Here is a 72,089-nt window from a genome sequence, read left to right as displayed (position 1 = left end):
TAATTTAGTGTAAATTCAAACATTTTTTTTTTAAAAAAATAAGGCCAAGATTGGTAGGCCTATATTTAAAACAATAGCCCAAGCATTTAAATAAAATTAGTCCACACAACTAAAATAAAAACCCATCAATTAAGAACAAAAAGAGCCCAACAGAATTAAAATAAAATCGGCCCACATAGAAATAAAAATCGGCCCACTCTCTTTCTTTTTTATAAAAATTTTCGGCCCACACAAATTAAATAATAAATCCTAAAATTTAAACCCTAATTCTATAACACACATATAAATATACAAAACACACACACCACACACAAAACACAAACAAGCAACTCACGCCTCTCTCACTCTCTCTATCCTCTCGGCTCCCTCTCGCCTCCTGCCTGCCGCCGTTCAACGGCGCCGCCACCGCCGCCGGTGAGTGGCTCGGCTTCTCTCTCTCCCTCAGCATCTCTCTTCCCCCTGACTCTATATTTCTCTCCCCCTCAGTTTTCCTTTATCTCTCGCATTTTGTCGACCGAGGCGCAACAGACGCCACCACTGTGGTGCGCCGCCGCCGTCTGCGCTCCACCTCCGGCCGAATGGTCGCATCCTCATCTCCCTCATCTAGCCTCGCTCTCTCTGTTACACACTCACACGTGCACGGACACGGCATAAGCCGCACCGCCGCCGGAAACAGGACAGCAAACACCCCACCGCGGGGCGCCGCCGCCTGCTCCTTCTTTTCCGACGATCTGGAATAGCACAACGGCGTAGCTGCCGTCGTCGCGCCATCGCCGTACGTTTGCCCTGGTAAAAACCCTAACTTTCTTTAGTTTTTCTCTTTCTCTCCTTCCCTTTTTTTATAATCTAATCTCTCCCTCTTTGGCAGATCGGAAGCCACTCGCCGCCGGTTGCCGGAAAAAGATAAGTCTTCCCTTCCCTCTCTTCTTCTCTTACCCCTTTTTCCCGTCTCTCTCTCTCTCTTTTTTATTTTTAAACCCAGATCTGAAATTTCCCCCCTCTTTTCCTCTTTTCCGGCCGGTCAGGAACAGCCCGTTGCTCCCGCCGCCGTGTCGCCGCTGCCGATGCCGCCTTCGGCCGTGAGCAGCCGCCGGCTGCTCTCACTCCTCCCTCCGTCCCCAGTCACACACACACAGAGACACCAAAGCCCACTTTTCAGTTACACAAAGAGCACGTAGGGTTTTCAAAATCTGTTCTTTCTCATTCATTTCTTTTTATTAAAACTAATTGTACATGTAATAGATTAGAGAATAGTAAAATGTGTGCGTGTGTATTATTCTGTTCTTCTTTTCTTAACAAAATCAATTCTTTGGAACCTTGTAACCGTAATAGTTAGGAAAATATAGTGATTATGCGTATGTGTGTATTTGTTGCTGCTTTGATGCTTGATTTAGAAATAACTAGAAAAAAATATAAAGAGAAATTTGGAGTAACCTCGATGTAGCTGGTATTTGGTGTCTAGCTGGAATCTGTGAATTATAATTCAAGCATAAGAACGTATAGCTTGGATCAGAATGTTAGAAACTGAAAATTAATGGAGTATTAAAGCAAGTTTTACCTCTTGAGGTTTACTGTAAGAGTTTTGAATGAAGTCAATCTCTTCTTTGGCTATTGAAGAACTAAGGAGGAATGGGAGGAATGTTGGCTGCTGATTTTGGTTAAATAAAAGTAAGTTGCATGTTGAGATGTTAAAGGTGTAGAAGATGGCTGGCAAAAGGAATGGGCTGATCTGGAGAAAGTGTAAAGAATCTCTTTATTTAGTGGAATGGTTGGCATATGATGAGTGTTTCCAACACCATCAATTTATTTAAGAGTAAGATGGATGTGGAAATGAAAAGTATGTGTAGGTGCTAGATGAATGTGATGAATAAAATCCTTATTCTGTATTTGTAATACTAATTTCGGGTTCCCATATAACGAAGCTTCGTTATAACTCTCTATAAATTACATATTTTATAACTCGTTTTATAAGTCGAAAATTAATTACGACTTCAAGTAAATAATAGAAATACTATTTCTATCGTATATAAATTAAATAACATGACTTTGCTAAGTCAGTTATAATCCGAAATAATAATTATTGACTGCTCAATAATCCTTTAAATCTCAAACGGATTCAAATAATAATAAGAATTTAGCACATCAAAACACATATATAACAATTAAATAACATCAGATAAATCAAATCAGTTTTATTATTAATGGATGCCGAACCCTAATTATTAAGTCTTTAATCAGTGATTAAAAACTGGGATATGACATACTATCCCCCTTAAAAGAAATTTCGTCCCGAAATTTGTACCTCAGGAAATAATTCTGGGTATTTCTCCTTCATGCTAGACTCGAGTTCCCATGTCGCCTTTTCTTGATCATGGTGCTTCCAAAGGACTTTTACTAAGGGTATCGACTTATTCCTTAGTACTTGAACCTTCCGATCTAGAATAGATTCGGGTCTCTCTTCATAGCTCATATCTGGGCTTAGGATAATGTCGTCCCTTTGGATCACGTGTTTTGGATCATAAACATATTTTCTCAACTGCGACACATGAAACACAGTATGCACATTCCCAAGGCTTGGCGGCAACGCCAGCCTGTAAGCTACCGGGCCCACCCTTTCTAGGATCTCATAGGGTCCTATAAAACGGGGTCTAAGCTTACCCTTTACGCCAAATCTTGTAATCCCTTTAGAGGGAGAAACCTTCAGAAAGACTTTATCCTCACACTCAAACTGCAAGTTGGTTCGTCGTTTGTCGGCATAAGACTTCTGTCTATCTTGGGCTTCTTTAATACGCTGTCGAATCTGACGGACGATCTCGATCATCTCGCCTACTGTATCTGGCCCCAAGATTCTTCTTTCGCCGACTTCATCCCAGTAAAGCGGCGATCTACATTTCTTCCCGTATAACGCCTCATAAGGTGCCATGGCGATAGTTGCTTGATAGCTGTTGTTGTAAGCAAATTCGATTAGTGGTAACACACGCTCCCAATCTTCTCCTCTATCTAGCACAACAGTCCTTAACATATCTTCTAGCGTTTGAATTGTCCTTTCGGACTAACCGTCGGTCTGCGGGTGGAAAGCTGTGCTGAAATTCAACCTTGTTCCCAATTCCTTCTGCAAGCTTATCCAGAATCTGGAGGTAAACTTAGAGTCTCTGTCGGACGTGATTGTCTTCGGCACCCCATGTAAACGCACGATCTCCTTGATGTAGAGTTGGGCTAACTTATCTGATCTATACGTGATAGGGATAGGCAGAAAGTGTGCGCTCTTCGTGAGTCTGTCAATAATGACCCATATTGCCGTGTTACCTCGTCTTGTTTTTGGCAATCCTGTAACAAAGTCCATTGCAATATCGTCCCACTTCCATTCTGGAATTTCCAAAGGTTGTAGCTCGCCGTAAGGTCGTTGGTGTAAAGCCTTTACTTGCTGGCAAACTAGACACTTTTCGACGAATAAAGCCACGTCTCGTTTCATTCCTTCCCACCAGAAATTCTCTTTTAGATCTTGATACATCTTAGTGCTTCCCGGGTGGGCGACATAAGGAGTGTCATGGGCTTCGCTCATGATCTTGTTCTTGAGTTCCTCGTCATGAGGGATGCATATTCTCTTCTCAAAGAAAATAGCATTATCGGCTTCTTCGTGGTAGTTCTTAAGATTTCCTTCTCTTATCTTAGCTCGTAATTTCTCCAATTTATCATCCTTCCTTTGAGCTTCTACCACCAATTTCCTCAAATTCGGTATAATCGCGACCACCCCCGCTATTGTAGCAGGTGGGTTTATCACCTCTAATTTCATCCTATCAAAATCTCGTATGAGCTCTTCTTCCTTTGTAAGGATGTATCTCAGTTTCAATGGGACCTTGCGGCTCAATGTGTCGGCTACTACATTGGCCTTCCCCGGGTGATAATTTATACCACAGTCATAATCTTTTACTAATTCGAGCCACCTTCGCTGTCTCATGTTGAGATCTTTTTGCTCGAAGAAGTACTTCAGACTTTTGTGATCGGTGTAAATCTCACACCTGACACCATATAGATGATGTCTCCAAATTTTTAGTGCGTGCACTACCGCCGCTAGTTCAAGATCATGGGTCGGATAATTCAATTCGTGTGGCCTAAGTTGCCGCGATGCATATGCAATCACTTTGCCTTCCTGCATCAAAACGCATCCTAGTCCGTTCTTTGATGCATCCGTGTAGACCACATACTCCTTGTCTGGTTCCGGAATTGTTAGCACTGGCGCTGTAGTTAGCTTTTCCTTGAGCAGCTGAAAACTTTCTTCACACTCGTTAGTCCATGTGTATTTAATTCCCTTTCGGAGCAATTGCGTCATCGGCTTTGCTATCTTGGAAAATCCCTCAATGAATCTTCGATAGTAGCCAGCCAATCCCAAGAAACTTCTGATCTCGTTTGGGGTAGTTGGCGACTTCCATCCTTGTACTGCTTCCACTTTGGCGGGGTCCACCTTAATACCTTCTGAAGATACAATATGTCCCAGAAATGTAACTTCTTTGAGCCAAAACTCACATTTGTTGAATTTGGCATAAAGGCGTTCATCCCTAAGAGTTTGCAAAACAGTTCTCAGATGTTCCCTGTGTTCTTCTTCATTCTTGGAGTAAATGAGGATATCATCAATAAACACCAAGACGAATTTATCCAAATAAGGATGAAATACTCTGTTCATGAGGTCCATGAACACAGCTAGTGCATTTGTTAGTCCGAACGGTACAACTACGAACTCGTAGTGACCATATCTTGTTCGGAAAGCCGTTTTGGGTATATCTTCATGTCTAACCTTTAACTGATGATACCCAGACTTCAAATCGATTTTGGAGAAAACACTCGCGCCCTTGAGTTGGTCGAATAAATCATCAATTCTGGGCAATGGATACTTGTTCTTAAGCGTTAGCTTGTTCAGCTCTCGATAATCGATGCACAATCTCAAGGTTCCATCTTTCTTCTTGACAAACAGCACCGGCGCTCCCCATGGGGACACACTAGGCCTGATGAAGCCTAGGTCCAGCAACTCTTGTAACTGGATTTTCAACTCTTCCAATTCCTTCGGGCCCATTCTGTACGGTGCTTTTGATACCGGCGCCGCTCCTGGCTCTAGATCGATGGTGAATTCTACTTGTCTGTCAGGTGGTAATCCTGGCAAATTTTCTGGGAAAACATCTTGAAAATCCCGCACGATCTCTACATCTTCCATTGTCTTTTCGGTCTCAATTCCCCCGTTCAGGTATACGAGGAAGGCTTGGCAGTCTTTCTTGTTCATCATCTTCCTTGCCTGTAAAGCTGAAATAGTCGGCACTCTGTTCCTCCTGCATATTCCGTGGAAACTCAAAGCGTCCCTTCCTGGAAAGTTGAAAGCGATTCTCCGCTCTTGGCATAATATCGTGGCATAGTTCTCCGCTAGCCAGTCCATCCCCAGGATTATATCAACGTCCTCCATCGATATGACGTGCAAGTTGTTCGCTATGACCTTAAACGATCCTATGGTCAGTTCTAGGTTCAAGCAAGCATGTGTTACTACTGTCGTCCCTCCTATTGGTGAAGAAATTCTCAAGTCCTGATTAGTCTTTTCAGGTTGGAGCTTTAAAGTTTTTATGCATGCACTTGCAATAAAATAATGCGAGGCACCCGTGTCAAACAGAAGTATAACAGGTGTGTCGAGTAATGTGCCCATACCTGCCAAATTCCCTTGGTTGTTTCCTTGCTTATTCTTGTGCAAGGCATAGGCTCTTGCCTGTGGAATTTGCGGTGGACGTATCGCAGGTCGATGTTGTTGCTGTGGTGGTGGGTAGAGTAGTTGTTGGCCTTGAATAGCCCTGAGTGGTTGTACTTGGCTCGGCTGATTTGGCCCTCTCATTCCTCCTTGAGGTTTTCCTTGGCAGTCTCTGGCAAAATGGCCCTTCTGGCCACACTTAAAACAGGTATTGCTGCCAGCCAAGCATATGCCGTGATGTGACTTGGAGCATTTGGGACACAAAGGTGCCCTAAGCTGGCCCAGATTGTTTCCAACTGATCCTGGATTGACTGGTCGTCCTTGCCATTGCCCTTGTGGCATCATGTTTCCTTGCCATGGCCTCTTGTTATCTTGGTTGTTGTAGTAACCCCTATTATTATTGTTGTTGCCATCCCATTTTCTCTTCCCACGATCGTTGTTTCCCGAAGCTTGAGTCTGGGTTGGGCGGTCTTCAGGCATGGCTGCTTCAACATCCAGGGCTCTGCTAAGTGCCTCAGAGTGGGTGAGATTACCATGACCAGCAAGCGCCATCTTGATCTCATGCCTAAGGCCTGAACGAAACTTCTCGGCCATCTTTTCATCAGTGTCGATCAGATGAGGGGCATAGCGAGACATGTCGCAGAAAGCGCGATCGTATTCCGTCACGGACATCTTGTTTTGTTTCAGATTGAAAAACTCCGTCTCTTTCTTCTTTCTGTAGCTCTTGGGAATGTATTTATCGTAGATCTCCGTCTTGAAGTCTTCCCAAGTCAGGTTTTCCAATTGTTCGAGGGTCATTGCCCTCTTCTTGGTTTCCCACCAAAAATCTGCCGACCCAGTTAGTTGGAATGCAACACAAGAGAGTCTCTCTTGGTCAGAACAGTAAAGAAAGTCGAAAATCCTTTCCATTGCTCTAATCCAGATTTCGGCATCAGTCGGGTTGCCGGTCCCGTTGAATGTTGGCGGGCTCTGTTTAAGAAAAAGTTCCTCAACCCTTCGTGGGGGTTCGTTTGCGGTTCCCACATTGTTTCTTGGGGCTCTTCTGGAAGGCATTCTGTGCTTCAAAGATAAAAGATCCTCAGTATATTCCTTACCTCAATTCATAACATATTCCTCTTGATTTAATCATGAAAGCATCATAACAAAACATCTAAATCCTTATTGATCACAAGAGGGTACTAGGACAACTCAACAATTGTAAGGCTCAATTCTTGAACGATATCAAAACAAAGTGGTGCAGAAAAATTTGTTGAGGAATTCTAACGAATAACCAGATGGTAGAAAGGAGTAACTACTAGGTCGAACAAAATGATCTAGAGTAAAAACTCATCTGGCTTTTCAACCGAAAGTTGAAACACATGGGTTTTCAACCCAAAATACGTCTACTGATATTTGGATCATGTGGACTGGCTAGGTCCAACATCATCACCTTCCAGTCACACGGGAGACATCATCCCGAACTTAGAAAGCCGTGGACAACTATTCATAATAATAAAACTCAAGTTCGTACTGGCAAACCAAAAGCTTAATTTAAAGTTCTATGTCCTATTGAACCCAAACCCCCACGTATAACATGTACACAAATATATACATATATATAGGCAAAGCATACTGTTCTTAAAATCTATCGTGTACTAAAAGTCGATTCGGTGTTCCATCGCGTGTGAACATTTGAACGTAGAGACTATGCTCAAACCCTTGATGCAGCGTTTGCCTTGAATTCGTCTTGTATCATCATCCCGTGTTTTTCCTTCAACGCGTACATGTCTTTTCATTCCTCTTTGTAGTTCAAAAGAACCATTGTTTTCTTGTGGGAGCTGAAATGCTCTAAGTTCTCTTTCATTCTTCTACATCATCACTTTAAGAATCTAGATTGTAGAGATATTCTACTAATCCAGCAGTCTATGTTCTTTTAGAATAGTGATCATGCAACTTATAGCAATCTATGTTTTCTGGGGAAAGCATGTGTCAATTCTCTATCATTCTTCTCTTATCATAACATCATAACTGCAATGATATGCCATGAAAGGCAAAACATTCAACATTTCAATGAAAGGCAAAACATTCAACATTTCATCATAGCATACTCTTTACATAAACATTTTCATGAAACAGTTTAGAATAATAACATCTTTAAAACATTGTAACTGCAGTTACCTTTTTCCTTGATTGAGCACGATGCAATGGAGTGTTGAGCGGTGTCGTATGATCCCACATATGTCAAGTGAATCAATCTAGACATGACTTTTTAGAAAATGGTTTCTAGGGCCAGAGCAAACGAACTGCTCTGATACCACTCTGTCACAGCCCACTATCCCAATGACGGGTTAACCGGGGTTATGACTTGGGTGAACAATAAGAAATGGAAATTAAAAAGGGATTTACTAAATAACCAACATTAATAACAACAAACTAGTGGTATATATATATATATATATCCACTTGGGTAATTAACAAATGAGCCAGCCATAACGACTAAACCCCAAATGAAAGTTAAACAAAATGAAGGAGTAATAAGTTCCACAATACGATAACAAATTCAGAGTGTTTGCAGCGGAAAAACGTGTGAGTTATGCATATGGAGATGCATACTCAAGGTTTCATTACATAAACATCAAAAGGGAAATCCGCTCAACACCGATCCATTCCATCGCCTGCTCAACCTGCACATTTAGAAATACATGCAGGGCTGAGTATAAAAATACTCAGTGACATAAGCCGAAAATACAACATGCATACATATATAAATTGAACTGCCATAACAGTAACACACAGGGGTTTTCATAAATGACCTGCGCTTACTAAAACATTTCATTCATTTTCATAAAGGTGGATGCATCCCATTTTCAGTCTATATGATCCATATCTGCCATTTCTATCACGCGCCGGGAAGGAGGCCTCCTTACCACGGACGCCAAGACCGGTCGCAAGCGACTCGCGGTCTCCATGAGTGTACACGTTAACCCTAGCTAGCGACCTTTGTCTAGCATAGGATCCCAATTGGATTTCCTTTAAAGTTGGCGAACCAACACAGATAGGATACATATAAAAACATAAACATTTTGGCAGTCAATCATTTCATAAACATTTCATTTTCATAACATTTTTATTTTCATAAAGGGCATTGAACATATAAGCATTTTATAAGAACTGAATAAATAGTCAAAACATATCATGCATATATATTCGCATATGAGGCCTACGTCACGCAGGGGATCTCTATATACGTAATAATAAAATAATGCCCACCTTAAACGTTCTTAAAGCCGACGTGGAGTCGTTTCTTCTTCGGCTTCACTTTCTGTCGCTCGGACCTTCATTGATGAAGAGTCGATAAGTTCGTGAAGAAATTGTCATAAGACAAAGTCTAATTCTACGTGCCTAGGTATCTTTTAATGTTTTAGGGTTCTAGCAGCATCCATATTAATCTCGTTTCATTCAATCAATAAAATGTAATCACTTATCATGTAACTATCATATAGGTTCGAACCCAATTGTTCGAACATCAACATGTACATAATCCATAACTTCCTTCTACACCCGTCATTTAGTCAAGTACTCCATCAATTAAGAACAAGCTATATATTATTACCCTGAAAATTTAATCATTATAAATCATGCTTTCTCATACTTCGCACATTTTCATCACTTAAATAAATAAATCATTTATAAATATATGCTTAGCAATTTAATATCTCAATTAAATCCCAAGCTCATTTGATAAAGTAAATCATATACTTAATCATTCTATAACACAATTCCACATAAATAGTCTCAATATATTTTTTTAAAACATGAAGCCATTCTAATAGGACATTTTAATTCCATTATAATGGAATTACTCATAAAATAATTTAATCCTTTTTCTTTTAAAAGAACCCATATTTATAATATTCTATACATTTCATTTTTTTTATGTAAATAAATAAGAAATTCCATTATTCATTTATAAATAATAAAACATTTTAAAATCCATTGAGATGAAATAAAACATTTTAACCATTTAAAAAAAATCCATACTCGTAAGCTTTGAAAATAATTTTATCATATAATAAATGGGGCTTAATCCCAAAATATTTGCTTTAAAGTCCATTAATAATTTAAATAATAGAATGGACTTCATTTAGAATAAATAATCCCAACTTTAAATATTAAAATTTAAATCAAGAGATTTAAATTCACTAAATAATTTAGTGTAAATTCAAACATTTTTTTTTAAAAAATAAGGCCAAGATTCGTAGGCCTATATTTAAAACAATAGCCCAAGCATTTAAATAAAATTAGTCCACACAACTAAAATAAAAACCCATCAATTAAGAACAAAAAGAGCCCAGCAGAATTAAAATAAAATCGGCCCACATAGAAATAAAAATCGGCCCACTCTCTTTCTTTTTTATAAAAATTTTCGGCCCACACAAATTAAATAATAAATCCTAAAATTTAAACCCTAATTCTATAACACACATATAAATATACAAAACACACACACCACACACAAAACACAGACAAGCAACTCACGCCTCTCTCACTCTCTCTATCCTCTCGGCTCCCTCTCGCCTCCTGCCTGCCGCCGTTCAACGGCGCCGCCACCGCCGCCGGTGAGTGGCGCGGCTTCTCTCTCTCCCTCAGCATCTCTCTTCCCCCTGACTCTATATTTCTCTCCCCCTCAGTTTTCCTTTATCTCTCGCATTTTGTCGACCGAGGCGCAACAGACGCCACCACTGTGGTGCGCCGCCGCCGTCTGCGCTCCACCTCCGGCCGAATGGTCGCATCCTCATCTCCCTCATCTAGCCTCGCTCTCTCTGTTACACACTCACACGTGCACGGACACGGCATAAGCCGCACCGCCGCCGGAAACAGGACAGCAAACACCCCACCGCGGGGCGCCGCCGTCTGCTCCTTCTTTTCCGACGATCTGGAACAGCACAACGGCGTAGCTGCCGTCGTCGCGCCATCGCCGTACGTTTGCCCTGGTAAAAACCCTAACTTTCTTTAGTTTTTCTCTTTCTCTCCTTCCCTTTTTTTTATAATCTAATCTCTCCCTCTTTGGCAGATCGGAAGCCACTCGCCGCCGGTTGCCGGAAAAAGATAAGTCTTCCCTTCCCTCTCTTCTTCTCTTACCCCTTTTTCCCGTCTCTCTCTCTCTTTTTTTTATTTTTAAACCCAGATCTGAAATTTCCCCCCTCTTTTCCTCTTTTCCGGCCGGTCAGGAACAGCCCGTTGCTCCCGCCGCCGTGTCGCCGCTGCCGATGCCGCCTTCGGCCGTGAGCAGCCGCCGGCTGCTCTCACTCCTCCCTCCGTCCCCAGTCACACACACACAGAGACACCAAAGCCCACTTTTCAGTTACACAAAGAGCACGTAGGGTTTTCAAAATCTGTTCTTTCTCATTCATTTCTTTTTATTAAAACTAATTGTACATGTAATAGATTAGAGAATAGTAAAATGTGTGCGTGTGTATTATTCTGTTCTTCTTTTCTTAACAAAATCAATTCTTTGGAACCTTGTAACCGTAATAGTTAGGAAAATATAGTGATTATGCGTATGTGTGTATTTGTTGCTGCTTTGATGCTTGATTTAGAAATAACTAGAAAAAAATATAAAGAGAAATTTGGAGTAACCTCGATGTAGCTGGTATTTGGTGTCTAGCTGGAATCTGTGAATTATAATTCAAGCATAAGAACGTATAGCTTGGATCAGAATGTTAGAAACTGAAAATTAATGGAGTATTAAAGCAAGTTTTACCTCTTGAGGTTTACTGTAAGAGCTTTGAATGAAGTCAATCTCTTCTTTGGCTATTGAAGAACTAAGGAGGAATGGGAGGAATGTTGGCTGCTGATTTTGGTTAAATAAAAGTAAGTTGCATGTTGAGATGTTAAAGGTGTAGAAGATGGCTGGCAAAAGGAATGGGCTGATCTGGAGAAAGTGTAAAGAATCTCTTTATTTAGTGGAATGGTTGGCATATGATGAGTGTTTCCAACACCATCAATTTATTTAAGAGTAAGATGGATGTGGAAATGAAAAGTATGTGTAGGTGCTAGATAAATGTGATGATGTAATACCCGTGCTTTTGATGACGTGTTTAATTGCTTAAGTTTGAGTAATTAGGATATAGATCCCTTGTTTGATTACTTTGTAAAGAGATGAGGAGTTATATGAAGTTTTCTTGTTATTTTTTTTAAGATGTTGAGATGTTCTTTCGATGATGTGAGAATGATGTGGGATTTTATATCCGTATTTGAGTTTGAGTATTTGAATAATTCGAGATAATTATTTGAATGAGAACGATGAACTCGGACGTGAGATCTGAGTCCGTTAAGACGTTTTTCAAAATTTTGACTTTTTGACGATGAATAGTAAAATACTGCTATTTCGTCTTTTTGTCGACTTTCAAAATCTTACGTGCACGTCGTCGAGAAATATTCTTAGTTTTTCGATACGAGTCCAATAATGAAAGTTTTATTTTTGGACGATGAGTGAATAGTAAATCGGGATTTCTCGATAAACGAAATGAGCTCGTTTATCAGAATTTCGAGAACGAGCTTGTGTTTTCTATATTTATATAGAATTACGAGTGCAATGAAAGTGAGTAGAGGTTGAGAGGGCGAGTAACAAAGAGTATGGGTTGTTAGTTGTTAAAAGGAGACGAGACGAGATATTTAACGACTAACGGGTTAATATCTTAAATATCTAACCTACCCTACCCCTAACCACCCCCAAACCTCCCAAAGCCCCTTTCCCTATTAAAGTGTTGGCTGCTACAACCAAACACTCTAAACTCACGCACAACACACAAACTCACACACACAACACCCAAAACACACACTATATTCAACGTTAATACCATTTAAGCTTTTGACCTCCGATTTGAGCACCGAGACGAGCGCCGATCATCTTTTCGATCACGTATCTACGTAGGTAAGATCTCTACCTACGTTTTGATGGTTTTCTTTTCGATTTTCGTCGACGTCGAAAAACGTCGATTCTCGACTTTATTTTGAAACGACGTCGGATCGTCGTGAAATTTTAGTATGTTGTTATTGGGTAGATGTTGAGCATGTTTAATGAAGGGAGTAAGAACGGAACGAACCGTAGCTATGAAACGCATGAGGGCAGCCCCGTTTTTCACATATTAGCTTGTCTTTCGATTTTTGTTTGATCGTTTTGACTTGATATTTGTGCTTAAGGGTATGCTAGAATCGATATATATTAAATTCGTATTTTTCCAAGCACGAAAATTGTATAAGTTTTTAGAGTATGATTATTTAAATTCGTGAAGTTTGGGACGTTGCATAATGAATATTATTGCGTATATGTGTTCTACGATATCACATGAGCATGCTAATTGATTTACAATTTATGGATGATAATTGTTGAACGAAATTAAAACTGGAATTCTGTCAAAATTTTACAGCAGTTTCAAGCTTATGTTTCGATGAGTTTTCATTGCTTGATGGCTCTGAAATTTTAGTATGTTTATCTATGATATGTGTATTTCGTCGCTGCAAAATTTCATGTCTTTTGGATGATGTTTGGTATTTTAAAGATATTTTGAAAAAAATCCTTGACAGAATCTGTCAACTGTTGGTAGACTTCACAAAAACGTTTATATCTATTAATCCATGAAGGATTTTGCATCACCGTTTTTTTTTAAATGAAACTAGACTTCAATACTTTTCTAAAAACATAAGATTTCGATTTTTATGACCTCTGAAACAGAGCAGTTTATTATTTCAAAAATGCCATGTTCTGCTGTCATATTTTTCCAACAGTAAAAGTGTATGAGTTTCATTGTTTATTTGGCAGATCATATGAACGTTTTCTCTTGTGAAATTTTAAACAAATCTTCAAGGATACCTTTAGTTTTGGCTGATTAAATTTGATGGAATTTTATTAAGGTTTGCCTTGGTTTCTAATGGCCTAAACAAAATTGGCAGAAACTGTCAATCTTTGACAGCCTGCACTAAAAGAGCAATATCTCCAAAAACCTTTTACCTTTTTGGTTAACTACCATTTTTAGAGTGAACTACACTTCATGGAGTTTTTGAGATCAATTGGTATGAGAGTTTATGATGATTGAGTTGGTTGTTATGAATTTTTAAAGATGACACAAAAACAGCAAAACTTTCTAGAAAACAACTTGATTATATTTGTTTTGATGGATGATACGATATGACTAAATGGTGTGAGTTGTGAGAGTTATGATTAACGCACATAAATGTTGGTATCTGACACTCGAACAATTGGTGTCGAGTATAAATGATAGTTTACTGATAAAGAGTTTTGATGATTTTGAATTGTTTGGTTTGCGTTGAAAAGATGTCAAGATGTTAAGTTTTGAGTCGAGAGACGAGTTCACGTAGTGAGATTCACGCGTTGAAATCTCGTGGCTGACATTATATATGAATAGGTCATGCCGAAATTTTTAGTGAAATTAGAATTTGAGCATAGTCAATTCTTGTTGACCCGTGACTCAAATACATGCCTAATGGAAAGTTTAACTTTCTAATCGGTTAATTAGACGAGATGAGAGCGAATAGATCTGCTAAGAAAGTGGACTTTTCGATGTGTTAAATATTTCTTTTAATTGAAGCGCTGCTAATTATAACATAAGGATGTTATAATTAATGAGTAATGACGAGAGATAATAATTGTTATATTGATTAACAATCAAGAGAGATGAACATTAGAGATACTAATGTTTCATAAAAGAGATTAGATTATTAATCGAGGTTTCTTTTATAACTTCTCACCAATTCTTCATAACGATGAAGGTCCTTTTGGGAAGTAACGACTTGAGGGAGAGAGTGACGTTACTCATTGATACAGAGACACAACGAGGTGGGCATTACTTTTACTATACGTATATAGAGATCCCCTGCGTGTCGTAGGCCTCTTATACGAATGAATGCATGAGATGATTTAACTGTTAATTTCAGTTTTATATATCTATCAAATGAGTTTAATGTTACATTTGAGCAAGTTATTTCGTTACAAAATATTTGAGTTAAAGTTATTTCAAGTATTGTCTTGCCATAAAATGTTTAAATTTTAGTATGATATCTATCTGCTTTGGCTTTGCCAATGATGCAATCGAATTCGGGTCCTGAGCAGTTGATAGCTATCCTGCCAGGGCTAGTGTACACCAGTGACCGTGAGTCATCTAGCGGGTTGGCCGGTCAAGTGACCGTGAGAGGTGGCCACCTCTCCGGCACACAGTTTCAGATATGATAGATTATAAAAGAACTTAGTCTGATCAGACGAACTTTAAGAATCACAAATGAACTTAGTAAGCTTGGGCCTTTTTAGCGAAAAACTCCCTTGCTGTACTGTTTATGATGGCATGACAATTTATAGTTTTGAAGCATGTATTTTTATACTTAGGCATACGTGCCCACTGAGTGCTTTTGTACTCAGCCCTGCATATGTTTTCTAAATGTGCAGGTTGAGCTGATGTGATGATGGTGCTGCAATGAGCGGAGTCTCCAGGGTTGTTAATAAATAGTTAACCTGTCTAGAATATGTCTTCATACATATGTCTAGCTACTTTCCGCTGCAAGATGTTGTTGATGTTATAGTATGTTATGTCATACTTTGAGTCTTAAGAGAATGGTTTCATACGATGTATAACTTGATTAATGATATTAATTAAGTTTTATGCTGTCTTTCATAGACTGTTTTCAATTGAGTATTAATGAATAAAAATGACGAGTTTTATTAAGATGAGTAAGTTTTACGGCTATAAATGACGCCCCTTTTCTTCCCCTTCTTCTTTAACCCCATCCCTAGTCGTGGATCACTCGGCCTAACTATCCATAGTTAGGGCGGGCTGTGACAGAGTGGTATCAGAGCGAAGGTTAAGCTCTGAATTAGAAGTCTTGAGTTTAGTCTAGAATGAGTCACTAGACTAATAGTTATTAACAACCGTGAGCTCAGCGCACCATCACACCAGGCTCAACGAGGTATGTAAAATTTCAAAGTTTATTTGACGTTAAATTTTGAAGAGCACGATGTTGAGGTTATATGATGAGTTATGATGTTATGCTTTGAAGATGCATAGTTTGAGTTTGAGGATGACAACATGATTAATAATGAGTTATTATGTTGTAAGAGCATATGTTGACGTTACATGATGAATCATGAGAGCGTTTATATCATATGATGTTATATGATTGAAGATGCATAATTATGAGTTATGATGTGATGTATTTGAGATGTTTTGTGATGAGAATTGTTTGAGCAGTTGTGATAAGTCACGATGATTTAGATGAAGGAATCTAATGTCATTGTTAAGAGAGATTTTCTACTAAGTAGAAGGATGAAATGAGAACTTAGAGCTAAAGCTTGAGAGAATTAGCAATTGCTTTAAGTACTTGTTGGTTTGAGTTATGAGTTTGAGTTATGAGCTTGAGTATAATAGCATGATTAATGATGAGTTATTAGCATGCTGCAATGAGATATTGTACGATATGTTGAGTTGTTTGGTGACGCGAGTTTTGCTCACGCAACCTTAATGGTACTTGAGGAGGTATCATGAGCCATAGTCTTTGGAGATGGCTTTGAGAGAGAATTGTTGAGTTGTCTTACTGAGTCACGATGATTTAGATTAAGGGATCTAATATCATTGTTTAGAGAGATTCCCTACTAAGTAAAGATGGGACGAGATGAGAATTTAGATATTTTGAGCTTGAGTTTTAAGATAACAGTACTACTTAGTAGGAGTTTTACTAAGTTATGTTTTGTTTATTTCTGTTGCTGGAGCCAAGTAGAGTTAGTTCCTAGAGTCACCTTTAAGTTCTCCTTATAGGTTGGCCAGGACTGTTGTGAGATCGAACTCAGGGAAGATCAGATACGAGGACGAGGCGTACAGTATGTGGTACAGAGATACCCTAGCAGATTTTCAAACACATGTTCATAAACTATGAAAGGATGAGAAAGAGCCAAGGAAGGCTAGGGTTGAAAGGATGAGAAGTAGCCGAGGAGGGCTAGAGTTGATGAGGATGAGAAGAGAATCCGATGTAGGCTAGAGCTAAGGATGATCTTGAGAGTATGAGCAGTACACCTTTGTTTTTGATTAGTTTCAATTACATTGCGATGTATATAACTTACTTAGGAGATACTGATACTTGAGCTTTTGACATGCTGATAGATAAGCATGCGAATATAGTACCCTACTGATGTTAAATAGATGGATGTTCCTAGTGTGCTAAAGTAGCAACTAGATGAGTTAACTGGTAGCAATTACTGTAAGAGGTCCAGACCGAGACATAGTACTATTAATGGTGTCGGTTTAGAAGAGACATTACGATAGATACTATGGTTTTTGTAGGGTTTATATAACCCCTTTATGTAAGTCCTCTAAAAAGAGGCATTCTACTGATGGATATATTAGGTTGACCAGAGTGGTCTTTTTGTTAGCATTTCGTGAGTGCTTATTGCCTTACAGATGAATGTTAAAGTGACCGTGAGGGTTTCCTTAAAGTTGAGTTAGTAAATTGAACTTGAGTTTCGAGGATGCTTAGAGCGTTGGTCGAGTTGAGTTTTCCTTTTGTGATTTCAAAAATGCCTCAAAGATGTCATCAAGAGTGTGATGTGAAGGATAGGCGGGATAATACTCCGCCACCACCACCGCAACATGAGAGGAGAGTCGAAAAATATTGAACTTTCGAAACAAGAGTCTAGAACATAGGACCCTGAGTTTAAGCTTTTAGCTTGCTGGTGTGAACTTAAGTTTTGTTATGTATAGTATGTTGAGGGTTTAGAAGACACAGAATTTCCAAGTTCGGGATAGTATATCCCGTGTGACTGGGGAGTGATTATGTTGGACCTGGCCAGTCCGCATGATCCAAATCTCAGTAGACGTGTTTTGGGTTTATAAACTTATGTGTTTCAACTTTCGGTTGAAAAGCCAGATGGGTTCTTACTCTAGGTAATTTTGTTCGACCTGGTAGTTACTTCATTATACTCTCTGATCATTCATTTGAGTCTATTGAATAATTTGTTTTGATGTCATTCTAGGGTTGAACCCTTACAACTTTTGAGTTATCCTAGTAGATTCTTTTGATGTATAAGACCAGTGAGAGGCACGTCAGAGGACTTTAACACCCGAGCAACTGGTAAACTACACCTGAGAACAATTGAAGACTACTCTTGAGAAGTATGTACCGAGGAGTACAGTAAGCAGCGAGAGGCTGATTATCGAAGTTTGATGCAAGGAAAGAAATCGATTGTAGAGTATAATTGAGAATTCTGTGAGCTATCACGTTCGCTCATCAGAAGATGGATAATGATGAAGAGATGTCTGAGTTTTAAGTGCTGGTTTAAGGCAGGACTTTAAGGTAGTATGGGCAAGTTATTGGATGTACCAGTTAGAATCCTGTTTAATACAGGAGCTTCGCATTCTTTAATTGGTTGAAGCATGTTACCTTCAAACTCGAACCAAAACAAGCTAGTCCCAAGTTGAGAGTAATCACTCCTGTAGGAAGAGCTACTACAGTTTCTCACATGATTTCTAAATTAGAGTTTGAGTTAGGATCACTAAAGATGAAAACAAGAACCTTGCACTTAATGCCTATGTGGAACGTAGACATTATTCTAAGGATGGACTGGTTAGAAGAGAACTTTGCCCCGATTGATTGTAAGAAGAGACAGATAACTTTCCAACCACCTGGGAAGGAACAGACATGTTTTCACGGCATTGATAGAAAGAAGAGAGTTCCAATCGTTTCGGCACTTCAGGCGTCGAAATTGGTAAAGAAGAAAGGAGCACAAGCTTACCTAGTTTACTTGAATGATGAAGGAGAATCAAGTAAAAAAAAAAAAAAAACTTTGAGGATGTAGCAGTGGTAAGGGAACATAGAGATGTATTTCCCGAGGTCTTACCAGGATTGCCACCAACAAGATAGTTGGAGTTCACTATCGACCTAGAACCTGGATCAGCACCAGTGTCGAAGGCACCCTATAGAATGGCGCCTAAGGAGCTACAAGAGCTGAAGATTCAGCTACAAGAATTGCTCGAGTTAGGTTTTATTAGACGTAGTGTATCCCCGTGGGGAGCACCAGTCTTTTTTTGTCAAAAAGAAGGATGACACGTTGAGAATGTGCATAGATTATCGAGAGCTGAATAAATTGACACTCAAGAACAAATATCCTTTGCCGAGGATAGATGACTTGTTTGATCAATTACGAGGAGCGAGTTTTTTTTGAAAGTTGACTTGAGATCATAATACCACTAGTTCAAATTTTGACAGGAGGATACACCTAAGACAGCTTTTCAAATGAGGTATGAGCACTATGAGTTCATAGTTATGCCATTCGGTTTGACGAAGGCACCAGTAGTTTTCATGGATCACATGAATCGAGTGTTCCATCAATAACTGGATAAATTTATCCTAGTTTTCATAGATGATATTCTCATCTATTCGAAGAATGAGCAGGAGCGCCAAAACATTTGAGAACGATGTTGGAAATGCTAAGAGTTGAGAAGCTTTTTGCCAAATTCACCAAGTGCGAGTTTTGGTTGAACGAAGTAACTTTTCTAGGACATATTGTATCATCCGAAAGAATTAAAGTTGACCCCGTCAAGGTACAAGTTGTACATGAGTGGAGATCACCAACTACGCCTAACGAGATTCGCAACTTTTAGCAGGATACTATCAGAGGTTTATTAAAGGATTTTCCATGATAGCAAGACCGAGAAAAGAAGTTAAGTACAATTGGAAAGAGGAGTGTAAAGAGAGTTTTTAAGAGCTTAAAGGAAATTGACTACAGCACCAGTGCTGCTAGTCCCGGAAATGGATAAAGAGTATACCATCTACACAGATGCGTCAAAGAATGGGCTAGGATGTGTTTTGATGCAAGAAGGAAGAGTTATAGTCTATGCATCACGACAACTTAAACCCCACGAGATAAATTATCCAACGCATGATTTAGAGCTTGTAGCCGTTGTGCATGCCCTGAAAATTTGGAGACATCATCTCTACGGAGTTAGATGTGAGATTTTCACGGACCACAAAACTTTGAAATACTTTTTCGAGCATAAGGATATTAACATGAGGCAAAGGAGATGGCTCGAATTAGTAAAGGATGTTAACTGCGACATTAACTATCACCCTAGCAAGGCCAATGTAGTAGCCGATGCATTGAGCCCAAAGGTCTAGTCAAAGTTAGGATGTCTTCTCACGAGAGAGGATGAGCTTATAAAGGACTTTGACAAAATGAGGATAGAGATGATAAAACCACCAGGGACGATAGCGAGTATTGTTGCGACGATGCCTAGTTTGAGGAAAATGGTGATTGAAGCACAAGGAAAGATGAGACAATGAACAAGTTACGAGAAAGGATAAGAGCAGGAGATCTCAAGAGTTACAAAAAAAAAAAAAAAAACATCAGACAATGCTATCTTATTTGAGGGGAGAAGATGCATTCCCCGCGATGATGAACTTAAGAATACGATCATGAGTGAGACTCATGACACGCTTTACACCGCCCACCCAGGAGGCACAAAGATGTATCAGGTTGTGAAAAATAGATTTTTGTGGGACGGAATGAAATGAGACATAGCTTCGTTTGTAGAGCGATGCTTAGCTTGTCAGCAAGTGAAAGCATTACACCAACGACCCTATGGGAAGTTAAAACCGTTGGAGATTCCCAAGTGGAAATGGGATCACATAGAGATGGATTTTGTGACAGCTTTACCCAAAATTCAAAGAGGAAATACAACAATTTGGGTGATTGTAGATCGACTAACAAAATCTGCCCATTTCATACCGATCCTAATCGCGTATGGACCAGATAAGTTAGCACAATTGTACGTTCGTGAGATTATAAGATTGCATTGAGTACCGGTGTAGATCACCTGAGAGAAAAATAATTTTTTTTATTACAACACGTTTTTGGATGAGTTACAGAAAGAGTTGGGTACAAGGATGAATTTTAGCATAGCAGACGATAGAAGATATGATAACAACTACTATCCTTGATAGAGGAGTACATCGGGAGAATGTGTTGCCACTACTTGAGTTTGCCTATAAGATGTGAGACAAAGTTTCGAGATAGGAGACAAAGTTTTCTTAAAGGTTTTACCCTCAAAGGGGATGAATAGATTTGGAGTTAAAGGACAGGTTAGACCCAGAGTTATAAGTCCTTACGAGATATTGCAAAAGATAGGTTCAATAGCGTATAGGTTGGCTTTGCCACTTAGCTTTGGAAATGTGCATAACGTGTTTCACGTGTCACAATTGAGAGGATACATATTTTCGACCCAAACCATGTGGTTTACTAAGAAGAAATGATCTTAGAACCAGACTTGAGTTATGAAGAGAGACCTCAGATGATGCTAAATCATAAAATTCGGCAATCGAGTAATAAGTCGATTGCATTGGATAAGGTCCAATGGAGATATGATACTTAGAAAGAAGTGGAAAGAGAGCTTGAGGATAAGATGTGAGAGAAGTACCCGAAACATTTACAAGAGGTACAAATTTCGGGACGAAATTTATTTTAAGGGGGAAGGTATGTAATACCCGTGCTTTTGATGACGTGTTTAATTGCTTAAGTTTGAGTAATTAGGGTATAGATCCCTTGTTTGATTACTTTGTAAAGAGATGAGGAGTTATATGAAGTTTTCTTGTTATTTTTTTTTAAGATGTTGAGATGTTCTTTCGATGATGTGAGAATGATGTGGGATTTTATATCCGTATTTGAGTTTGAGTATTTGAATAATTCGAGATAATTATTTGAATGAGAACGATGAACTCGGAAGTGAGATCTGAGTCCGTTAAGACGTTTTTCAAAATTTTGACTTTTTGACGATGAATAGTAAAATACTGCTATTTCGTCTTTTTGTCGACTTTCAAAATCTTACGTGCACGTCGTCGAGAAATATTCTTAGTTTTTCGATACGAGTCCAATAATGAAAGTTTTATTTTTGGACGATGAGTGAATAGTAAATCGGGATTTCTCGATAAACGAAATGAGCTCGTTTATCAGAATTTCGAGAACGAGCTTGTGTTTTCTATATTTATATAGAATTACGAGTGCAATGAAAGTGAGTAGAGGTTGAGAGGGTGAGTAACAAAGAGTATGGGTTGTTAGTTGTTAAAAGGAGACGAGACGAGATATTTAACGACTAACGGGTTAATATCTTAAATATCTAACCTACCCTACCCCTAACCACCCCCAAACCTCCCAAAGCCCCTTTCCCTATTAAAGTGTTGGCTGCTACAACCAAACACTCTAAACTCACGCACAACACACAAACTCACACACACAACACCCAAAACACACACTATATTCAACGTTAATACCATTTAAGCTTTTGACCTCCGATTTGAGCACCGAGACGAGCGCCGATCATCTTTTCGATCACGTATCTAAGTAGGTAAGATCTCTACCTACGTTTTGATGGTTTTCTTTTCGATTTTCGTCGACGTCGAAAAACGTCGATTCTCGACTTTATTTTGAAACGACGTCGGATCGTCGTGAAATTTTAGTATGTTGTTCTTGGGTAGATGTTGAGCATGTTTAATGAAGGGAGTAAGAACGGAACGAACCGTAGCTATGAAACGCATGAGGGCAGCCCCGTTTTTCACATATTAGCTTGTCTTTCGATTTTTGTTTGATCGTTTTGACTTGATATTTGTGCTTAAGGGTATGCTAGAATCGATATATATTAAATTCGTATTTTTCCAAGCACGAAAATTGTATAAGTTTTTAGAGTATTATTATTTAAATTCGTGAAGTTTGGGACGTTGCATAATGAATATTATTGCGTATATGTGTTCTACGATATCACATGAGCATGCTAATTGATTTACAATTTATGGATGATAATTGTTGAACGAAATTAAAACTGGAATTCTGTCAAAATTTTACAGCAGTTTCAAGCTTATGTTTCGATGAGTTTTCATTGCTTGATGGCTCTGAAATTTTAGTATGTTTATCTATGATATGTGTATTTCGTCGCTGCAAAATTTCATGTCTTTTGGATGATGTTTGGTATTTTAAAGATATTTTGAAAAAACTCCTTGACAGAATCTGTCAACTGTTGGTAGACTTCACAAAAACGTTTATATCTATTAATCCATGAAGGATTTTGCATCACCGTTTTTTTTTAAACGAAACTAGACTTCAATACTTTTCTAAAAACATAAGATTTCGATTTTTATGACCTCTGAAACAGAGCAGTTTATTATTTCAAAAATGCCCTGTTCTGCTGTCATATTTTTCCAACAGTAAAAGTGTATGTGTTTCATTGTTTATTTGGCAGATCATATGAACGTTTTCTCTTGTGAAATGTTAACCAAATCTTCAAGGATACCTTTAGTTTTGGCTGATTAAATTTGATGGAATTTTATTAAGGTTTGCCTTGGTTTCTAATGGCCTAAACAAAATTGGCAGAAACTGTCAATCTTTGACAGCCTGCACTAAAAGAGCAATATCTCCAAAAACCTTTTACCTTTTTGGTTAACTACCATTTTTAGAGTGAACTACACTTCATGGAGTTTTTGAGATCAATTGGTATGAGAGTTTATGATGATTGAGTTGGTTGTTATGAATTTTTAAAGATGACACAAAAACAGCAAAACTTTCTAGAAAACAACTTGATTATATTTGTTTTGATGGATGATACGATATGACTAAATGGTGTGAGTTGTGAGAGTTATGATTAACGCACATAAATGTTGGTATCTGACACTCGAACAATTGGTGTCGAGTATAAATGATAGTTTACTGATAAAGAGTTTTGATGATTTTGAATTGTTTGGTTTGCGTTGAAAAGATGTCAAGATGTTAAGTTTTGAGTCGAGAGACGAGTTCACGTAGTGAGATTCACGCGTTGAAATCTCGTGGCTGACATTATATATGAATAGGTCATGCCGAAATTTTTAGTGAAATTAGAATTTGAGCATAGTCAATTCTTGTTGACCCGTGACTCAAATACATGCCTAATGGAAAGTTTAACTTTCTAATCGGTTAATTAGACGAGATGAGAGCGAATAGATCTGCTAAGAAAGTGGACTTTTCGATGTGTTAAATATTTCTTTTAATTGAAGCGCTGCTAATTATAACATAAGGATGTTATAATTAATGAGTAATGACGAGAGATAATAATTGTTATATTGATTAACAATCAAGAGAGATGAACATTAGAGATACTAATGTTTCATAAAAGAGATTAGATTATTAATCGAGGTTTCTTTTATAACTTCTCACCAATTCTTCATAACGATGAAGGTCCTTTTGGGAAGTAACGACTTGAGGGAGAGAGTGACGTTACTCATTGATACAGAGACACAACGAGGTGGGCATTACTTTTACTATACGTATATAGAGATCCCCTGCGTGTCGTAGGCCTCTTATACGAATGAATGCATGAGATGATTTAACTGTTAATTTCAGTTTTATATATCTATCAAATGAGTTTAATGTTACATTTGAGCAAGTTATTTCGTTACAAAATATTTGAGTTAAAGTTATTTCAAGTATTGTCTTGCCATAAAATGTTTAAATTTTAGTATGATATCTATCTGCTTTGGCTTTGCCAATGATGCAATCGAATTCGGGTCCTGAGCAGTTGATAGCTATCCTGTCAGGGCTAGTGTACACCAGTGACCGTGAGTCATCTAGCGGGTTGGCCGGTCAAGTGACCGTGAGAGGTGGCCACCTCTCCGGCACACAGTTTCAGATATGATAGATTATAAAAGAACTTAGTCTGATCAGACGAACTTTAAGAATCACAAATGAACTTAGTAAGCTTGGGCCTTTTTAGCGAAAAACTCCCTTGCTGTACTGTTTATGATGGCATGACAATTTATAGTTTTGAAGCATGTATTTTTATACTTAGGCATACGTGCCCACTGAGTGCTTTTGTACTCAGCCCTGCATATGTTTTCTAAATGTGCAGGTTGAGCTGATGTGATGATGGTGCTGCAATGAGCGGAGTCTCCAGGGTTGTTAATAAATAGTTAACCTGTCTAGAATATGTCTTCATACATATGTCTAGCTACTTTCCGCTGCAAGATGTTGTTGATGTTATAGTATGTTATGTCATACTTTGAGTCTTAAGAGAATGGTTTCATACGATGTATAACTTGATTAATGATATTAATTAAGTTTTATGCTGTCTTTCATAGACTGTTTTCAATTGAGTATTAATGAATAAAAATGACGAGTTTTATTAAGATGAGTAAGTTTTACGGCTATAAATGACGCCCCTTTTCTTCCCCTTCTTCTTTAACCCCATCCCTAGTCGTGGATCACTCGGCCTAACTATCCATAGTTAGGGCGGGCTGTGACAGATGAATAAAATCCTTATTCTGTATTTGTAATACTAATTTCGGGTTCCCATATAACGAAGCTTCGTTATAACTCTCTATAAATTACATATTTTATAACTCGTTTTATAAGTCGAAAATTAATTACGACTTCAAGTAAATAATAGAAATACTATTTCTATCGTATATAAATTAAATAACATGACTTTGCTAAGTCATTTATAATCCGAAATAATAATTATTGACTGCTCAATAATCCTTTAAATCTCAAACGGATTCAAATAATAATAAGAATTTAGCACATCAAAACACATATATAACAATTAAATCACATCAGATAAATCAAATCAGTTTTATTATTAATGGATGCCGAACCCTAATTATTAAGTCTTTAATCAGTGATTAAAAACGGGGATATGACACACCTTTCCGTGGATGTTGATCTAATAGATCGAACCACATAATTCCTCGAGTTCTTATCGCTTTCTTTACATTCTTGTTGCGTTTTGTTCGTGGATTGTATTTGTTGATTTCATCACACTCTCCATCAAATTAAAAATTCAAATAAATAAAACCACTAATATCCTTCACTCCATCAGTGTTGCTTCTTCCTCTGATATTATGGAGCTATTTTTCTTTCTAATTTCTTCTTCTTTAATCTCATCTCTCTGTTGTTTTGGTGGTGTTAGTGGTAGTAGTATTGGAAATGGTAGATTTCAAATGCTCTGAGTAGAATAACAACCATTATTGCTATGATTGCCAAATTGAGAATTCGTATCATATTTATAGAGTAGAAAAATGTGGAGGTTACGGATACTTGTTCTCCAAGAACAGTTCTCGTTTATCTATTCTAAATAGCTAGAGATTATCCAACAATTCTAACCTAAGTAGGTTTTACATATTACACAGTGAATAAAGAGTCGGACTCTATTGGCGGGAAATTGGTTAAATATAGATGTATTGTGCTTTTATATATATAGAAGATATTTTCTCTCTCTACTTTTTTATTAAATAAATTGATGGATATAAAGAATAAATCTATATATTTATTAAAGTAAAGAATTTGATTGTAAAAAAATTTCTCGAAACCACCATTGATTTGTCCAATAAATATTAAATTTAAAGTTTTACTATTGATTAATGAAAATTGATTGTTATCCATCGAATACTTTCTCAATAAATAAATAAAAGGCTATAAAAATCACTTTATATGATTTCTTAAAGCTTTTCCAATTTCTGTTTTTTATCATATGGTTTCTTAAGCTCATTCCCGGTCTTTACCATTATAAGCAAGGTTGTTGATTATTCCAAAGTTATTTTAGAAGGAATGATCAGCTTGACACAGGGTGCGGACTGCTTGTTCTACTGACTTGTTTTAATATGAAACAACTTTTTTTGTGGGGACCACATGGGACTCGAACACAGGGTGCGGACCACATGGAACTTGAACCCAAGACCTTTGGTCTTAGGCATTAACCCCTTACCGCTTGGCCAACACACACACACATATGAAACAACTTTTTTCTAAAAGCATAATGTTGTTTAGGAAAGATAATTGGATTTATGTGGGGAAAGCCTTGCGAGAGTGCAGGCAGCACCGCAGAGATATGATTAGACTTGTGTAAGTGTGATTCTATTTTCTCGAAGCATAAGGGTACTTTTAAGTCATGACTTTGTTTTGCGAGATGTAAGATTTCACTTTTAATCATGAATGATATTTTAAGTTGTGGAGAGTATAGACAAACTTGCAAGGTTGTAACAGGGCTCGCGCCAAGGTAGTTCCAACTATGGGAGACTTATTCGAGTTTTAGCAGTGTTCATTCAAGCTTTGGCAGTGCTGTTTGGAGCCTCTTGAACCCATTTGGATTGTGGCTTAAAGCAATCTTGTTCCGAGCCTCTTGAACCCATTCAGGTTATGACTTAAAACTATCTTGTTCCAAGCTTCTTGAACCCACTCGAGTTATGGCTTTAAGCAATCTTATTCCAGCTTTTTGAACCTTAAAAAAAAAAAGGAGCTTCTTGAGCTCATTCGGGTTATCTTGAACTCATTTGAGTTATCTTGAACCCAACCATTTGGGCTATCTTGAACTCATTCGAGACTTGAACTCATTCGGGTTTTAGCAGGGAAGAAACCCTTCGAGTTTTAGAAGGTGGGATACTTTCGGGTTTTAGTAGGTGGGACCCTTTCGGGTTTTAGCAGTGTTGATTGCTAGACATGTCTGTACACACTTTTCCTTGTTCTTGTTGAGCAGGCTTGATTTTCATTCGTGGTCATTGAGAAGTTGTCGCTCTATAAAATATATACTTGGCACAGAGTTTGAATTTGTTATTTCCATAAATAGGACACACAAGTATATATTGTCGTCCTCTCTACTAATATGTGAGTTATTCATGCGAACATATTATAGAATTAGGAAAGCAAATAAAAATATCAGAATGTTGTCTGGTCATGCAAGGCTGTCATAATATGATCATTTAGGATTTTAGCATAGTAGTTTCGCAAAATCGGTTTAAAATAGCAAATCATTTTGGAAACACTTGAAATTTTATAGAGCCCTTCTAGACACCTTGAATTACGCATATGAAAAGTTTTAGAATTTTAATGATATCTAAACTTAGTTTATAGCTTTAAAACCATGGGTCCAGAATAGGGGAGATTTTGACAGTTTTGCACAGTGGATTTATAAAATTTACTAAATAAAATCCTTCTACTCGATTTGAATTTTGATAGGAATGTGCTAGATACTATACTATATATATGAACACCATAAAATTCGTGGTCACCAAACTTCAAGCATTGAATGCAGAGATTACATTATTGCATGGAAAGTTTTTTAGACTTTGCACAATTTTGTAGCTTGATAATGATTAGCAAATTTTATTTCAATTGTATGTGTAATTTATCAAATATTTTGTAGACAAATATTGCGAGAATTGTATATTAAGATGTTGGTGGTTCTTAAACACGAGCCACATAAATTTAACGAAAAATAAATATTGAGGCATAAAAAGTACACTTTTCAGTTTTATTTTCGTCTGGTTTTCTCCTTGAATTTGCGTGCTTCTTGATGCTTGATTTTGTGTTTCTTATTTACCTTACGCTTTGCCCACCTTTAATTGATATTGGAATTGAAGAATCCTAAAATAGGAACATAGTTTCTCATGTTGACGTCACTCTCCGACAGTATTTCGCCGGGCTGCACCCTCTCCATCAGTAATTCCTTGAGAAAACTAAGCAAAATTAAGGAGACTATAAGCAAACTGAGCAAAAGTATCTATAGAACCTACCACAGTTGTTCCTTCTAAGTAATATATGCTTCTAACTCTAATTCCTTGCATCATAATTTTGTTGTCTTTAATGATAAACAATTTCTCACTATCAAACTTGAAAGTGTATCCCTTTAACTCTAAAGTACCAAGAGAAATTAATTTTCTTTTAAGCTTAGGGATACTTTACTTCTACGAGAATCTTGATTGATTCATCTGATATTTTAAACTTGATTTCTTTTATGCCCGTTAGTGTGCATACATGATCATTCTCTACCAAGACTAATCCTATTTATATTTCTGTAAGGTTTTGGAACCAGCTTTTATTTGGGCTCATGTGAAATGTAAACCCTGAATCCAGTATCCATTCATCTTTAGTGTGATTAATTGTCAACTATATTCAACATTTTCACATTCTTTTGCGCTTCATCACTCTTTCGACCCTCTGTTGCCTACTTCTCTTCCATATGAAACAATCATTTTTGAGTTGACCAATTTTCTTATAATGATGTTATTTCCTGGTTTCCTTTTTTTCCCTTCTTTTGCCTTCTGCATAAATCCCTTCTTTATATCTGAATATGATTTCTTGTTCTTTTCATTTTGATTTTTGAACTTTACATTCAAACCTTCTTCCACTGACTCTCTTCTTGATGCATTAGACTTCTGCATCTCTTTGAATTTGAGAACAACCTGAACTTCTTCTAAAGAAATAGTTGTTTCTCTACCAAACATTATTAATACACTGTATTAGCTAATTTAGTACAGATCAGTCTAGTGTTTGGTATTATTTAGTACTCCATCCGTCCCAATATTCAAGTCCCATTTTTTTTGGGCACGGGTATTTAGGAGAGTTAAAGTAGATGACCCCACATGTTTAGTGTATTATTTAATATTATTTATACATTGATTAACTTGTTTAAGTAAATGCCTTTAAAAATAAAAATTAAAACACTCTCTTCTTTCCTTGGCCGGCTGCCACCTCGCTTAACGTCGAAACAGTGAGACACCGCCTCCTTGGCCGACTGCCACCGCGCTTAACACCGGAACAGTGAAACACTGGCGAGCCCACCGCAGAAACAAAGAGACCCAGAAATTAAAAAAAAACAAAAAAAAAATCAAAAAATAGAAGTCTTTCAATTTTGAGAGAAATAGAGGAGATGCCTAATTTCCGGCGAGCCCTAATTTTTGAAAAAAAAAAAAACAGATGAGATAGCACGAAGTGGAATAGAGGGTTGCAGAGGCGGTGCGGGCGGAGGCGGCTCGAACGGTGGAGTCCGGAGGGCGGAGGCGGTGGCGCGATAGTTCTCGGCGGATTTAGGGCTTAGATCTCGACTTATAGAGGGGGAAGGGCTTTGATCTCGGCAAATTTAGGGCTTAGATCTCGGTGAAACCCTAGATCCCTAAATCTGCCCCTCAAGCTTTGATTTCCGACGTCCGCACCGCCGTTCCCTACCTCCCCCCTCCCTCTTCCCATTGTTCAGCCGGACAGCAGCAACTAATAGCTATCGCCGTTGCCGCCCTGACTCCCGACTCTCACCTCTCTCCCTCGACTGACGCTCACACAGCAACACCAACAGCACAAGCCAACACAACAACACCTCTCTCCGCGAATCGCCGCTGCTGTGCTCGATTTTCGGCGAGGCAGCAAGAGCTTTACCTTCGTCGTTTCCCCTCGGCTAGAGAGAGAGAGAGCAGAGTGTGGGGATGAAATTGGGTGTTGAGATGGAGAGGGCGACGAAGCCGGCGAATAGCCGTGAGTGTCTCCGACGGCGGAGGAGGGAGGCGCAGTGGAGGCGCCGGAGAAGAGATTCGCAGAGGAGAGAGAGATGGGGAAGGGGGGAGGTGGTAGAGAGAGAGAGAGAGAGAGAGACGAATAGTGTGAGGTAGATGGGGGGATTAAAAGGAATTCATGTTTAATTAGAGATTAGTTGCCCTTAAAATTTACCCAAAAAGGAAAGGGGACTAGTTACGTGGGACGGCTCAAAAAGGAATAGGGGACTTGAATATTGGGACGGAGGGAGTAATAATGCGGACAACCCGATTTAATCCCACGACCCAGTATTATTAATCCAGATTTCTTAGGATTAATAATACCACCTACCCCCTAGGATTAACTTAAACCAGGATATTCTGTATTTAGCCATGATAACAAACACCAACTCAGTATTACTAATCTGTCATTATCCACGCTAAATATCCTGGTTACAAATTATCCTACATAATTGATTTATGCTTAATTGTTCTAATTTTAGGGGTTTGCATGTGCATATTTTAAATTAAATCTTCTGGAAATTGGTGCGTTTTATGGTTTGTTTGATGCTTTGCAGGAGATTTAGGTTTATAGATGGAAGAATGCAATTTTGGAGATTTTTGGGCTAAAAATGGTGTTTTTAGCAGACATCGACATAGCAGAGCTAAGTGCCAGAGTCAACTACCAGCGCTGACCATTTTCAGCTCAGCTCATAACTGCCAGCGCTGACCATTTTCAGCTCAGCTCATAACTGCCAGCGCTGACCATTTTCAGCTCCACCCATTCTTGCCAGCGCTGACCATTTTCAGCTCCACCCATTCTTGCCAGCGCTGACCATTTTCAGCTCCGCCCATTCTTGCCAGCGCTGACCATTTTCAGCTCCGTCCATTCTTGCCAGCGCTGACTATTTTCAGCTCCGCCCATAAATGCCAGCGCTGACTACTTTCCAGCTCCGCCTATTTCGCCAACGCTGACTTCCTTTCCCAAGCATAATCATCGGAGTTCACTTTCCAGAGCTATGTTTATTCTTTCCAGCTCCGCATATTCTTGCCAGCACCATTACTTTCCAGCTATGTTTATTCTTGCCAGCACCGATTACTTTGCAGCTATGCTTATTCTCACCAGAGTTAGGTCTATAAATAGGGTTTCATTTCTATTGTAAAATCATCTATCTTTTGCTATAGTTGTAGACTCCATCTTTGAGATCTCTTGGCATCCGAAATTTAGAATTTATTGCTTTCATAGTTCTTTTTCATAGTATTGAAAATTCATTGTTTTTAGTTAGTTTTCGATTTAGTTAAGTTTTTAGTTATTTATTGGATTGTGATTGCGTGACACAATTACACGTTCAAGACATTTACGGTATTTCGTATTTCAATTCAATTTATTTTCGTTTAATCATGTTTATGTTTTTAGTTCATGTTTATGCTTTCTTTTTAATTATGCAATTTAAATTATGCACTTTAATTTCATGCCTAGATTAGTTTTATTTTTAATTTACAAGTACTTAATTTCTTAAGTTAGATTTTATTTAAGTTGTTTTAATTCTGCCTAGGGTTAATAATTTAATTCGCCTAGTAATTTTACAATTTGGTTTTAATTCAGTTTTAAGTTTCAGTTCTAGATTAATAATCAAACTCTTTACTGCTTTCTTTTATTACTTTTTCCCACGATACTACTAGAAGCCCTTTAAGACTTTCCTTGAGAGATGACACTGGGTCAACTTACCATCACTAGAATGTCCTTGTTCTATTGCAAGTCAAACTAGAGGTGTTCTAGGTTGAGTCAAATTTTGGCGCCGTTGCCGGGGACAGTTTTAGGCGTTTTAGTTGTGTCGTTTTTACTTGCTTTATTTAATTTCCAGTTTTTCTCGGTTTTGTTTTTACGTTTCTTCCACTCGGTACGCGTAATCTGTTTGTTCAGTGTTATGCATGCAGGGACGCCGTAGTCTTAAAGGCAAATTGGTGTCTCCAACTGACGATTTCTACTCTGGCTCTGAATCTGAACCTGAAATTCCAGAGCACACCGTAGAGACAAAGGAGGAAGAGGCCAGCCCTGCCTTCAAGTTCTTCGCTGCCGAAGTCAACGCTGCCAGCTCTGCCGAAGTCAACGCTGCCAGCCCTGCCTTCAAGGAGGAAGAGGCCAGCCCTGCCTTCAAGTTCTTCGCTGCCGAAGTCAACGCTGCCAGCCCTGCCTTCAAGGAGGAAGAGGCCAGCCCTGCCTTCAAGTTCTTCGCTGCCGAAGTCAACGCTGCCAGCTCTGCCGAAGTCAACGCTGGCAGCGGTGCCGAAGTTCGCACTGCCAATTTCAGCACAGACCAAGCCAGCCCTGCCAACTTCCGCACTGAGCAGAAAACCACCAAGGAAGAAACCAGCTCTGAACAGGACAAAGTTGAGCAGAATTTAAACGAGGAGAAGAAGGAGATGGCCCAGAACATAGAATACATGGGAGACTTCACCAGACCTGTGATTGGAGATACCAACACGTCGGCAATCGTGCTCCCCACTGCTGTGAGAAACTACAATCTCAAACCAAATGACTCGAGTTTACTGCCGGTGTTCCACGGGATGCCAAGCGAGGATGCTCTGCAATTCATCCGGGATTTTTGCACCCAAGTGCAAACAATTCCTTTGCTTAGTCTCACGGAGGACCAACTCAAGCTCAAGTGCTTCCCCTATGCACTTAAAGACAGGGCGAGGATGTGGATGCTATCTCTGCCACCCAACTCAATCACTACGTGGGGAGATGCTTGTGAAAAATTCATGCTGAAATACTACCCAAGCCATAAGACACAGGAGTTGAGAACAAAAATAATGGAGTTCACCCAAGGAGCGGACGAGCCTTTGCATGAAGCTTGGGAGAGATATGAAGAACTCCTCCGTCAATGCCCTCAACATCAATTCACTAATGTTATGTTGATGCAGTTCTTTTACGATGGGTTAGTGCAAACTGCCCAATTTATGGTGGATAGCACGGCAGGAGGTAACATAGCTGAGTTAAAAGGGATTTTCAAAACTTTAGCTGAGAGCTCCCAACAAAAATCCGTCCGTGGAAGAAGAGTTGAAGCCAGCGCAGTGACGAATCAATTTGAAATACAACAACAATTGGCTTCAATCATGCGGGACGTACAACAGCTGAAGATGGGCAAGATGGATACACCTTCCGTTCCGGTGCAGAATTCAGCTCTGCAGAATGCAGCGCTGCCGACGCCAGCTCTGCAGAATGCAGAACTGCCGATGTCAGCTCTGCCGAACCCAGCTATGCAGAATATGGAGCCTTGTGGTATTTGTGGAGATTTCAGCCACGGAGCTAATGAGTGCCATAGAATGGGAGAGTTTACTCCGGAAGGACAAGCCGAGGTCTATGCGGCACAAGGATTTCAAAGCTATAATCAAGGGCTAAGTAGACCATATGGGCAGAACATGAATCAAGGGCAACAGAATGTCAATGGAGGATGGAGAAGTCAACCGAATGCTGGATGGGGAAATCAAAATTTTGGGGGAAATCAATACCGTCGACCACCCCAAATGGGCTACCAACAGCAACCACAATATTTCCCTCCGCAGCAAAGCTCCTCTCAACCATATAGACCGCAATACCAACACCAACAATCAGCCCTGCAGCAGAGTGCACAGCCCATGCCACCACAGAAAACATCCCTAGAGGATACCTTGCAAGCTTTCATGGAGATTAGTAAGCAAAATATGGAGATGACTAAGCAGAATATGGAGTCCCAAGCATCTACCATAAAAAGGCTTGAAACAACTGTCGGTCAACTTTTCGGTACTTTGAATCAAATCCAACAACAACAGCAGCCCGGAAAGTTTCATGGCCAACCTGCTCAGCCGCATCAAGCTCTAGCTGTAACTGTTCTTCGTCATGGTAAGATGGTGGATAACAAAGTGGAAGTGCCAGCGCTGCCAAGATCATCCCTGACGAACTCAGCATTACAGAATCTCTCAAAGTCAAAGTCAGCGCTACTGCAGTCAGCGCTGCCGAATCCAGCTCCGCCGATGTCAGCGCTGCCAAGTCCAGCTCTGCCTAATTCAGCTCTGAATAGCTCTGCCTTCACAAGAGCAGAGCTGCCGAGCTCAGCACAGCCCAGACCAGAGATGCCGAGCTCAGCTCTGACCAGCCCTACCAATGGAGAGAAGGCAGATCAACAAAAAGATGGAGAGATGGAGGAAGAAAAGGAGAATAAACTTCATAAGTCTACCACACCCTATCGACCTCCGATCCCTTTTCCTAGCAGATTGAAGAATGAAAAGCTGGATAAACAGTTCGCCGACTTCTACAACATGCTTGCCAAGGTGAACGTGAATCTTCCTCTCCTTGATGTGATCAGAAAAGTACCGGCGTATGTGAAGTTTTTCAAGGAGTTGGTTTCCAACAAGCGAAAGTTCGGGGACAATGAGAAAATTTTAGTCTCGGAAGTAGCGACCTCAATCATGCAGCAATCCTTACCACCAAAGCAGCGCGATCCAGGTAGCTTTGTGATTAATATTGCTTTGGGAAATGGTAAGAAGGCCACGGGTATGTTAGATCTGGGAGCAGGAATTAATTTGATGCCTTACTCTATTTTTCAACAATTAGAGTTAGGTAATTTGAAATCCACTCGCATGTGTCTACAACTAGCTGATAGGTCCGTTAGGTACCCCCGTGGGATAGTAGAGGATATTCTGGTTAGAGTCGGGGGTTTGATTGTGCCTGTTGATTTCGTAGTGCTTGAGATTGGGGATGTGCATGAGAATGGTAGAGACCACACTCTACTATTAGGAAGACCCTTTATGGCGACCACTAACACTTTGATTGATGTTAAACATGGAACTATTAAAATGACGGTGTTAGGGGAGTCGGTGTCTTTTTCGATGCATGAAAATCGTGCAATGCCTTCTACGAATTTCATAAGTGAATGTTCATATATAGATGCTATTAATGGCTTGGTTGAGAAGGTATTTATTCAGGAACAGGAGTATATGGAAGCTTTTGCTGGATCGGCCGACATGGAGGAATTAGCTAAGGAAGCTGAAGAATCAGCGCTGCCTGAAGAGTCAGCGCTGCCGCAGCCAGCTCTGCCGATTCCCGCGCTGCTACAGTCAACTCTGCCGAGCTCAGCACCCTTCAGCCATACCGAGCTGCCCTTTGATGAACAGATGGAAACCAAGAGGTCAGCGCTGGAACTAAAGGAACTCCCTGCCAATCTCAAATATGTATTTTTAGAAGCAGGTGAGGAGAAGCCAGTGATCATATCTTCCACGCTGACTTGGGAGCAAGAGGCAGCGTTGCTCAAGGTATTGAAGAGAAACAAGGCAGCTTTGGGATGGAGCCTGGCAGACATTCGTGGCATAAGTCCAGCCACATGCATGCACAAAATTAACCTAGATGAGGGAGCAGCACCCAAGCGAGACGCTCAGCGACGATTGAATCCTATTATGATGGATGTCGTGCGCAAGGAAATCCTTAAGTTGCTGGCCGAAGGGATCATCTACTCTAACGCTGATAGTGAGTGGGTGAGTCCCGTGCATGTCGTGCCAAAGAAAGGAGGAATGACGGTTGTGCGCAATGACAAGATGGAGTTGGTACCGACGCGTCCTACGACGGGGTGGCGGATGTGTGTTGACTATAGGAAACTCAATGCCGTCACCAAGAAGGATCACTTTCCTCTCCCTTTTGTTGATCAAATGTTAGATCGTTTAGCTGGGCATGATTTTTATTGTTTTCTTGATGGTTTGTCAGGATATTACCAGATCGCGATCGCCCCGGAAGATCAACTCAAGACTGCCTTCACCACTCCTTTTGGGACGTTTGCATGGAAGAAGATGCCGTTCGGGTTGTGCAATGCACCCGGGACGTTTCAACGATGCATGATGTCCATATTCTATGAAATGATTGGTAAATTCGTGGAGGTTTTTATGGATGATTTTTCGATTTTTGGGCAGTCATTTCATGATTGTTTGACGAAGATTGATGTAGTGTTGCAAAGGTGCATTGAAAGTGGCTTAACCTTGAGTTGGGAAAAGAGTCATTTCATGGTTACACGTGGTATTGTCTTGGGTCATGTGGTGTCTAAGCATGGACTAGAGGTCGACAGAGCTAAAGTGGAGGTAATCCAAAAGTTACCACCCCCTATTGATGTTAAAGGAATTAGGAGTTTCTTAGGTCACGCCGGTTTTTACCGACGTTTCATTAAAGATTTCTCTAAAATTAGCCAACCTCTATGCAAACTGCTAGCTCAGGACATTCCGTTTAATTTTGATGACTCTTGCATGAATGCCTTTGAAACATTAAAACTAAAATTGAGCTCTGCCCCGGTGGTGATTGCGCCTGATTGGTCATTGCCCTTTGAAATTATGTGTGATGCGTCTAACTCTGCTGTAGGAGCTGTGCTAGGTCAGCGTGTGGATAAGATGTTACGTGTAATTTACTATGCTAGTTTAACTCTGAACAGTGCACAAGTAAATTACACCACTACTGAAAAAGAGATGCTTGCTGTGGTCTTTGCCTTAGATAAATTTCGTGCCTACATCATTGGGTCTAAGGTTATTGTTCATAGTGACCATGCTGCGCTGCGATATTTGATGACTAAACCTCAAGCTAAAGCTCGTCTGATCCGTTGGATTTTACTGTTGCAAGAATTTGATGTAGAGATCAGGGATAGGAAAGGGAGCGAGAACCATGTAGCTGACCACCTTTCACGCTTGGATAATCATCGGATAGAGTCGAATCTTAATTGCATCCCTGAATCTTTTCCTTTTGAGCAAACATATGCATTAACCTTTGACAAGTGCAGCGCTGCAGAGTCCAGCTTTACCGAGCCCAGCTCCACCGAATGCAGCGCTGCCCAGCCCAACGCAGCTCAGTTCATCCCTGCGAGCCTTGCCGAAGTCAGCGTTGATAAGCTCAGCGCTGTCCAGCCCAGCACTGCCGAACTCAGCGCTGCTCAGTCCAGCCCTGCGAGCGCCGAGCCCTGGTATGCCGATATTGTCAATTACTTAGTTTGTGGTATTCTACGACCTGAGCTGACATCGCAGGAGAGAAAGAGATTTTTAGCTCAGTGCAGACACTACTATTGGGAGATTCCTCACCTCTTCAAGCTTGGAAAGGATGATGTCATTAGACGGTGTGTGCCGGCAGAGGAGCAACAACAAGTGTTGAAGATGTGCCATGAAGATCATTGTGGTGGACACTTTGGGGGGCAGAAAACAGCACATAAAATTCTTCAATCAGGTTTGTTTTGGCCTTCCATTTTCAAAGATGCACACATTTTCACTCTTGCATGCGATAGGTGCCAGAGAGTAGGAAATATCGGCCGCAGGAATGAGATGCCTCTCCAAAGCATATTAATTGTCGAAATTTTCGATGTGTGGGGCATTGATTTCATGGGGCCATTTCCTACTTCACATGGGTTTCAATATATTTTACTTGCTGTAGATTACGTGTCCAAGTGGGTTGAGGCTATTCCCACGCGAACATGTGATGCTAATGTGGTACTTAAGTTTGTGCAAGAGAACATTCTTTCTAGATTCGGATTTCCTAGAGCCATCATTAGCGATGGAGGCAAGCACTTCTGCAACAAGTTGTTTGCAAAGCTCATGAAGAAGAATGGAATCACGCACAAGGTAGCAACACCTTATCACCCGCAGACCTCTGGCCAAGCCGAGACGAGCAATCGGCAAATCAAGGGAATTTTGGAGAAAACAGTTCAACCCTCGCGCAAGGACTGGTCCGCAAAGTTGAATGATGCTCTTTGGGCGTACAGAACTGCCTTCAAGGGCGTGCTTGGGATGAGTCCGTACCGTCTCGTCTATGGCAAGGCCTGCCATCTGCCGGTGGAAATTGAGCATAAAGCTTATTGGGCGATCAAGGCTGTTAACTATGACTTGGACTCTGCTGTGAAGCAGCGCACGCTACAAATGGAGGAGCTAGATGAGCTACGCAATGAGGCGTATGAGAATGCGAGAATTTACAAGGACAAAGTGAAGCGACTCCACGATCGCCGCATTTGCCACAAGAAGCTTTGCCCTGGAATGAAGGTGCTCTTGTTCAATTCTCGACTTAAGTTATTTCCGGGAAAGCTGAAATCCAGATGGAGCGGTCCATTTTTACTCAAAGAGGTGTTCGAGCATGGTGCGGTAGAGCTGTTGAACGAGCACACAAAGGAGAGTTTCCGAGTGAATGGCCATCGAGTGAAGCCGTACTACGAGCACCAGAGCTCGCCTATGGAGGTGGAGTCTCAAGCTCTGCACAACCCTAGCTGAAGTTCAACTCTGAAGTCGGGCTGGAGACTTTAACTCTAGCGCTTAGTGGGAGGCAACCCACCTTTGGTTTATTTTTAATTTTTATTTTTCTTTTGCTTTCTTTGTTTTCGTTGTTTGTTTTGAGTCTTTCCTCAGTTTTGGTTGCCATGTGGATACTTTGATGTTGGCGTTCATGTTTTGACTCCAGCGCTGCCAGCGCCTTAGCTCCAGCCCGCCCATTCGGTTGATTTATGCTGAACAATTCCATCGGCATTGATTTTTGCCACCCGCATAAATCAACCGAATTGGTCAGCGCTGCAAGAACTCCTCCGCCACCCGCCACCCGCACCCGTCAGCGCCTATAATGGCATAGTTACCAAGCTAAGGTCAAGAATTGCCAATAATGGCTAAGGGAGAAAAGACGCCATAAAAGCCAACGCTGGCAAAAGAAAGGAAAATAGCTGAAGGAGTCAGCGTTGGCAAATAAAGGCAAGGCCGATTGAGTGAAGCAGTCAGCGTCGCAAATTTTGGGGGAAAGAGTATCTTCAAAAAAAAAATAAAAAAAAAATAAAAAAAAAATAAAAAAAAAATTTTGGGTGGCAAAATAAGTGAGCGTTGAAAATGAACGATGGATAAGGTTGCCAACGCCGACAAAGGGAAAAAGGGAGCCAACACTTAAAAAAAAAAAAAAAAAAATTAACTCCTTCGTCAACACCCAACCACCCGCTGACCAGCCCGCCACGGAACGCCAGCGCTGCCAGCACCTACGCGCAAGCCCGCCCAGCCACGCCCCCGTCAGCGCTGCCACCCGCCAGCGTTGCCCGCCCGCCAGCGCTGCTAAACCGCCCAGCCCGCCCAGCCACGCACCCGCCAGCGCACACAGCCACCCGCTCCCGTCAGCGCTGCCACCCGCCAGCGCTGCCAGCACCTCCGCCCAGCCACCCGCCACCCGCCCAGCGCTCTCGCTCTCCATATTCAGCGCCGAACCATACCAGCGCTGACCAGCCAGCCCGGCTTCTTCGCTCCACACCGCCAGCGCTGCCAGCCGCCAAGACCGCCCAGCCACGCCCCCGGCAGCGCTGCCACCCGCCAGCGCTGCCACCCCGCCAGCCACGCCCCGCCCAGCCACACCGCCACACGCCAGCGCTGCCAGCCACCCCGCCCAGCCACACCGCCACACGCCAGCGCTGCCAGCCGCCAAGACCGCCCAGCCACGCCCCCGGCAGCGCTGCCACCCCGCCTGCCCTCTCCTCGCCCAGCTCTCCACCCGCAAAGACCACAACCCCAATGAATCCCTCTACGCCACCATCATCCACAAGCTCGCCCTCGCCAACAACTTCGACGCCATCGAGTCACTGATGCAGCAAATCAAGGCCATGCGCAAATGCCGCCTCTCCGACAGCGCTGACCATCTAGCCCGCTGCGGTCTGCCAAATGCCAGCGCTCTCCAAATTCAACACGGCAGAACGTCAGCGCTGCTACATGAAAGCGCTGCCAGCACCTTCACTCTCCATTTTCAGCGCGCCAAATGCCAGCGCTGCCAAATGCAAGTGCCTTCGCTCCCAAAGATTCAGCCTTGCTGCCACCCTGCCCTGCTGCGCCCAACACCCGTCAGCGCTGAACTGCCCTAGCGTGGGGGAACTCGTTAGGCGACTTGATTTCGAATTTGGCGATGGCGTTGAAAGGTGGGGCTGACGGCGCGCATTTGGCGATATCCAACTGCTTCGTGGTTTCGCTCTTCAACACGCTGAGTCAGCGCTGCCTTTCTATTCTACAGCTACCAATGCTGCCACTCTCCACTTGCAATAGACAAAGCCCTTTCTTAATCGCCCCTCACGATGCTTCAGTTTTTCAATGCCGATAATCAGGGACGTTTTCTAAACTATTCGTATTTCTTTTCTTCCCTGAGGACATGGCATGCTTTTAGTGTGGGGGTGTTTTCTTGTGCTTATATTAAAAAAAAAAAAAAAAAATTGGCGAGATTAGTCTTCTATGCTTAGTTTTTGGTCTTTGTCTCATGCGAATTTTTATGAATTTGTGGAAGAGAAGATGGTTTTCGATGTGCATTTAGGGTTTGTGAATGAATGGTGGTTATTCTTGTTTTATTTTTAATATGCGTATCTTGATTATGCAAAGAATTATGAGTTTTGTTGCAACATGATTGTAAGTTAGTAAAACGTGATTTGTCCGGTAGATACTAGAAGGAGTATTGTCAGTGTGATTACCTACGATTGTATCTTATCTGTGAAATGTGAAAAATGTTGGACGAATTGCCAACTCTGAAAATTCCAGCTCTGAAACATCTGGCCTGTTCTGAAAACGTGACAGCTCTGAGTCTCTGCTCCTCTAGACTAACTATGAGCATGGGAAACCACGTGAAAATACTTTGGATTACATCCAAATGGTTTTATTTCATGAATTATGGCTCAACTGTTGAAAATCTTAAGCACAAAAAGTGTGAAAAATGGGGATATTGATTATAAAGGTGATCACATTAGGGAATTCACTTCTAGCGGAGAATCGGGTCTGATCGAATTACTTGCATTACTCTTTTGTTGCGTCTTAAACTTTGAGTTAGTTGCATGATCAAGAGATGTGTGTTGTTGATAAAATTTTGAATTGACTTTGTGAATGTTTGGATGGAAATTTGCATTGTTGAAATCAATCTCTTCCTAGGATTCATATGGATTTTGCTTGAGGACAAGCAAAAGGCTAAGTGTGGGGGGGTTGATTTATGCTTAATTGTTCTAATTTTAGGGGTTTGCATGTGCATATTTTAAATTAAATCTTCTGGAAATTGGTGCGTTTTATGGTTTGTTTGATGCTTTGCAGGAGATTTAGGTTTATAGATGGAAGAATGCAATTTTGGAGATTTTTGGGCTAAAAATGGTGTTTTTAGCAGACATCGACATAGCAGAGCTAAGTGCCAGAGTCAACTACCAGCGCTGACCATTTTCAGCTCAGCTCATAACTGCCAGCGCTGACCATTTTCAGCTCAGCTCATAACTGCCAGCGCTGACCATTTTCAGCTCCACCCATTCTTGCCAGCGCTGACCATTTTCAGCTCCGCCCATTCTTGCCAGCGCTGACCATTTTCAGCTCCACCCATTCTTGCAGCGCTGACCATTTTCAGCTCCGCCCATTCTTGCCAGCGCTGACCATTTTCAGCTCCGCCCATTCTTGCCAGCGCTGACTATTTTCAGCTCCGCCCATAAATGCCAGCGCTGACTACTTTCCAGCTCCGCCTATTTCGCCAACGCTGACTTCCTTTCCCAAGCATAATCATCGGAGTTCACTTTCCAGAGCTATGTTTATTCTTTCCAGCTCCGCATATTCTTGCCAGCACCATTACTTTCCAGCTATGTTTATTCTTGCCAGCACTGATTACTTTGCAGCTATGCTTATTCTCACCAGAGTTAGGTCTATAAATAGGGTTTCATTTCTATTGTAAAATCATCTATCTTTTGCTATAGTTGTAGACTCCATCTTTGAGATCTCTTGGCATCCGAAATTTAGAATTTATTGCTTTCATAGTTCTTTTTCATAGTATTGAAAATTCATTGTTTTTAGTTAGTTTTCGATTTAGTTAAGTTTTTAGTTATTTATTGGATTGTGATTGCGTGACACAATTACACGTTCAAGACATTTACGGTATTTCGTATTTCAATTCAATTTATTTTCGTTTAATCATGTTTATGTTTTTAGTTCATGTTTATGCTTTCTTTTTAATTATGCAATTTAAATTATGCACTTTAATTTCATGCCTAGATTAGTTTTATTTTTAATTTACAAGTACTTAATTTCTTAAGTTAGATTTTATTTAAGTTGTTTTAATTCTGCCTAGGGTTAATAATTTAATTCGCCTAGTAATTTTACAATTTGGTTTTAATTCAGTTTTAAGTTTCAGTTCTAGATTAATAATCAAACTCTTTACTGCTTTCTTTTATTACTTTTTCCCACGATACTACTAGAAGCCCTTTAAGACTTTCCTTGAGAGATGACACTGGGTCAACTTACCATCACTAGAATGTCCTTGTTCTATTGCAAGTCAAACTAGATGTGTTCTAGGTTGAGTCAATAATCCTTTATTGAAAACCAAACGAGCCCTTAAGATGCTCATAGGATTAGGCAAGACATTAAACAAGATTATAGCCTTATCTTCATAATATATAACAACATCTATATTTTCAAGATCATCTATAGACTTGTTAAACTCCTCAAATTGATCTTCCATGCTTTTCTCTTATGTTATCTTATATAAAGTTGATTTGCAAGTGACTTAGTCATCAACAATGATTCTAATTTTGCCCATGCCTTCAATGCCCTTTCTTCTTTCGCAACCACTATCTCCAAGGCAGAGAGAATTATGGCACTGTGACTATATGAGCCTTGCTCATCATTTCAACCATATTTTTTTTTTGTCTTCGATTCCTTCGCAAGTTTCTCTGAATTCAGAGCATCAACGAGACCTTATTGCACAAGAATCGCTCTCATCTTGATTCTCCATAATCGAAAATCGTTATTTCGATTAAACTTTTGCATCTCAAACTTAGCCACAGACATAGTCGTGAATTTGATTATGGTGGACGGCGCCAATTGTTGATTCTTCAATAAGAACTCAACAATGACTAGAATGACAATTAATTATTCTCAAGAATATGAAACCTTAAACATGCATGAGCAACAATAAAACGACGCGATCAATTACATGGTTCGACAGAATTGCGTACGTCAATAGAGGGTTACTATGATCTTATTGCTGCGAACCTTTCTACACAAAACAACCAAGAAATTGAAGGGTGCAGAAGATGAAGCACTCTCCCCAAAATTGCTCCAATTTACAAGCTCACTCTCTTCCATTCTATCTCTCTATTTTAGTTGTATCTACCCGGTGAGAAAATGTGTTGTTATGTTTCCACAATAAAATATACAACTTATATATCACCTAGAGTAAATGAGTAGATAAGTATCACCCAGAATCAGCTTAGGGTTTGGGCTTATAACCACATTAGCTGCCTCAGCTGTTAGCCAAACAACCTTTGTAACAACTTTGCGACTTAGTCTCTTAAGATTTATCTATCTCTTGAACAATAAGAAAATTTTGCAGCCACATATCTCCACACTTTAATTAATAATTATGATTTGTTTCTAAATAAAAGAAATTAAATGAAAAAATGAAAAAAAATCGAAAACTCAATAATAACATATACACATAACACCAAAAATAGAATAGAGAATTTTATGCGAAGAAAATCTGGGTCGCGAACATAGTTTATGAGCTGAAAGGCTCATCCCATAACACAAGGCTAGCTAAAGAGCCTTTTTTTCATGGTTAAATTGATTTAATTGTACACATCAATAGATCAAAACTTTGTGGTAAGCAAAAACAATCTTTTTCCTTTTCCTTTTCCCTTTTATGAAAAATAGTAAACATTTACACTTGTGTACTGTACAAGCCCTCATCGGATATAATTGATCGTCAATTAATGAAAAGGGTGAAAAACCACAGTGCAGTTAAGAAAGAAATAAAAAAAGAAGGGAAGCAGTAAAAAAAGATGAGGTTAGAAGCAAACAAACATGCATGAAAGCCACTTGTGGCATGCTCAACAGAACAGCACACAACGGTTATGGCATCCAAACCGTATGCTTTGAATCTATTGTCTCCATTTTCTCTGCCTAACTTTTGGTTGTTAATTAAATTATTATTTCTATATTGTTTGTATTATTGTATATGTTCAATTTTCTAGTTGTGGGTTGATGTTCAATTTGTATTGGGAGGATCGATTTTGTATGGTAGATATTTTATTTTGACAATTTATGAATGGTGTGTGGTGAGTCTAACCCATCTCAGATGGTGTTAGTATTCGAATAACAGCGTACGTCGTGGTACGATATGCATGGCATGTGTGGATGATAAGTTATAGATATAGTATGAAATCCTAAGGCAAAGAAGTAATTCGATGCATCTCTATTAATAAAAGGAGCATGCCTGTGTAATAGCATTGATAAAGACAAACAAAATAAAGGCAAATTTATTGATTGAAGAGATTGAATAATAAGTGAGTCAGGTGAGGACCATTGAGACTATCCTTGTAGTGGAGAGCTGTTCTTACCTCTAATTAAAATTAAAAGGGTTAAGTACCAAATACCCCCCAACGTTGGGGCCCCTATCGCGTATAGGACCCTATAGTCAGGGTCCGCGCTGTTTACTACCTCAACGTGGCTAAACCTAAGCAAATCCTCCCCCCCTCCAACGTTGGGCCCCTATCGCGTATAGGACCCTATAGTCAGGTATTAAGTACCAAATACCCCCCCCAACGGTGACTTAATGCAGGGGGGTATTTGGTATTTGAGGGGGGATTTGCTTAGGTTTAGCCACGTTGAGGTAGTAAACAGCGCGGACCCTGACTATAGGGTCCTATACGCGATAGGGGCCCCAACGTTGGGGGGGTATTTGGTACTTAACCCAAATTAAAACTCTGCCAATATCTCTCACCACCGATGAAAAAATTCTCATGCCACAATACTTTTTCAAACACTTTTTCACTTTCAATTTTCAAATGAAAGTTGTAGATGATGTTTATTGAGAATGAAGACGACTGCTGGCCTGCAAATTATGCATATTGTTTTTTTTTTTTTATGATTATTATTGTTGTGGATTCTCTGCATTATGTATTTATGTTGACTCATTTCAAGATGTTCATCCATTTCAAAAGGCCTGGTCAATGATCATCATTGAATATTTAACCACAAGCAACAACTTTTATAGCGAATATCGTACTATTATGGTGAAATTCATTATAATGAACCCCAAATTCTTTCCCTAAGAACAAAAAAAAAACCCAAATTCTCTCTCAAAAAAAGAGAACTTATAAATGCCACATTGAATTCACCAATCTCAACAAAAATAAAATAAACAAATTAAAGAACCTCTGCAATCAAGCAGTAACAAGCATGAGTCTCATTCCGAGATGGCCATGGGCTGTTTGAGCCCGACCATATCAGGCCCAACTGTGCTGTGCCCGGCGAGGCATAGATTTTTGCTTAATTCATTCCATTTTGGTCCCCTTGTAATATACTACCTCTGTCCACACCAAGAGTATACATTTCTACATTCATGTAGAAATTTCTACATGATTGTGGTATACTCTTCGTGACGGAGGAAGTGGTATTTTTATTTATTTTCGGTATATATTGATATAATATTTTATGAGTTACAATAACTAATATACGTATAATAGCTAAATGTAATGAAATTTGACATGTGAGTAATAAATCTAGTGGGAACTCGCAAGTTAACAAAAAAGCATAAATGCTGCAAGCCAAAGAGGAAAAAAAAAAAAAAAAAAACCACTGGGTGGTTGCTTAGATATCTCTGAAATAGGTTAATTAATATATCCATAAGTCACACCCCATTCGGCAATGGAAATGGAAATAGCATCAATGGCTAATGAATAAGACAATACCTTGCACTTAATATACATATGGAAGTATCCTCCATGGAACCGTTTTCTTGTATTCAGCCCAAATGTCTTTGTATTTCTGCGCGCACCGCGTTTCGTCTCTTCTCTCTCTCCATATTAGCAGTATGAAAAGGTATGTGGGATAAAAATATGGAACTGGAGAACTGCATAGACATTGTTTAAGCATTATTTCCAGTTTTCTAATCAAGGGGAAAAAAGCATACAAGGTTACCTTATCCCACAAGGTAAACTGAAGGACAGAGCTACCAACAAGTCCCCAAGATAGTTACTGTGCCTCGCGATGCCCCTGAAAAAGGCAGAGCATGACGAATTTTATACGATGAAGCATCATATTCAAAGTGAAAATTGTTGTCATCTGAAAAATGAGCTTCATTAATACGGTTGGTTAGATAATGCTTCCAGTAACCTGACTATAGCATAGTATTTGCTGTGATTTCCATCCAAGAATGCTACAGATACAACAGTGAACTGACTTCGATAGGTTTCAAACTCTCAGGCTATAACACCATCTGCAATGTTTTCATTTGTCTCTACTATCTTAATGGGCTTGAGATGTGCAAGGATTTAACAAGTGGTGTAAAGGGCACTAGGTGTCCGTAAGGATTGAAGATGTGTCAATTCATTATATTTCATAAACTTGTTGGAGATCAAGGAACACCAGAGGTTCCAAATAGCAGAGAAGAACATACCAATAACCAGAAGCAAGCAGCTTCCCCCCAATGACCTTTGGAGGTCTTCCCCAAATTAGTGCTTTGGGATTCTTTTTGAACACATGTTTCTGCTTATTAGCTCCTCTAAAGATCAGATACCTTCCCAAAAAATCGCAAAACAAGAAAATAGGTAAATAATTTGGCATGAAGCATCAACAAGATTGTGAAGTTTCCCGCAGGAAAGAAAGTTAGTAATGCTACTACACAGCTGCAATACAAGAAGCTATGTCTGAAATGAAAAATGTTACCCCATAAAGAAGACGAGACAGTTTGCAATAATAGCTGCAGTTGTCAGCTCCACTTTATTCCTTAGAAGCCACCAACCCTTTCAAACACAGGGAAATAAATAAATAGCCACATTTTTATTTTATTCAAAAAAAGAAAAAACAGTTGCTCGATAGTATTTATATACAAAACATAAAATTTCAATAAAATAGGTTGCAACAAATTTACAAAAAACTATTCTAGTTGTAAATAAACCACTGTGAGGTCAGTTTTGGTGCATGCTACTTATTCAGAAAGTGAAAGAAAAACAAAGAAAATGAGTAGAACACACTAATTGCAGCAATATACCCTCTCAATGTAGTTGAATTTGAGCAAACAAAAATCAGACATTTTGAGACAGTGTACTAGTAATATTATGCGGAATACCATGGGAATAGATCAACTTTTCTTATTGTAAAGTATAATGACTATCTTGTTGCATGCATAGAGTAAAGGCACAAAACACATAAGTGAAAATACTTAGCGATATAGCAGAGACAATATTGGCATTTCTAGAAAATTGCAGGTGTATAGACAATAGATAACTATATAAAACTAAAATGCAAAATATGAAGGTTATTTCATAGGAACATGATCATTCAAAAAAAACCAGTTTCTATTGTGGGCCAAAAGTATGTAGTCTGAGAAAGGGGTATTTGTCTTTGTATTAGCAATATGCATCAGTCCCAAACTAACAATGTCTCTACTCAGAAGTCTCTAGAAACTCAAAAAATTACATAAAGATAACTTATTAGAAATGCGACCTAATTGAAAGGATGTTAACGTAGCTCAGATGATTCGGAGGAATTGATAAAACCATTACATATCTTTAGCAAAAAGCTTTTGTTGTATACCTGGATACTGAATGTGAATGGTATCCAGACTATATCGCCAAACACCAGCATGAACCCCAATCTCTCAGCAATTATGTCCCATCTGAGAACATGCCAACAATTGAGGTTAGATCAATAAATTTGTCAGATGTGAATGAAATTGCTAATAACTGACTAGAGGATAGAGAACATTTGAACTTATATAGAGACGGAAGAACTTTAGTTGTAATTAAACTATTAGAGGATAAAACTCAGTAATGAGGAAATAAAGATATCTCTTATAAGTATTAAGTACAACAAAAATACAAGTTAATAAACCAGATCAGTTGGAATCACAAACACTAGCAAGAACAAAGTCATCTACTTACGTGGAGGTCATATACTCTTCGTGTACAAAGTAATCCATAATGTATATCTGCATTAGAAGGGAACAATGATAAGGACGTTAGCCACCCAGCTAAGAAGAAAATTCCAAAAAAGGGAGAAACAAAGAAGTAAACTAGAGAAGAAATCTTCAAAAAGTAAAACAACTTACAGTATCAACTTACAACACAAAATAGCTGGTAAAGAATCATTGATTGGCTTAAATTGCTTTCTTGAATGCATTTTACAAGAACAGAGAGATTTATAAGAAGCCATCCCAGCATACCAGCTCTAACAAAGTAGAATCTGTGGAATAAATTGTGATATTAGGATGAGATGTTATAGCTTAGATAAGTTTGTTATTTATAACAGTTCATGCAATTTAGCCTTGTAATAATTTTCTATAGTTCATAAAATGAGCATTGCCATGTCACTAAGTAAGTGCAGTTTAGAGATAAGTATACAACTAAACCTTTTAAAGATCACAATAAAATATCAAACATTATTTACTGAGTGATTTTTGGGGACTTGTAATCTCAAGGCAGCTAAGTTTCTCGGTTAGAAATGTACTTGAGGTCGAGTCCCATGAATTGAGGATTCAGCTGTATCCCAAACCACCTGTCAGATGACGTTCTGCAGATTAGAACTTGAAGTGCAAATTGATGATTGATCATTTTCCAAAAGTTGGGAAAAATTTAAACCAACATGAAAATAATGTGTCTCTAATTGTACAAAGTTCATATATAACCATTTTTTTACTTCTTTTTGCATAATTTTCTTTATGAATTACTTATTACTAGACATATAGGCATATCAATACTGTTCATAGTTCAACACCAATACATTTAGACATGCCAATCGGAGCAGATGTACATTGTTTTATAATTCAAAGAAGCAATAAAGATGCACATATTAACATTAACAATCATCTAAACCATATGCATGTTTACAAGCAATATGAAAAAGAATATACATTGTTCGGTATTCACAGAAGGCCCCAAACAAGCACATATGTCATAGGAGAATATATCTGTCAAGATATCCCTAGTGAAATGCTACATTTGTTACCAGTCCTCAATTAGGTTTCCTGTGGTATGAGGTTTGAAAGAAGAACTTTGATCACGGGATCTGCAGCCAACCATATAGAGAAGATTTGTTACCTGGAACAGGCACATGATATAGAAAATTTAAGAAAATTGAATAGCTACCACAAGGTGATACCAACGAGTTGTAGCTGATGGTCATAAAGGATGCAAGGGAAACCTTAATGATAAATCTACAAAAGTTGGCATTGCTGCATGGTTGCATGCTTATGCATATTTGATGCACAATTGTAAAATCAAGCAACCAGTCATGTAAATGTGGCTAGATGGAGCAAGATGTTGAAAGATGCTCTAAGGCAGTAGTACTTGCATTTGAATGCAAACAAATGTAAACATATTTACATTCAACAAAAGGGTACAACATTGCTAATCTAAGTTATCTAACAATTCTGACCCTTTCACATGAAGAAAACAAAACGAGCAGCCAATCCTGAAACTTACCAGTACACTGAATACTAGTGTTGCCGATAGAAGCTCGAGACCTCTATCAGCAATAGCCTACATAGAAAAGGATACACTTCAGTATAACTTCATTCCAAAATCAACCACATATTTGAAGTGAAACATTATCAAGGATAATAATCAGGTTTCAAATTTAGGTTAATCTCGCTTAAAGCTTCTCACCGTAGGTGATAAGAGATCCATCCAGCCACCAATTCCAAGCAGAAAAATCAATAAAACAAGCAATAATAAACCTAGAACACAAAAGCAAAGGATAAATCAAAACGAACTCAAAATCGGAGTACAGAAGTGAAGAAAGCCGTATTTCAGACCATTACAACGGTAATGCAGGCGAGTTCCATCTGATAAAGTCACTCCAGGTACAATTTTACCCGGCAAAATGGATCCAACAATCACCAGATAAGTGACATATCCGAGCAGCATAGAGACCTATCGAAAATATAGTGCAAGATAATCATTCGTCAGAATTAGATGAGCGAGACAGAAATCTGTGAGTAGAGAGGGAAAGCGGAGTAACCGAAGTCCATGAAGGAGTGAAGGCGAGGAGAAGCAGACCGAGATTCATCCTCAACTTGAGATTCAATCACTATCTCCGCTTTAGGACTGCTATCAGGTAAAAAAAATGTTTGAGCTTAATTCAAAACTAATGGGGAATATTTCACAGATAGTAAGTGTGTGTGAAGTTGGTTTAGCACTAATTTCTTTTTTTTTTTGATAAGTTACACAAATAAATAATAAAATTTAAAGACCGCACCACTATGAACTCGAATCCAGGACCTTAGGCCTTGGGCATTAATCATCTATCGCTAGGCCAACACACGCACACGATTTAGCGCTAATTTCACTCTTCAAATCTCAGTCTCATGAGTGATTAGTCAAACTAATATAGAAACCAAACTAATAATAATTATTTAATTGATAATTAAATTCATTCTTCAATATATAAGAACTAGATATGTCAATTGGGTCATCCCAACGGGTTTTGGGCCAGCCCTGTCAGGTTGTCGGGTTAATCAGGTGCGGGCTAATCGGACTGGAAAAAAAAAGATTCAGGTTACAAACTTTCAACCCTAACCGAAACGTTCGTGTCTCGGACTAACCCATCGGGTTAAAGGCCTAAAAATAAAATTATCATTTGACGAGGAGTCCTCCATCTTAAACGCCTACAACATGAAAAAAAAAAGGAATACAAACAAACATCAACACAAAATGGCTTCCTGAATTTTATCAAACATAATTTAGTAAAGCTTGGAATTAATTCTTTGGCCAAATGGCAGTTTATAAATGGCAAAAATAATACAACATATATGTCAATGGCTTGGAATCGATAATAATTTTCCTTGGACAGAAGTCACAGAACACAAGCATAAAAAAAGGGGGCGAAAAATACAATAGTCAACATATCAGTGCTGCAACAGCCATCTGAGCATTACAACTTTGACTTAAAGTTGGAATCAAATCCCATGCAACATAAAGTTGAATGCATTAAATCATAGTCAAGCCTGATAAGAAATTTATAGCTCAAGCCAAACACTATCAGCATCATGCCATACATTATCAACATCATCCCTTCCAAATTTATAGCTCGAACCATAAGAAATTTCATGCCGTACATAATCACCATCATCCTTCCAAATCAAGTCCGATTATTCCATCCAATAAAGAAGAAAAGAAAAGATAAAATAAACTGAGATTATGTTTGTAGCTCGAGCTGATAAGAAATCAAAATCTCCAATCTAAATAAACAAATAAGAATTTCAACATAAACAATTAAACATACAGCTGCTGCATTTGCAGCAAAAAATTTATAGCTCGAGCTGATAAGAATGTGCCCATTAAAACAGAAAAGTATTTCAACATAAACAATTAAACATACATACCAGATGATAGCTGAGGCGGCTTTCGGCAGAGGCAGGGGCGGGGCGGGGCCGGAGGCCGGAGGTGGTGGTGGCTGAGGCGGCGGTGGTGCCGCAAATGGAGGCGGGGCAACTGGCGGTGGTGGGCCGGTGGCGGACGGGCTCGCCGCGAGTGGAGGCGCCGGGTGAAGCAGCGACCGAGGGGCTCCCGTGGTGTCTGGTGTGCGATGCTTAATTCAATTTCTATCCCTAGATTTATTTTTATTTTTTTATTTAAGCACGGCCAGACCCGATAATTGATGCGTCTTCAATTTTTGGGCTATTTGAGTACGGATATCAATCGGGCCAGCCCATCGAGTTTTCGGACTAACCCTATCGGGTTTCGGGTTAGTCGAGTGCGGGCTAATCGGGTTGAAGATTTTTTCGGATTGTAAATCTTCAACCCTAACCCTAAACGTTCGGGTTTTGAACTAGCCCATCGAGTTGGAAATTTTTTCCGGATTACATAACATATAAAATAAGTTAATAACAATAAAATTCAGATTTTTTGTCCTCTTAAAAGTTTTTTCAGATTTTTTGTCCTCTAAAAGTTTTTCCAAACTTCAGAAGTTTTTTGTCTCTTCTTAAACTCGGAATCATCAAGAATTTTGACATCTTCTTCACCACTCTCCATATCAACACTTGGAGATGAGTGATCACTATTTTTATAGCAACAAATTACCGCAACTAAACGGTGCAATTGTAGTACGCAAATAGTAAGCAGAGTATCGTATCCACAGAGACTGTAAAACGAAATCACTCTATCTACTTCCTAAACAGACTCTCACAGTATGCAAGTGAAACGAAATTGAAGGAGATTTAATTAACTAAAACTAAAACGCAATAAATCTAAACACGTAAGAAATATCAAATAATAAAGACAACTGATCCTAGGGTAGTAAATTCATTAACTAAATCCACATAATAAATCTATTAATCCTATGTACCAGTTTAATCCAGTTATGATGAGAGATCACTTAATTAATCAATTACTCTCGCTAGAGCAGCAACGATCGTAGATTAGTAAATTATCTATCTCCGTTAGGTCTCAAGAAAATCTACTAACTCCCAATAGCTCCTAAGAATAGCTCTCTATGATCCACCTATCTCCGCTAGGTCTCAAGGTTAAAATCATATCATACATTCCTGAATCCGCTAAACAGTTATCTCCGCTAGGTCTCAAACCGAATAGCTAAACATGCAAACTATTGGCCAATTAATTCACAAGAAAATAAGCACCAGGAATTATGAATCATAAACTGGAAGGCACAAAGGTATTAACAAATAAATCACATAAATTCAATCAACTATTTACAAACCCTAGAATCAGCTAAAGGAAACTAGCCAGACATGCTAAAATAAAATATAAACATAATTAAATAGAACACAATTATAAAAACTAAATTGTATAAAAACCGAATGAAAAACGATTGTAGCGGCTTGAATCTTCAGTCTTGATCCAAGCCTTGAAAACTAGAAAACAATGAAATTCTGAAAGCTAGAAAACTGAAAAATAAAATCTGGGAACTGAAAAACTAAAGCTCGGAACCCTGAATAGGTACAAGGAAGACCTATATATAGTATCAGGGTAAAACTACAGAGTTTGAGCTCGAAAAAGACTATAAAAACGAAATAAAACGTAAAAACCCGGACTTGCGGCGGTCGCACGGCGGGCACCCGGAGATCGCCGGTTTCTTCACAAAAATTACTCTTCACACGGCGGGCGCCCGGCGGGCGCCGCCCGATCGGCAGCCACGCCGATTTCTCGGCGGGCTGAGCGGCGGTTGCCGGCTGCATCCCGTGGCCACCTCTTCCTGGGCCTGCCAGTGCGCGATGAGCAGGAGTGTCCAACTTCCAATTGTTCATGTCATATCGACCAATGACCGTAGTGAGCGCAGTGTTGGGCAGGGGAAAGTGATCCCCATCCCTCTGAATAAACGTGAAAGGCGGATGGACTCGGGAAATCATTCGCATATCAAACATCCGGCGAGCATGTAGTAGCGTCTCACCCCTCATAGCCTGCCAATCTCTCACCTCGCGACAGTAGTGTAAAGCAATGGGAGTGAGCATCCCTCCAATCGTAATAATGCCCTTGGGGGCCTTGGCGACTCTGTAAAATTGCTGTACCAAAATATCGGCGAGGCTGATGTGAGTTCTAGTAAGCATAGCATAGATTATGTAGAGGTCCAACTGATTAACATTACTGTTCTCCTTACGAGCGAGAACAGTATGGGCGATGATGCGCTGGACTGCCCGAAAGACCGGGTTTCTGATGCTAGCTGCCTTGGAATTGCCCGACGCGTATACACCACCTTCGGGTTGCACCAAATCCCTCCACAGCTCCTTCGGTCTAAAGCCGGCAAGGTGTGTGAAAGCACAATCAGTAGGACACTCAAAGATGCTGTTAATAGTGCTCATATCCACATCATGCTCCCAATTGTTGTTGAGCTGGAAGGCCATCGAGTCGGGATACGTCGCCGACATCACTCTCTCATCAAACGTGCTCATCATCTCGAGCACAACTCTCTCTATCGTGGGCCATCCTCCTTCAAGAATACGGTTCCACCCAATGTTGGCGAACAACTGCTGGACATCTCCATAAACCCCCATCTCTTGGAGCACAGCTGGGTCGGCATAACGTGTGGGCTCTATCTTGCGATGCCACAATGCTGAAAACTTTGGTCGATCAAGATCCGACATGAGTACCACGTTGTGATACTCAGGCTGATCGGGTGTCAATGGAGCGTTTCTCGACCCCGAGGCTCCCGCGCTTCCCTTTCTTTTCTTTGGTGCCATTGTGCCTACAAAAATTTTTCAATCAATTCCATAGCACCATCTATAACCAACAAACCAACAAAAATAAAGCAATGAAGCTCCTAACTTTGGTTAAAACTTCCATGAAAAACCATCCCCCTACTCCACAACTCAATCCTTAAATCTCACAATTCCAAGCTAACTCTACTCATATGAATAAGCAAAACAAAACATATCATGAGCAAAGCCTACTTTCCAACACAAATTCAAGCTAAACTCTCCAACAAAGTAACATGCTAGCATTAATAAAAATCATAAGTAAGATGAACAAGTAAACACTAGTGACTAGCATGCTTCAATCCACAACTAAACTTCAAAAAAAAAAGCACTACACTAACTACTCCAATATCATAAAATCAAGCTAAATTACCAAGCTAAGCTAGAACAATAGCAAAAATCTTAGTGAAACTAGCAAGAATAACAAGAAAAGCAAAGGATATAAGTGAGTTACCTTGAATCTTTAGCAAAAATAGGTGAAGATCTACAAACCCAACAAAAACCTCCAAACTTGAATGTGGGTGATTTAATGGAAGAACACTCAAATTATTCGGATGGAATGGAAGATTATGAAGTGGGTAAGAGATGTGTGGAAGGAATTTGGTGAATTTGAAGTGAGTTGTGAGTAATTTGATGAAGAAAAAGTGTAAAAATCGTGGGTTTTGGAGTGAGGGAGTGAAAAATGTGAAAGAATGAAGAAAAGGGGGAAGAAATCACTTAAAATGCTCACCTGCCGCACGCACGGCGACCGCGCGGCGACCCGGCGGCGGTCGGGCGGCGGTCGCCGGATCCCGTGTAAAAATAAGCCTTCACCCGGCGGGAGCCCGGCGGTCGCCGGCCCCTGCGAATTTTTTTTTTTTTTTTATAAATATAAATTAAAGAACAGAAAAAACGGTAATAAAAACTACTAGGAAAACGAAAAAAGAACTATTAAACTAAAGAAAAACAAGCTAAAAGAAAGCAATAAAAATTTGGGTTACCTCCCAAAAAGTGCTAAAATTAACGTCTATAGCTTGACGGTACCTCAAACTCATGGGTCATTGAATTTGACTACTTCAAGACCACGATCCACGTTCGACTTGAAATACGGTTTGAGACGATGACCATTGACAGTGAAAGTAGTGCCATCAGCAGCGAACAACTCATACGTCCCATTCCAATTGCTCTTATGCACCACATATGGCCCTGTCCATCTTGATTGCAGCTTGCCAGGAAACAAACGCAATTTAGAATTGTATAAAAGTACCTCATCTCCTGGTTTGAGTTCCTTGGTGCAAATGTTCAAATCATGGAATTTCTTGGCTCTCTCTTTGTAGATGCGGGAACTCTCATAGGCTTCATTCCTCCATTCATCTAACTCCGTCAACAAATCACGCCTTGTATGACCAGCCTCCTTGAACTCCAAATTGATTCTCCTCGTCGCCCAATATGCCTTGTGCTCAATCTCAACAGGCAAATGACATGACTTGCCAAAGACAAGTTGATAGGGAGACATACCAATCGGAGTTTTGTAGGCAGTGCGATACGCCCAAAGAGCATCATCTAGGTGCTTCGCCCAATCCTTCTTGTTGGCCACACTTTTCTCCAAAATTTGCTTGATCTCTCGATTAGCCAATTCCGCCTGTCCATTAGCTTGAGGATGATATGGAGTTGTCACCTTGTGCTTTACTCCATACTTTGCCAAAGCGCTTGCTAGCAATTTATTGTTGAAGTGCGACCCCCCATCACTAAGCAACGCTCTCGGTGCTCCGAACCGAGTCAAAATATTCTTTTGCAAGAATTTAATGACTACTTTGGAATCGTTGGTGGCAGTGGGAATCGCCTCCACCCATCTAGAAACATATTCCACAGCAAGCAAAATATAGGAAAAACCACAGGATGCAGGGAAAGGACCCATGAAGTCAATCCCCCAAACATCAAACAGCTCCACCTCAACAATGATATTCTGCGGCATCTCATCCTTCTTGGTGATATTGCCCATGCGTTGACAACGATCACACGACTTCACAAAAGCATGGCAATCTGCAAAAATTGAAGGCCAATAGAATCCACTATGATTTACCTTCATGGCAGTGCGGTTGGCAGCAAAGTGACCTCCACTAGGTGAGCTATGGCACTCCTCAATGATCTTCGGCCATTCATGCTCTCTAACACATCGCCGAATAAAGCCATCGGCGCACCTCCGGTATAGGTAAGGATCCTCCCAATAATAGAACTTGACATCATGGAGGAACTTTTTCTTTTGATAGTGCGACAATCCCTCGGGAAGAGCTCCAATAACCAAGTAGTTGCTATAAACGGCATACCAAGGATCCTTAAATAGCATAGCCCAAATCTGCTCATCGGGGAAAGACTCATTAATGGCCATCTTCGGATCATCCCCCTCGATCGGATTTTCCAGACGAGACAAGTGATCGGCTACCACGTTCTCACATCCCTTTCGATCGCGGATCTCCATATCAAACTCTTGCAGCAATAAAATCCAACGAATCAAGCGGGGTTTGGAGTCCTTCTTCGTGAACAAATAGCGGATGGCGGCATGATCAGTGTAGACAATTGAATGAGTTCCAATCAAATAAGAACGGAACTTATCAAAGGCATACACCACAGCTAGCAGCTCCTTCTCCGTGGTAGTGTAGTTCATCTGCGCAGAATCCAAGGTTTTACTAGTGTAGTAAATTACCTTGAACAACTTATCTCTCTTTTGCCCCAACACAGCTCCCACGGCCCAATCGCTAGCATCGCACATAAACTCAAACGGAGCATTCCAATCCGGCGTGATCAAAACTGGCGTAGTGGTCAATGCAGCTTTCAACTTCTCAAAGGAGACGAGGCACTCATCGGTGAAGACAAACTTCACATCCTTCACTAGCAAAGCACAAAGTGGCTTGGACAGCTTGGAGAAATCTTTGATGAAGCGTCTATAAAATCCTGCATGCCCAAGAAAACTCCGCACAGACTTCACAGATGTAGGAGGAGGCAGCTTCTCAATGTTGGGAATTATAGACGCCAATAATTCCGCCCAGGATTGTTGTTGGGAAATTAGACACAACTAATTCCGCCCGGGATCAAGTGTGACTCAATATTGTGGATATCGACCGATATGAAACGAGAAGAAAAATGACACCGATATTTTTAACGTGGTTCGGCCAAACTGCCTACGTCCACGGACCCACACCAATATATTAGAGAATCTCAAAAGGAGGAGTACAACAAAAATACCACACTGTATTTTGTATCTGCCTACGCAGAGGCTATCTCTCAACTCACTTTTATCACTCGTGTATAACTTCCACTCAGAAGCTATCCTCACACAAGATTTCTCTCTCTCTAATATCACACCCTTCTCTGGTGTTGTTCTGGGGGTTTTGGGGTGTCTCAATGCTGCTGCGAGAGGCTCAATTTATAGGCAGAGTTGGGGTGGTAGGTGGCAGCCAAAATGGAGAAATTTGAGCCGCCCCTTTTTGACAATTGCTGCCTTCCCTTTTTGACAATTGTTGGTTGTTGCTTTTGACCAACAATGAAGAAACATTTGCTGTCACTTTTGAATAGCCACTACTTTTGACCAACAATCTCCCACTTGAAGACTGATTTCAATCTGTCTTCACACCTCGATCAACGCAGCAGCCTTTCTGTCTTAACTGTAAAGACATAACCGGTAGTGCTTCTCCTGCATCTACCGAACCGGCAAAATCTGCATCTACAAAACCTTGTAGTGCTACATCACCTCGTCGAAAGCACAAGCATCTATCAGTAGATCCACGTAGATATCTCAATATCCACCTTACTGCTTCCCAATGCTGCTTTCCAGGATTTGCCATAATTCTGCTCACAACTCCCACTGCATGAGCGATATCTGGTCTAGTACAGACCATGGCATACATCAGACTTCCAACGGCTGAGGCGTAAGGAATTTTAGCCATGAAGTCTCTTTCCTCCTTTGTCTTTTGAGAGTGCTCTTTGCATAGGCGGAAATGGTTAGCTAACGCTGAGCTAACCGGCTTAGCACTGCTCATGTTGAATCTTTGCAAGATTCGATCAACGTATTTGGCCTGAGACAACTGCAAAACACCTTTTTGCTTGTCTCTGTAAATTCTCATCCCGAGAATTCGCTTTGCTTCTCCTAAATCCTCCCCTCAAACCAAGGACCACATCATGTCCTCCCTCGAACGACAATCCGTACATCTTGCACCGCCGTTACCACTCAACGGGACTCGCTGCCTGACCACACTATCAGGAAGACTTTCGATACAAGGAACCACCGGATTCAATCGTGAGTTCACTGGGGGAACACCTCCGTATATCTTGCACCGCCGTTACCACGCAACGGGACTCGCTGCCTGACCACACTATCAGGAAGACTTTCGATACAAGGAACCTGAGGTCGAGATGACCTCCTAGGAATAGGAGTTAGAGCTGGAACTGGAGACTGTAGTGGATCAGCCTCAGAGTTGGGCTCCTCCGTCTGCAAACTTTTATCTGTTTGCTTCGATGTACTGCACTCTGCAGTATCATCTGGATCAACATATGTTGGATCCTCCGTTGTTGTGTCGGTGAACTGCACTGCATTCCTGTCCTTTTACAGCACATTTTCATTGAATATTACGTCCCTGCTTTGGATGACCTTCCTGTTTTTGTCATCTCAAAAATGGTACCCGAACTCATAACCACCATTATCCAATGAAAATACATTTTAGTGATTTGGAGTCGAGCTTACTCCTGGCAATATCACTAATGTGTACATACGCGACACAGCCAAATACTTTTAAGTGAGAAAGTTTAATTTCTTTGCCACTCAAAACTTCCCCCGGTATTCTGTACTCCAATGGTACAGATGTCCCATGGTTAACGAGATATGCCGTTGTGTTGACAGCTTCTGCCCAAAATTATGTTGGCAATCCTGCATGTATCCTCATGCTCCTAGCTCTTTCTGTCAACGTCCGGTTCATGCGTTCTGCGACTCTATTTTGTTGTGGGGTCTCTGGCATTTCCAACTTGATGCCATTCTGGTAACAAAATTTCTTGAACGCCATATCTTCGTATTCTCCGCCATTATCGGATCTCTTTATCCGTAAGCCAGTTTCATTTTCCACCATGGCCTTCCACTTCTTGAACGCCTCGAACACCTCTGACTTGTGTATCAAGAAGTAAACCCACACCTTTCTCGAGTGGTCATCGATGAAAGTCACAAAGGTAAGACTTTCCGCCAATGGATGAAACTCTTGCTGGGCCCCAAACATCTGTGTGGACTAACTCAAGCTTTACTTGCTTTAGAGTTCTACCACTTGTGTTGAAACTCACCCTCTTCTGGTAGTTTCCCTTTCGAATGCATATACTTGAGCCCTTTCTGGCTCATGTGCCCAAGTCTTTGGTGCCACAAATTTGCATTCTTCTTGCTATCAGCAACTGCAATTGTCACACACGCATTCATCGCTGTGTATAGGCTGCCAGTATCCTTGCCACGTGCAAGAATCATTGCGCCCCTAGTGATTTTCCAACAATCACCTGAGAGGTGTGTATCACATCCTTCTCTCGACAATTGCTTGACGGAGATCAAGTTATTCCTCAACTTTGGAATATGTCTCACGTCTTTCTCCTTCATACAGATTCATTGAGTTTGATCTGTACTTCTCCTTCAGCCACAACATTGGCTTCGGTCTTTTTCTCGTTTCCCTTTGAAGGTACTTTACACTGCGTTCTGTAGTGCCCGACCTGACCACAGTTCCAACATTCAACAGACTTTGATTTGTTGAAATTCTTGTGGTTCGTGGAGCTCTGCCTGCCATTCTTTGACTTGCTCCGTCCATGTCCTTGACTTCTGGATTTTCCTTCAAGGGCTTATACAGATCCTTCTGGTACAAGTAATCCTCCATTTGCATTTTCCAAAAAATCCAAAATTCACACCGTTGAATTTATCAATTTTGGAAATTTTATCGTCTGTCGACATTGCTCCCACTCGATCTGGACTCCTTGGATCGTTTCTGATTTTTCAGCTAACCACCGTGTTTAGAACACCTTTTGTCGACAAATCGGAACCGCCGACAAATTTCACTATTCACGAAATTCACTATTCACATGAATAGTAATAGCGAAAAAATATCAGAAAAATATCTGCCACCACCGTGGCTCTGATACCAGTTGTTGGGAATTATAGACGCCAATAATTCCGCCCAGGATTGTTGTTGGGAAATTAGACACAACTAATTCCGCCCGGGATCAAGTGTGACTCAATATTGTGGATATCGACCGATATGAAACGAGAAGAAAAATGACACCGATATTTTTAACGTGGTTCGGCCAAACTGCCTACGTCCACGGACCCACACCAATATATTAGAGAATCTCAAAAGGAGGAGTACAACAAAAATACCACACTGTATTTTGTATCTGCCTACGCAGAGGCTATCTCTCAACTCACTTTTATCACTCGTGTATAACTTCCACTCAGAAGCTATCCTCACACAAGATTTCTTTCTCTCTAATATCACACCCTTCTCTGGTGTTGTTCTGGGGGTTTTGGGGTGTCTCAATGCTGCTGCGAGAGGCTCAATTTATAGGCAGAGTTGGGGTGGTAGGTGGCAGCCAAAATGGAGAAATTTGAGCCGCCCCTTTTTGACAATTGCTGCCTTCCCTTTTTGACAATTGTTGGTTGTTGCTTTTGACCAACAATGAAGAAACATTTGCTGCCACTTTTGAATAGCCACTACTTTTGACCAACACTCAATGGCTACGATCTTGGCTCGATCTACTTCCAACCCTTGGGCAGAAACTTTATGCCCTAAAACAATGCCTTCTCGAACCATGAAGTGGCATTTTTCCCAATTTAGCACTAGTGCCGTCTCCTCACAACGCTGCAACACTTGAGCAAGATTGTCCAAACAATTATCAAAGGAGGAACCAAAAATAGAAAAGTCATCCATGAATACCTCCATAATGTTTTCAATCAACCCATGGAAAATCGCCATCATGCAACGTTGAAAAGTGGCAGGAGCATTGCAGAGACCAAAAGATATCCTCCTAAAAGCAAAAACGCCATAGGGACAAGTAAAAGCGGTCTTATGCTGATCCTCCGGGGCTATCATAATTTGATTGTAGCCCGAGTACCCATCCAAGAAACAATAGTACTCATATCCTGCCAAGCGGTCAAGCATCTGATCAATAAATGGCAAAGGAAAGTGATCCTTACGTGTGGCTGCATTCAAAGCTCGATAGTCAATGCACACGCGCCATCCTGTGACTAGCCTCGTAGCTATAAGCTCATCTCTCTCATCCTTAACCATAGTCATGCCTCCCTTCTTAGAGACAACTTGAGTTGGGCTCACCCACTCACTATCAGAGATGGCATATATGATTCCTGCATCTAACCACTTGAGCACCTCCTTTCTCACAACTTCTTGCATCGCCGGATTCAAACGTCGCTGCGGCTGCACCTTAGGTTTGTATTCCTGCTCTAATAAAATACGATGCATGCAAATAGAAGGACTAATTCCTTTGATGTCAGAAATAGACCATCCTATAGCAGACTTGTATTTCCTCAAAACTCGCATCAACTCCTCCAACTCCAACGGAGATAAATAAGCAGACACGATAACAGGAAACGTTTCATTCTCACCCAAAAATTGGTACCTCAAGTGCTCAAGAAGCGGTTTCAGCTCAAGTTTGGGTGCAGCTGCAGCTGCAGCTGGCGCAGGAAATTCTTTTTCTTTTTCCACCGCCTTGTTTCCTCCATCAACAGGTTTGTTAATATCTAGGAACGGAATAGGTTCAATAGGATGACTCTCTACAGCCTCCAGCTCAGCAATGTACTCCAAAATCTCATCACACGCCACATCAAGATCGGAATAAGGATATAATGACTGTGTGATGCATTCCTCCAAAGGATCCTCTACAGCTGCAGGAAAATCAACCACAGTATTAATTAAATTGCAATCCTCAACTTGTGGTTCAGCTGGCTTCTTCATCGCATCATAGATAGACAACGTCATCTTCTCATCATTGACACGGAAAGTAAGATCTCCCTCTTGCACGTCTATCAATGCACGGCCTGTAGCTAGAAACGGACGCCCTAAAATCAATGGAGTATTTTTGTCCTCCGGCATGTCCAACACTACGAAATCTGCAGGAAAAATAAATCGCTCCACCTGCACTAGGACATCCTCCACAATTCCCTTGGGATATGTGATGGAACGATCTGCCATCTGCAATGCAATAGAGGTAGGCTTGATATCTCCAATCTCCAACCGGTTGAAAATAGAGAGAGGCATCAAATTGATGCTTGCCCCTAAATCACAAAGAACGCGGGATAAATTCTGCCCTCCAATCACACAAGCTATAGTAAAGCTGCCAGGATCCTTCTGCTTCAATGGTAGCTTTCTTTGTAGCACAGCACTGCATTCCTCGGAAAGATTAACCGTCTCATATTTCCCCAACTTCTTCTTGTTGGAGACTGCATCCTTGAGGAACTTGGCATAGCCTGGCATATCTCTCAAAGCATCAAGTAAAGGAATATTGATGTGCAGCTTTGAAAATACCTCCATAAACTTGGCTAACTTCTTATCCATCTTCGGCTTTGCCAGGCTATTCGGAAAAGGCGCTACAGGCTTGTACTCTGGCCTGGGAAACGTAGGAGTAGGATTGGGCTCCTTCACAGCAGAAGAGCTCGAATCCTTTTTAGGGGGAGGCGGCTGTTTCGCTGCAAGCTCCTCCAAGTCATCATCATCGTCCTCCACTACTTTGCTTTTTCCCTTGTCATTTTGCAGCTCTGGAAAATTCTGGTACTCAGTCCCGCTTCAAAGATGGATCGCATTACACTGATTTTTGGGATTAATTTCAGTGTTGCTAGGAAACTTTCCTGGTGTGTGCTGCGCAGCTGCTTGGTTGGCAATTTGACCAACTTGAGTCTCCAAAATCTGCACTTGTTTGGACAGTGATGAAACATGATTTCCTATTTGACTCACTTGGTTCTCCATGTTGGTCTTCCACGCACCTACATTCGTTTCCAAACCACCTATCTTTCCCAACACCTGCTTCATCATGTCTTCCATCGAATCTTTCTTTTGCTCATTGATAACTCCTCCGCTAGACACAGAAAATCCAGGTGGAGGCTGCAAAGCATTGTTTGGATTGCCGTAAGAAAGGTTAGGATGTGGGCGTGCTCCTGGCTGGAATTGCTGAGGACCCTGCTGAAACTGTTGATTTCTGCCATACATTCCTGGCTGTCCTCGCTGGAAATTTCCATAATTTCTGCCATTCATATAATTGACATCTTCCATAACTGACGGATCTATCACAGCTTGCTCAGGACGTCCAACATTCAACTCACCAAGTTTTGTAGTCAACTCTGCCAGCTGTGTAGCCATTGCTGCCTGCTGTGTAGCCATCGCTGCTTGTTGAGTAACCATTGCTGCAATAGGATCAGAACTTGACGCAGCTGCAACCTTCTTCAATTGTACTCGCTCAGATGGCCATTGGTAGCTTGTAATAATGTTCCATGCATCAGAACTGCTCTTCTGAAGTAGAGAGCCACCTGCAGCTGTATCCATGTGCATCCTTGTACGCTCCCCGCAGGCATTGTAGAACATTATCACAAGCGTGCCCTCATCGAATCCATGGCCTGGGCACTTTCTGAGCTTCTCCTGATATCGCTCCCAGGTTTCCGCTAGCTTTTCTCCATCGTACTGTTGAAACTGCACGATGTCCATCTTCAATTTCAGCGTAAGGCCAGGCGGATGGAACTTGCGTAGGAATGCATGAGCCAAGTCCTCCCACACGATATTGTCTCCCAGCTGCAGCGTATGATACCACGACTTCGCCTTATCCCGCAGTGAAAAGGGAAAAAGACGAAGACGGATAATGTCATCAGGGACACCATTCATCTTCACCGTGCTACACAGCTCCAGGAAATGCGCCAGGTGCGCATTAGGGTCTTCGATCGCCTGTCCACCATATTGGCTCTGTTGGACCATCGTGATCAGACCCGTTTTCAGCTCAAAGTTGTTGACGTTCACTTGTGGGGGCTCCTGGTACACATACTGTGGTATGAACGCTTCATTGATGGCTGGTTGTTTCTGAGCTTCTCTCGTCTCCTGTGCATCAAGCAGCTTCTTCAACTGCTCTTGTAGAGCTCGAATTTGGATTTGCTCTGGAGTAGCCATCGTTTCTGTCTCAACTTGATCGTTCTACTTCTTTAGATTGCGCAAGGTCTTGTTGATTTCAAGGTCTAACTCAAAGAGAGGATTCCCGTGAGATCTTGTGTTCATATGCAACCTACAGAAACACAACTAATAAAAGTTAGAAAAGAAAAAAAAAAAAAAAAAAAAACTTGCAGTACTATAAAGTCCTATTGGAAATATTAAAGCAAAATCTAAACAATCCCCGGCAACGGCGCCAAAAAGTTGATCACTATTTTTATAGCAACAAATTACCGCAACTAAACGGTGCAATTGTAGTACGCAAATAGTAAGCAGAGTATCGTATCCACAGAGACTGTAAAACGAAATCACTCTATCTACTTCCTAAACAGACTCTCACAGTATGCAAGTGAAACGAAATTGAAGGAGATTTAATTAACTAAAACTAAAATGCAATAAATCTAAACACGTAAGAAATATCAAATAATAAAGACAACTGATCCTAGGGTAGTAAATTCATTAACTAAATCCACATAATAAATCTATTAATCCTATGTACCAGTTTAATCCAGTTATGATGAGAGATCACTTAATTAATCAATTACTCTCGCTAGAGCAGCAACGATCGTAGATTAGTAAATTATCTATCTCCGTTAGGTCTCAAGAAAATCTACTAACTCCCAATAGCTCCTAAGAATAGCTCTCTATGATCCACCTATCTCCGCTAGTTCTCAAGGTTAAAATCATATCATACATTCCTGAATCCGCTAAACAGTTATCTCCGCTAGGTCTCAAACCGAATAGCTAAACATGCAAACTATTGGCCAAATAATTCACAAGAAAATAAGCACCAGGAATTATGAATCATAAACTGGAAGGCACAAAGGTATTAACAAATAAATCACATAAATTCAATCAACTATTTACAAACCCTAGAATCAGCTAAAGGAAACTAGCCAGACATGCTAAAATAAAATATAAACATAATTAAATAGAACGCAATTATAAAAACTAAATTGTATAAAAACCGAATGAAAAACGATTGTAGCGGCTTGAATCTTCAGTCTTGATCCAAGCCTTGAAAACTAGAAAGCAATGAAATTCTGAAAGCTAGAAAACTGAAAAATAAAATCTGGGAACTGAAAAACTAAAGCTCGGAACCCTGAATAGGTACAAGGAAGACCTATATATAGTATCAGGGTAAAACTACAGAGTTTGAGCTCGAAAAAGACTATAAAAACGAAATAAAATGCAAAAACCAGGACTTGCGGCGGTCGCACGGCGGGCACCCGGCGATCGCCGGTTTCTTCATAAAAATTACTCTTCACACGGCGGGCGCCCGGCGGGCGCCGCCCGATCGCCAGCCACGCTGATTTCTCGGCGGGCTGAGCGGCGGTCGCCGGCTGGGTCGCCGTCTGCTTCATTAAATTCCTCTATCAGCCAGCGGTCGCCGGCTGGGTTGCCGGTTGATCGCCGGCAGCTCCGTTTCTTCCTTTTCTCGAGCTCTTCAAGCTCATTTCGTTGATTTTTGCATCCGAAACACTTGTAACTTGATATTTGGATCTTCAACATCCATATGTAGCTTTCAAAACACTCAAACCTAAAGCAAAATAACCAAAACCATACCCAAAAGTAATATCACAAAAGAATATGAAACTTAAACAAAAGATATCACAACCAAGCATAATTCTAGCACTTTGAACTCTTAAACACTCCTAAAAACAATGCAAAATGAGTGTTTATCAATGAGTCATTGTAATACCCCGTTTTCCTCGAGCTAAGTTTAGAATAAATTTTGAACTTAGATTTAAGATGATTCACGCCGGATTGAGAAAAAGAATTTATTTTAATTCCAATAAAAATGATTTACAAAAGCATTTGTAAATTTAGTTATTAAATTCATATGCATTGCATATTTATTAAATTAAGCATTCAAGAAATTCATGAGTTGGGATTTATTTTTGTTTGGACCTCAAGCTTTTAATCACTTTCAAGAAAAGAATGAAAGCCCAACCCATCATCTTCCATCAAAGCCCAACCCACTTTGAATCCTAGATATTTTCTCCACAACCGCCTCACTATTTCTCTCATTTCAAATACATCCCCTCCACTGCACCACTATCATTCTCTCTCAATTCATCTCTCTGTCGTTTCCACCCGGACTGAGCATCAAACGCAGCAACCATAGCTCCATTCTCGATTCACACAGCAGCCAGCAAATTCAAACCAAGGTTTCATCTATGAACTCCATCGCCCTTTGTTCATATGTTCATGTATCTTTGTGTGTTTATATGTTTTAGCATCATAACTGTTAAATGAATAAGGAAAATGTAAAGTCTTGTTTTCATGCTTGCATACCTTGGGTGTCTGTGTTAAGAAATGGAAGAAAGGTAGAATTTCAGTCGAGTTTTGGATGAGAGTTGAGGGTAGCGGTCGTGGCTCGCTGCGGTCGCCGGAAACAGAGGGAGGTGACGGCGCTTCGCCGTTGCCAAGGAGGTGATCGGCGAGAGCTGTACTGGTAGGCTGAGAAAGAGAGAGAGTCGGCGTATGTTCAGAGGTTGGGGATGAAGAGATGAGTAGGGAGATGAATGCTGAGCACAGAGCTGGAAAGGGCAGAGCAGAGCTCGAGGGCAGAGCTAAAAGCCAGAGCTGACCACCAGAGCTGGAATGCCAGAGCTAAAATGCCAGAGCTGAATGCCAGAGCTAAAAAGCCAGAGCTGGGAAGACAGAGCTGGGAGGCCAGAGCTGGAAGCCAGAGCTCGGAGGCCAGAGCTGGAATGCCAGAGTTGGAATGCCAAAGCTGAATGCCAGAGCTAAAAAGCCAGAGCTGGGAGGCCAGAGCTGGAAGCCAGAGCTCGGAGGCCAGAGCTAAATGCCAGAACTGAATGCCAGAGCTAAAAAGCCAGAGCTGGGAGGCCAGAGCTGGGAGCCAGAGCTGGTTAACGTAATAGAGCAGAACGAACTAGGAACTTGAGCATATTTTAGTAAACACTTTTTATGCTTAAGTATGAAATGAGTCATGCATTGCATCATGTTTTAATTGGTTTTATTTATAATTCCAATTACAAAAGAAAGACGCGTAAGAATATTGTTGGTGTTCTTAACTCAAGAGAATTGTTTTCAAGTATTTATTCTTTAAATTTTGAAAACCCGGCTAAGTGAATCATAGGATGATGAGCACTACACCATGACTTGAGTTTAGATTAAGAGACCTATTAAGAATAGATTTCTTGTAGGCTTTGAACGTCAGGAGGATTAGCACTGCTATCCCGATTCAGAGTTAAGTTAAACGACAGGCTTTGCCTAAGCAGGTGGGCTTACTTTCCAAATGTATAAAGTATGATTGAGTTATTAAGCTCTAAATATTTCATTTAAATGCAAATTATTTATTCAATGAAAATGCAAACTGTTTATTCAATAAAATGTTTATGTGCACTCTGCTCTGTTTAAGGCTCGACACAACGAATCAATTGAGGTTCTCTTATAGCCTAAGACGTTATTTGAGAATTGTATACACCGTTAGCTGACTCGGTGGGTTGATCTCCATTCGGGCACTAACTAAGAGGCGTTATAAGGGTGCTTGCTGGATGTGTTCCGAAGCATGTAATGTAAGAGTCTGCCTGGGTAGCGTCCCGAGGTCAATTCAACTTGTCTGAGTTACGTCCTCAGGGCAAGTGCAATGGGAGAAATGGATCCGTCGGTGGCTAAAAGGTCCGGGATCCCAGCGAGTAATAGAAAGGGAGTGTGACATGTGCGCACAAATGAAAATTTTTAACATGTTTAGAAGTTATTTAAAATCTTCTAAGTCATGTCAAGTATGATTAGATAAACTGTCTTTAAGAAAAATTGTGAAATGTTTATGAAAATGCATGCCCACTGAGTACTTTAGTACTTAGCCCAAAAATACTTTCAAATGTTTTCAGGTTGGCTGGCTGGTGCTGACGGGGCGGAGCTGAGGCTAGGGTTCAACTTCCTATTAAGACTTCCGCTATAGCACTCAATAATATCTAGTCTTTTGTTTTCCCTAACTTAAGGCTTTCATATTAAATTTCAAATGATATCCCTGATTAAGTTTAGACTCTAAACTCCTAGATTTATGCTAATGAATGTTGGTTGTCAGAAGCATGAAACAAAGCTTGTGATCCAAAGGGGACTAGCCCGACTTGTCTTATTCGGGTTTTAACAAGGTTGTTCCTTGTTTATTTCTATGAATTAGTTGTACCTCGATTATATTTATTCATTCAAGAATTAGGGTGTGACAGTCATTCATCTTTAACACCTATATCAACACACGTTTTTTAAAAGTTAGGAAGGGATTTTGTGAATAAATCTGCCAGATTATCACAAAAGCGAATTTTATTTATTTTAATTTCACCAATCTTCTGGAGCTCATGCAGATAAAAGAATTTAGGTAATATATGTTTTGTTAAATTTGTAATAATGTACCCGCTATTCATTTATGCAACACAAGCAGCATTGTCCTCATATAGGACAGTGGGATGATAACATTGTTCCGCAATCCCAGTATTAGTTAGTGCACTTTTAGAAGTACTTTGATTATCATCTACGGGATGATCCTCTTCAAGAGGTTGTTGGAGTGATATCATATTTTTATTTGATTTTGCTTTTCAGGGATTTTTATCTTTAGCACCAATAGGTCTCTCACGCTTCTAACGTTCGGGATTATCAGCTGATTTATTTTGTCCATATGGAACTTCAATCCTTTGTGGTGCATTCATAGCAGGAATATGAGATTTTGTCACTCCTTTATAATTAGTAAATGCATCTGGCAAATTACTTGCCAAATATTGCAAGTTAATTATCTTTTGAACTTCCAAATCAGATTCATTAGTATGTGGATCTAAATAGTGAAGATTCTTTTCATTCCATGAAATTTCTCGACATTATGTTGAAGTTGGGCTTTTGTCTTTCGCTAATGTCGGGAAATGATCTTAATCAAAAATACAGTCAGCGTACCGGGCAGTAAATTGATCCTCAATCATGGGTTCAAGAAATTTAACTATAGATGGAGATTCATAACCCACGTATATACCTAGCTTACGCTGAGGGCCCATTGTGGTACGTTTTGGTGGCGCTATGGGAGTATAAACTCCACAACCAAATATTCGCAGATGGGAAATGTTTGATTTTTTACCACGTACTAATTGTATTGGAGAATATTCATGATATGCAGTTGGTCGGATTTGGAGCAAATTTGCAGCATGCAAAATCACATTACCCCAACAAGTAATAGGTAAGTTTGATTTTTGTAGCAATGGTCTAGCTACTAGTTTTAAACGTTTGATCAATGATTTAGCTAGACCATTTTACGTGTGGACATATGAAACAAGATGCTTCACTTTGATACCCAATGACATATAATATTCATCAAAAGATTTGGATGTGAATTCACCGACGTTGTCCATTCGAATGGACTTTATTGGGTAATCAGGAAATTGAGCTCTTAATTTGATTATTTTGGCAATAAGCTTTGCAAATGCTTTATTGCGAGTAGATAATAAGCATTGTTGGGAACCTTGTGGAATATCCTAACCCTTGTTTTGATGATACCAAAATTCATAGGACTTAAATGTAATAGACTAGAATCGTTTTGAACTCAAGTGTTAGAGTTCGTTTCTAGTTTAGTTGCGGTGTCGAAGACTGAAGACTGAAGACTGAAGAATGAAGACTGAAGACTGAAGACTGGAGTTACCAACTGAAGTGTCAGTTGAAGAATCAGTTGAAGACTGATTATTTAATGCGCGCCATAGACTGATACTAAAGTCAAGTATCAGTTGAACATTCCTCCTAGGACTGATCTTCCAACGTTCAGAGGAAGCCGCGTACGCTCAAAGTACAGCCGCATTAAATGCAGAGATATCTCAATATCTTATCTCTGCAGAGGTCATTTCTATCTGGTGGCTACTTTTCAGAGATGTCACATCTCCTGTCCTTCAAAGAGAGCCGTTTCCACACAGACAAGGAACCTCGAAGATTGAAGCCTCAGCCCAAATTCGAATTGCTCTCCAACGGAAGAAATCTTGAGGACGATTTACGCCAACGGATCTATTCAAGAGTTCTCCTAAAAATAGCGTTTGAGGATCACTTCAATCTTCACCGATTCAACGACATAAGCTGAAGCTCTGCCGAAATAGCTACTCAGCCTAAAGCTTAACCGCTCAAAGCTTGAATCGAAGAAGAGAATTCCAAAGCCAAAATCAATCACTGCTGATTACATACATTCTCTTAGACCCTAGGCATATATCTGAGTACCCAGAAGCCAAAGGTCAAACTTGCTTCAAAGAACTTGTTCTTTGTAAGTATAGTTGGCACTCGTTTAAACCTCTCCCCCATAAGAGTGTTTGAGTGACTCGGAGTTCAGGAAGGTACTCTGAACTCTGAAAGGGAAGTCTGAGCACGAGGTGTGCTTAGCAGGGAAATCCTACGCGAGTTGTGTAGGTGCTGAAATCCTACGCGAGGTGTGTAGGTGGGGAAACCCTACGCGGGGTGTGTAGGTGCTGAAGAGAGTTTATCTTCAGTTTACGGTTTGCAGTGCACCAGACAAGCACTTGCGGAGTGGATTGTTGGTCTGATCAACCAGCCGTGGATGTAGGAAAGAGTTTTTCCGAACCACGTAAAAGTCTCTGTGTTATTTACAGCTTTCAGTTTTACATTCATAACTGTGCTATTTCAATTGATAAAACTGAACACTGACTAACAGCAAAGAGAAACCCTAATCCAACTATCTGCTCCACTGAGGCTATTCGAAACTAAGTTTAATTTCCGCTGCGTATGATATCAATCTGACTCACTATCCTCTGATAGTAAGGAAGAGAGATATCATCTTCATCTTTGCAAACACGACTGAAGCCCTTACGTGGATCAGTTAAGTTCTAGTGACTTAACTGATAACTCTTTACTGAAGAGCTTTCAGTATCAGTCGTCAACCTTGTTGGTCAAAACTAATTTCGGTTAAACAGGTGTCTGGTTTGCATGCAAAGTTTCTTTTCTATCTCTGACTGAGATCCCTCTTATTGAGGTTGGTAGATAGTCAAAAATAGCCTATAGGTGTATTCCCCCCCCCATACACCTATTCGAGACCCCCCGGACCTAACAATTGGTATCAGAGCAGGTTGTTCGCAAGAACTATCTGTCTCTGACTAGTTCCTACTTGAACTAGATCCTTTCTTAAAGGTCTCGAAGAAGTTTTACTCTTTCTTATTTTTGTGCTTGCTATTTGCTCTATCTGCTGTTATCTGTTCTCTCTTTTTTGATGGAGACTAACCACAGCAGATTATCTTCTCTACCTATGTTTAGTATTGAAAAATACGACATATGGAAGTTTCGGCTTGAAAGCTTCCTCACCGCCCAACATTGCAGAATGTGGGAAGTCATCACCAGCGGTCCGATCATCATCACCGAAACTGTAAAAAGGGTTCCTAATGACATCCGTCAGGAACCTTACGATGAGGACCAACCCAAGTCAAAGGCAGACTTCACCACAGAAGAAAGGAAGCAAGATGAGTTAGACAACCTCGCCAAAAACATCATCTCCGGCACCGTTCCCGACAAGCATGTCATGAAGATCATCAAGTGCAGAACAGCAAAGGAGATGTGGGACATTCTGGAAAGAATGTGCGTAGGTTCTGAGGAAATCAAGGAGAATAAGCTATCCATAGCTTGCCAGAAATTCGACTCCTTCCTCATGCTCAAGAATGAATCTGTCGAGGAAATGGAACAAAGATTCAATCTTATATTGAATGAAGTTCAATCCATTTCCAAA

The 72,089-nt window shown here is 40.3% G+C and overlaps 2 protein-coding genes and 1 long non-coding RNA gene across 5 annotated transcripts; 1 reads left to right on the top strand and 2 right to left on the bottom strand.

The window, feature by feature from the left end:
- The first annotated feature begins 21,969 nt into the window (after positions 1 to 21,969).
- Positions 21,970 to 24,853, top strand: LOC130997940 (uncharacterized). The gene is made up of 3 exons (XR_009093260.1): positions 21,970 to 22,101; positions 23,958 to 24,024; positions 24,628 to 24,853. It is a non-coding gene; the product is annotated as an uncharacterized LOC130997940 (long non-coding RNA).
- An 11,931-nt stretch (positions 24,854 to 36,784) lies between these two features.
- On the bottom strand, positions 36,785 to 39,224 carry LOC130998400 (uncharacterized). The gene is made up of 2 exons (XM_057923819.1): positions 39,020 to 39,224; positions 36,785 to 36,981 (listed from the first exon to the last, which is right to left on the bottom strand). The coding sequence occupies exons 1-2, from the start codon at positions 39,222 to 39,224 to the stop codon at positions 36,785 to 36,787; spliced, it is 402 nt and encodes a 133-aa protein (XP_057779802.1).
- A 6,365-nt stretch (positions 39,225 to 45,589) lies between these two features.
- Positions 45,590 to 51,581, bottom strand: LOC130997938 (delta(14)-sterol reductase-like). 3 transcript variants are annotated; one of them, XM_057923375.1, is made up of 14 exons: positions 51,351 to 51,581; positions 49,988 to 50,076; positions 49,782 to 49,899; positions 49,633 to 49,703; positions 49,450 to 49,506; positions 48,974 to 49,065; positions 48,476 to 48,523; positions 48,091 to 48,211; positions 47,911 to 47,957; positions 47,564 to 47,645; positions 46,694 to 46,770; positions 46,425 to 46,544; positions 45,947 to 46,021; positions 45,590 to 45,878 (listed from the first exon to the last, which is right to left on the bottom strand). In XM_057923375.1, exons 2-14 carry the CDS (start codon positions 50,033 to 50,035, stop codon positions 45,725 to 45,727), a joined length of 1,110 nt encoding a protein of 369 aa, XP_057779358.1. In that variant the 5' UTR covers positions 50,036 to 50,076; positions 51,351 to 51,581; the 3' UTR covers positions 45,590 to 45,724. The 3 variants fall into 3 exon arrangements, with proteins under 3 accessions (XP_057779358.1, XP_057779357.1, XP_057779359.1); XM_057923374.1 differs by having other exon boundaries at positions 49,988 to 50,073; XM_057923376.1 differs by having other exon boundaries at positions 49,788 to 49,899; positions 49,988 to 50,073.
- Positions 51,582 to 72,089: the final 20,508 nt, after the last annotated feature.

Source organism: Salvia miltiorrhiza, chromosome 8, assembly GCF_028751815.1.
Source record: "Salvia miltiorrhiza cultivar Shanhuang (shh) chromosome 8, IMPLAD_Smil_shh, whole genome shotgun sequence".
NCBI classification, from domain to species: Eukaryota; Viridiplantae; Streptophyta; class Magnoliopsida; order Lamiales; family Lamiaceae; genus Salvia; species Salvia miltiorrhiza.
The sequence above is the reverse complement of the archived record's forward strand: the minus strand, read 5'-3'. Positions and strand labels throughout refer to the sequence as shown.

Bases quoted from the DNA above. Each gene is read 5' to 3' on its own strand.
- LOC130998400 (XM_057923819.1), bottom strand. From the start codon at position 39,224: ATGGAGAGCGAGAGCGCTGGGCGGGTGGCGGGTGGCTGGGCGGAGGTG. The intron at 36,982-39,019 runs GTAGGTGCTGGC...TCGGCATACCAG, and splicing joins GTGGCTGGGCGGGCTTGCGC to GGCTCGGCGCTCGCAGGGCT.
- LOC130997938 (XM_057923375.1), bottom strand. From the start codon at position 50,035: ATGAATCTCGGTCTGCTTCTCCTCGCCTTCACTCCTTCATGGACTTCG. The intron at 47,646-47,910 runs GTAAGTAGATGA...GCATGTTCTCAG, and splicing joins GAAGAGTATATGACCTCCAC to ATGGGACATAATTGCTGAGA. The intron at 45,879-45,946 runs GTAACCTTGTAT...ATGTCTATGCAG, and splicing joins AGTTTACCTTGTGGGATAAG to TTCTCCAGTTCCATATTTTT.